Source organism: Canis lupus, chromosome 35 (genome assembly GCF_003254725.2).
Source record: "Canis lupus dingo isolate Sandy chromosome 35, ASM325472v2, whole genome shotgun sequence".
Lineage (NCBI taxonomy): Eukaryota > Metazoa > Chordata > Mammalia > Carnivora > Canidae > Canis > Canis lupus.
The window spans coordinates 9,245,741-9,317,829 of NC_064277.1; the positions used below are offsets into that span (position 1 = coordinate 9,245,741).

At 35.8% G+C, this 72,089-nt stretch overlaps 2 long non-coding RNA genes across 3 annotated transcripts; both read left to right on the forward strand.

The window, feature by feature from the left end:
- Positions 1–4,013: 4,013 nt before the first annotated feature.
- On the forward strand, positions 4,014–20,107 carry LOC112659878 (uncharacterized). Of its 2 annotated transcripts, XR_004812226.2 has the most exons (6): positions 4,038–4,099; positions 7,541–7,718; positions 11,046–11,198; positions 12,003–12,157; positions 17,434–17,574; positions 19,951–20,107. It is a non-coding gene; the product is annotated as an uncharacterized LOC112659878 (long non-coding RNA). The 2 variants fall into 2 exon arrangements; XR_007408463.1 differs by lacking the exon at positions 7,541–7,718 and having other exon boundaries at positions 4,014–4,099.
- A 1,051-nt stretch (positions 20,108–21,158) lies between these two features.
- LOC125754399 (uncharacterized) lies at positions 21,159–36,975 on the forward strand. The gene is made up of 3 exons (XR_007408464.1): positions 21,159–21,276; positions 33,937–34,022; positions 36,455–36,975. It is a non-coding gene; the product is annotated as an uncharacterized LOC125754399 (long non-coding RNA).
- Positions 36,976–72,089: the final 35,114 nt, after the last annotated feature.

Consider the following 72,089-nt stretch of genomic DNA (forward strand, 5'->3'; position numbering starts at 1 on the left):
TTTTAAATTCCCTTCTCCATGAATTTATGTATCCTGTATGAAACATGTCCATGGGTGGAGGAGGTCATACTAAGTATTTCAAAGAATTTCCACAGGTATTGATGACAAGATATTGGTAGATATTGAGAGGTAGCTAAGACCTTTCACTCTGAAAGAATTCCTGAGATGGACCTAGGAAAGTGGAATATTTAATAATATGATGAATATATCTATAAGCATTATATTTTCCCTAACCATCATTACACTTTTCCACAGGAGGAACCTGTGCTTTGGAAGATAGTTGGGAGCACTCAATGGGTATCTGAGCTTTGGGGTACACATTCCTTGCAATTTAGGCAATAAAGTTTGCACGTTCTTAGAGGAGCTATCAAGTTAGGTGTCTCACTTTTCCAAAAAGGCAATTTTAACTACTGGTGAAGATTTTCTCCATTGATTTTTAAATAGCTATATAACAACTCCATAATAATAATTTTTTGTGGTTTGCTCCAGTTATTATATTACTTTACTGTGTGTCTCATCTGTAAGTTCACCCTTCAGTACTGGCTCTATGTTAGTATATTAGACTATAGCATCCTACGTAAAACTTGGTCAGAAGAGGGCACAGTAGGGACATAGGAGGAAGAGGATTTCTCCCCCACCCCGGGGAAAAGTGAGCTTTGTTCTAGTGAGCTTTGTTCTGCTGCTACAGGACATGTGGGTGTGACATCAAGTAGTGCACTGCCCCGTCTATACACCCAGAGGGGCAGTCACTCAGGGATTTCATAACCTTGGCCTGGGCTTGGAAATGGCCTTGCTTTTAATCCCTCACCCCCCAGTACAGACACCTGGTGTTCCTGGTGCTCTGCTTGAGCGGTAGGCTGACTCCCATGAGAAACCTCCCACAAACCTTGACTTGCCACACCCCTGAGAGTTGTAGCAGCTTGTGCTCAGCTGCAATCCACAAATTGGTGTTTTATATCTCCTAGAATGGATGTCGAGTACTCTTGGTATCACATTCTCAACAGCACCCCAACTATGTTGGCATGCCTTCCCACAAGCTCAGCTTGCTTACATCCTATTTTCTTCCAGCTTTTAAATGACTGTGGATCAGCTCTGGCCTGGGAATACCAGTAAACTTCTCTACCAGCCATTGGACAGAAATCACACTTTCCCCAGTAAGACCTAAACCTCAGCCTAGGGAGGCAGCTCCACTTTCAACTTTGCCATCCGTGGGTACTCTTTCTCATCCCTAGAAGCCCTTTAGAGTTCTCTTCATATCTTTGTCGTAACTCTTCTTAATTCAATAATTCTTCATTTAACTTCCTCATTTCAAATTACTGAGTGATCTCTCTATCTCTTGATTAGGCCCTGACTAATAATGTTCTAAAAAAGATCTCTAGCTCCTATTCCTTAGAGGGGCACCATATTGTAGTGGAAATATCTCCTACATTGCCATTCACAACTCATACATTGGATCTATCACTTACCAGGAGAACCACCACTCATGGCCTCTCATGAACCTCTAGTACCCTCATTCTTACAATCTACAAAGGAGAGAAGACTGAACAATTTCATGCATGTACATGTCAGTGCAGTAATTATTATATGGTATGTGCTAAATGAATGATAGATAATATATTAGCTAAAGTTGAAAGAAATAAAATTCTAATGAGGTCTTTATACCATAAAGTTTGCTGTTGAGTCATATCTATAAGCATTATATTTTCCCTAACCATCATAGCTACTATGGATATGGGATTTCTTTTAAATTACAAACTCACTACAATTTATTAAGGCATTTTACAGATGCCAACAGAGACTAAATTGAAAAGCAAATGAGGGTAGCCCCAGTGGTGCAGCGGTTTAGTGCCACCTGCAGCCCAGGGCATGATCCTGGAGACCCTGGATTGAGTCCCACATCAGGCTCCCTGCATGGAGCTTGCTTCTCTCCCTCTGCCTGTGTCTCTGCCTCTCTCTCACTCTCTCTCTGCATCTCTATGAATAAATAAATAAAATCTTAAAAAAAAAAGCAAATGATTCTTAAATTTTCTTTTAACCATGGTAAGGATACTTATAGTAAAAACAGAATAATATCAACAGATAGTATCATTTAAAAAATAGATGATTCTGGGAATTTTATGCTTTCCTTTGAATGAAGCCTGAAAATAATTTTTGGGGAATATTGAATGAAAATGACTATTACAGGGATCCCTGGGTGGTTCAGCAGTTGAGTGTCTGCCTTTGGCCCAGGGTGTGATCCTAGAGTCCTGGGATCAAGTCCCACATCGGGCTCCCTGCGTGGAGCCTGCTTCTCCCTCTGCTTATGTCTCTACCTCTCTCTTGCTCTGTCATGAATAAATAAATAAAATCTTTAAATAAAAGAAAAAAATGATGATTGCAAACAAAAATATCCTACAAACATAACTGACCAAACCTTGAAGAAGTCTCACAACTATTTATTGAAATATCTGAAATAAGACTGTTGCTTTTCTGAATCCAATTCAATTTGTTTTTAGACAGACTTGACATAGAGTGGTTATGAAATAGTGTTCCCTATTAAGGATAATTATAATGGGGCAGCCTGGGTGGCTCAGCGGTTTAGCGCTGCCTTCAGCCCAAGGTGTGATCCCGGAGTCCCGGGATTGAGTCCCACGTCGGGCTCCCTGCATGGAGCCTGTTTCTCCCTCTGCCTGTGTCTCTGTCTCTCTGTGTCTCTCATGAATAAATAAATAAAATACTTTAAAAAAATGATTATAATGTAAACTTCCACTTGGATCCTCCCATTTTTAAGAAGATTTTATGTATTTATTTGAGTGAGAGAGAGAAAGCATGAGCGAGGTTAGGGACAGAGGGACAAGCCAACTCCAGACTGAGCTTGGAGCCCAATGTGGGGCTTGATTACAGGACCCTGAGATCATTACCTGAGCCAAAGTCAAACACTTAACCAACTGAGCCACCCAGGATCCCTTTAGATCCTCTTTTTGAATAAATGACATTATTGTTTTAAACAATAAGTTATAGCTGAATTCATATCTAGATAAAGATACTAAAATATCAAGGTCCAAGAAAATGAAGATTCTACTTTAAAAAAAAAAAAAACGTTTTATTGGGTATAACTAAAAGTGACTTCATATAATTCAGAAATGTGGATTATGAAACATATGACCAAATTAAATTTGGATAATTAGCCAGCTACCTAGTTGAAATATACTTGTTTATTCTACTGCCAACATTTCTGGCTCTAGGATCTATTGATTCTGAATATAGTGGTGGTTTTGTTCAATATTATTCTATATTTTCTGATTTTCTTACTCTATCTCCCAACTATGCTGCCCTGAATGACTATACTAAATATAAAAAGAGGTATTATAGAACTTAAAATTTTAGTGTAATAATTTTTCTATGCAAAGAAGCAGAGAAATGAAATGGTAAAAATAAAAACTACTGACTAGTTAAAAAACTTCCAATTCATTAATACATGTTTAATGTGAGAACATTTTATCCAATGAAAGATTTTAAATAAGACTGAGAAAAATACCAGGAAAAAATTAAAGAAGTAAACCTGCATGGACAAGAAGACAGACTGGGTGATTCTCCTTTGATTGATATCCCTGAAAGTAAAATTATGTAAATAAAGGAAAAGAACTTTGGGATGAAGGCCAACTACTCTTCATAGTCATTAAATCAACATAGTGAGTACTATGTGAGTGGCAGTTTGAAATAGTAAAAAGAACAGAGACTTTACAATAAGAAATGTCTGGGTTCATCCTCTTACTTGCTGAATCTTGTTGTTTTCCATCTGTGCAATGGGGGTAATACAAGCAATGTAAGTTTTCTGAAGGTTAAATGAAATAACATGTTCAAATTCTCTACTACTTCTTCTGCCCATGGCTCATATGCAAGACATTGTAACTACTAAATAAAAAAGAATAGTCAACAGTGTCCATCGAAAGATGAATGGATAAAGAAGATGTGGTTTATGTATATTACTCATAATGGAATATGAGTATTCCATTCCATATATTACTCCATAATGGAATATTACTCAGCCATTAGAAACGACAAATACCCACCATTTGCTTCAACATGGATGGAACTGGAGGGTATTATGCTGAGTGAAGTAAGTCAATTCGAGGACAAACATTATATGTTCTCATTCATTTGGGAAATATAAATAATAGTGAAAGGGAAAATAAGGGAAGGGAAAAGAAATGTGTGGGAAATATCAGAAAGGGAGACAGAACATAAAGACTCCTAACTCTGGGAAATGAACTAGGGGTGGTGGAAGGGGAGGAGGGTGGGGGGTGGGGGTGAGTGGGTGACGGGCACTGAGGGGGGCACTTGACGGGATGAGCACTAGGTGTTATTCTGTATGTTGGTAAATTGAACACCAATAAAAAATAAATTTATTAAAAAAAGAATAGTCAATAAATATAGAGTAGAATACCAAATCTAATACATTTTACGGGTTTCCAGATCAGAAGAAAAAAATAAAAGGCAGAATTACTATGATTAGAAACATTTGTCTCTACAACAAACATATCTGAATTTACTTTTTAAGTTGTCAAGTGCTAGAAAATGTTAGCTCTCATTATGAAGATATTTTATTGTCTTGTAGAATGTCCCCGTCAGAAGTCACCTGAAAATCCAAGTAAAATGGTGAAATACCCATTACTTTCATCTATCTGTGGCTTTAAAAAATAATGGAACTGCATGAGTATGACATGAGTCACAGTTCTCTCACAGAGAGGACTAGATTTGTTTAGAAATAAGTAAATAAATATGTCATGACTATCATTTCTTTTCTTTGAGTAGTTTTGGAATCATTTGAATTTTGACAGGTACATAATATGGTAGAGACAGAAGAAATCAAATGATGTTAATAACTCCTCTTCCCCAAATCCTAAAGCTCTTTCCAGCATTTGCTTGATAAGACTCCAAAATTATGCCTCAAATAAGGAATCTATGGCTTACAAAAAAAAACCTAGATTCATTCATTCATTCATTCATTCATTCATTCATTTCAATAAACATTTATTAACTCTCCACCTTGTACTATAGATTGGAGATACATCGCTGGTAAAAGTCAAGCCCTTACCAAATAGAGCTTGCATTCCGGAGCTGGGGGTAAGGGGAGAAGATGGAGAGTGGGACAGAAAGTCCAGGATAAAACTCTCTCAAGCTTATGAACACTAATAGGAGAAGATATTGAGCAGCATTTTTCACTTGATCAGAAGCAACTGAATGAAATAAAATCTCTTTAAACCTCTAAGAACAGAGAAAACACTGGTGCATCTTCATTCCATCGCTTACCCTTATTAAGTCCAAGGCATGTATTTAGAGTTGAAAACCTCTTTACTATACAGTCTTTCTAACCTTTCAGCCCAGCTCAGTCAGGCTTTTTCTTTTTCTTTCTAAGATTTTATTTATTTATTCATGAGACATAGGCAGAAGGAGAAAAAGGCTCCCAGCTGTGAACCTGATGTAGGACTCGATCCCAGGACCCTGGGATCATGACCTGAGCCAAAGTCAGATGCTCAACCACTGAGCCACCCGGGTGCCACAGATGGACTTCTTTTTAATAAATATATTACAGGATTGCTAGCACATGTATTCTCTTATTGTCTTCCAATAATGTGGTAAAATAAGAAAGAATTGCCTTATAATAATATGTATTGTTCAACAGGGGTGATATGGGATTGGCACCAAGGAGTTCTTTTGTTAATCATTAAATGCCTCTTCCTACACTACAACATCTGGAAAAGGGTAGAAACTCTGAAGCAGCTTCATGGAAGGATACATCTCAATGAATGTGCTCCAGGAATACTTGCATATTTTTCACTGTTAAGAAGATAAGATCCCTGCTAGCAGAAAATTTCAATGTGTTAATACTACAAAATTCATATAGGTGTATCTTTCATATTCCAAGGATTTGAAATATTTAAAAATATTAGTCAGTAAAAATATATTGTTATATGAAATATTGGGAAGAGTGGTATTCTCAAAAGATTTGGTTGATCACAAAACCAGGGTATTTACTACCTTTTCTTGATTTTTCTATCCTGAAATAAAATCTTTACTGGGATATTTATCTGAAACTGAAGTCATTTGATGAAAATTTCCTTTTATGGTCAAAATAGCACAAAAGATGATTATGCAGAGTTGTATGGATGTAAGAGAGAGAATCTGAGGGCGACAGCTATATGTAAGCTAAAGATATTCTAGTCTAAGAATATTAATTAACAAGGCTCATCATTTTTTAGAGTGATGGGAGTTTAGTTTGGAGAGACAAAAAAATGTAAAAAATTCAGGATGTAAAGTGTATCATAAATATGAATATCTACATAAAATCATATGCACATGAGTGTAAAAGGGATCTTTAAACGAAATAATAGATTTTTTATATTTTTGTAGATATTATAGAGCCTTGACTATTAAAAACCAAAATTTTCATTTTTATGACAAAATTATTGTAGCTGTCCCAACTAGACTGCCCTCTAGATAATAAAGACTCAAATAAAACACAGAAAAGTAATTTTGTAGATAAAACACTAACATTTTTAGCCTTTATACCTTGAAGTATTATCAAATGATGTGTTATTTTGAGAGCAACTTTGTCTATCTTTGGGTTAAAGCTAACACTATTCCTAGATCATCAAAGTTTACATGAAGCCATTGTCACAATGAATGGGATCATTTTTACTGTATTCACTATTCAAACGGTGACATATCATTCACAAGATTAGATAACCCTAGCCACATTGTATTCAGTTTCATGATTAAGTAGAATATTATAATTTGGCATCACTTGCAAATTACATGTTTAGATTCATTCAAAATAGTGAAGCATATAATTAAAGCTGCATGTTCTTTTTTGTAAGATTTTCCTCACTTATATGATGCAAACTTCGCTCGAGATGTGTTAGTACCAGTTAGATGGATTGTGCAATGACACATGGACATTGTCTCTACCTGAGGCATTTTAGTCACAAGCCACATTCTTCTATATTCATAATCTCTAGGACATTTTTTGAAATAAGATATTCTTCCTCTGCCTTACATTATACATATATCTCAAGATTCTACTAGTGTTCCTGGTAACTAGATTGGTGTTTCAAATATTTTTGATTTGGAAAAAAACAGACCAGTGTGTGTTGAAGTCATAAAATAAATGTAATTCTAGCAAATCTTATGTTTTTCCTGACTCACAAAAAACTGAAAATATGTCCTTTTAGGAAAATAAAATACCAAGGTGCAGCCTAACAAGATAAAAGTTAAGACAATTCTGTATTAATATTTGTTTTGTAGTTATTGGTGAAAGTTAGTGACAAATGTATATAGTTATTATTTTTCTTAATGTAAGAAAGTCTAAGACTGCAGTCACAAATGAACCCTGTGGTCTCAGTAGAACAGAACAGCGAGCATTGATATCTTGTTCTTATTGTAATAGATGTAGGTCCAACAATCAGCAACCATCTCCCCCTTAATCAGTGAGTCAGGTTTGTCACCCCTTCCACCATGTGACTCAGCCATCACTAGTTCTTTTTCTTCTGACTTTCAGAATTGCAGGCAAGACTATAGGGAGATCATATTCCATACATGACAGTTATCTTCAGAAGTGGTTTATATCATTTATAACCACGTTCCATTGGCCTGAACTAGTGCCGTGGTCCCATTCTCAATACAAGGTCAGCTGAGAAACAAGTTTCCTATGGCCTCAGGAAGAAGAAATGGGATTGGTGAGCATCTGATTTGTCCCTGCCAAAGTGCATATCTATTTTAAAATTCAAAAAGTTGTAATCTATTGCACCCATTTAGTCTATCACAGAGTTGAGTTCGGGTTATTGATGCTTCAAGAAAAATTCAATACAAATAGGAAAATCTACATACAAATGTGTGTTTCTTTTTCTTTCTTTCTTTTTTTTGTGTGTGTGTGTGTTTCTTTTTCTTTTTCTTTCTTTCTTTCTTTTTTTTTTTTTTTTTGTGTGTGTGTGTGTGTTTCTAATGGCATTGGACTACAGGTAGACCTAGTCTATTCTTTTAAAATAACCACAAATGATTACCTGTATCAGTCTATCATTTCTTCTATCTTTTCAAATTACAAACACTAATTAGAAACATTCTTGAACATATTTTTTCATGCAGATTTTCAAAACTATTTTTAGGTTTATCATCTTGGTCTAATGATATGCACATATTAAAATTTTGAAGATATTGCTTATTTTCTTTACAAGTAAGTTACATCAATTAACATCCTCCCAACAAGTTACATTGATTAACGCCCACCAACATCCTCAAAATAGTCTAGATAACACTTTGTTTTATCAAATGGCTTCCTTAATAGATACAATTATGTATTTATATTTTACATTTGGATTGGCATTATAAAATTATGACCAATTTTAGCATTTCTCATGTGTACATTAACTATTGATCTCTTCTTAAAAATTATTCCTACGTGGTTTGCTTATTTTTGAATATTTATTATTTTGTCTACTGAGTACATGTGTATTCTCTTTCATCCTATACACATGCACATATGCATGTATTTATAACTGAATAATTTTATTCAATAGTTGATTTATTAATTTGTAAATAACCTTTATTAAAGATTATTGTTAGCCGTCTTTTTGTCCTATGTGTAATAATTTCTCTTATTTTATTATTTTAAGTATGATTTTGTTTATGGCTTCTTGACCTACAATAGTGTTTAATTTTCTGAGAATTTATCAGTGTTTTCACTATATATAATTAGAATATTGTTACCTGATTAAAAAAAACAAACAACGTCCTTGCCCCAAGGTTTTTCTTTCAGTAACATGTAGCCTTGAAGTATTTTCATGATTTAATGTATTTTTTTTTAAATTGACTATGGAGACATCAACACTGTATTATAGGATAAGGGAATTCTGGAGGCATCTTCTCACAATTTTAAGGTAACTTTTATTTTATTAAAAATATACCCACCTGCGTCTGTCTTGACTTTCTATTCTCCCTGCGGAGCTGTTCATTTACCATCACTAAACTGTTTTGGTTTTTATAAGTCTGCCATACATTTAATACCTGGTAAATGAGTCTCTGCTCACTAATATTACTGTTTGGGGTCTTGTTCACTGTTCTTTAAAATTTGTTATGAAAGAAAAACACTAAGGACAATTTTACTTACAATATCAATGTGTGTATTAAACTGGGAATATCATATTTGGAATCAAAAACTGTTAAATTACATATTTTGTGTTGAATTGTTAGATGTAATTTTAAAAAAGACCATATTTTATGCAATCTGAATGTAAACTTTATAAAAGTATGTATGCAAATTTTATTGTATATTCTGCTTCAATATCTTACAAATATTTCCATCCAAAAATAAATTTATTTTTAAAGTCCAACTTCTAGGAGTGCCTTGGGTTGCTCAGTCAGTTAAGTGTCCAACTCTTGGTTTCAGCTTGTATAGTGATTGCAGGGTTGTGGGATGCAGCCCTGTGGCAGGCTCTGTACTCAGTACAGAATCTTCTTGAGATTCTTTCATCATCCTCCCTCCTCCTCTGCTCCTCCCCCTGCTTGTGGGCACTGTCTTTCTCTCTCCCTCTAAAATAAATAAATTAATTAATTAATTAATTAATTAAATTAAAAAAAATAAAAAATAAAGTCCAACTTCTATTTCTTCAAAGTGATCACATCTTTTATGATCTTTCTAATAACTACTTGGGTTTTTATTATTTTTCCTAGCAAATATATTACAAGTGATTTCGTCCATTTTCTTTCTTTTGGGATAACATATAAAATCCTTTTTCCTTAAGAAAGATCATTGTTTTCCTTTTCAGGATATGTTTGTACTGTTCTATGTTATAGCTTTAGCTTAGTATTTCATGAACAAACTCATCATTTATTGGCTTTTATTAAAGATTTGTCAGCAAGCCATGTTTCTTCTGGCTAGCTCTCTTTGATAAAGGTACTATTGAATACAAAGACAACTTATTCCTATTCATCAGGAAGCTTCCTTATTTCCTTTAGATCTCCAGGTCCTCTTTATAGAAAGTCTCCTTCCTATTTCCATCTGCTTTCCCTTCTCTACCTCTTTTATTCATTTTCATTCTAGCAAGGGAATTATGGGCTCAGTATTTAATGCTACAAAGTTATTTCTTCACTTTCATTAGGATATTTTTCTCCAAAAATAAGGAAAAGAAAGAATGTCATAGATTATTTTTCTCCTTCCTTTCCATAGAGGAAAGGTGGAGAGAAAAAAACATAATAATTGTTATAATAAATATGGAAATACTCTCAAATGTAAATGTAAGGATACAAAAATAGGAAGTCTTTATGACAATAAGATTTAGCTTCATGAGAATTCTTTACTGTGGTTAGGGTTATAATCCTTGGTATCTCAGGTTCTGAACGTTAAGACAAAGAGTACATGACAACTTTTCAATGAGAAGCTGAGTGGAATTGAAATTGCTGAGATTAATATTGCTAGGAACATAAAAACCAAGTTTTTGTAGTTGTATCTCTACTGAAGATGCTGTATATATGTCTTGCTCCAGCTACTGTGAAGGTTGACAGATAATAACTCACAGCTATTCCATTCTCTAGAGAATCTCCCTGGACTGTTACACTGGGAGTCTGTGTTACCCTACAATTCTTTTGAAGGCGATGAGCTGATCCTGGTTGGGAACTGACAAGCTTGGCTATTATAAGAGTCCCATAACACTCTTGCCTGAAATTTGAACTAATACTGTGATATTTAGTTTCAGAGCTTCCCATGGGATAAACCTCAAACTTGTCTCCAGCTAGGGCTATATTCTTGCTAGACTGCTTTCCCTGCCTAGTCTTGATACCTTGAATCTACTTTTCCTGAGATCCATCTCTGATTAAACACAAGGGAATCTATGAAAGACAGTTACTTTTAAGGCCTTCGATGGACCCATACCTTCATTAGTTATGTCTTCCTACGTTTACTTTAAGTTTGGCCTATTGTCTAGCTTTGGCTGATATAAACCATAATGCAAAGAGAAGTTTGAAAAGCCTTCATGCAATGGAATGTGTCTTCTTTGAATGCTTCTTTTTAGAACCCAGTTGCCCTCTGCAAGAAGCCCAAACCACATGGAGAAGTCAAGCGGAAGAGAAATGAGTCATCTTCAAAAGCTTCCCAGAGCTTGTGGTAGCCAGCTAGTACCAACTGCCACCAGGTGCAGGAGCCACCTTGGATTTCAAGTTATCAGGTGACATCACAGGAACAAAAAATCCACCCATCTAATCACAGAAACCCCAGAGGAAGATGAAAAATATTAAAATAGTCACTGTTCTGTGTATGGTATAAGAAAGTGGTCCAGTTTCATTCCTCTGCATGTGACTGTCCAATTTTCCCAACACCATTTGTTGAAAACACTGTCTTTTTCCAGTGGATATTCTTTATTTCTTTTCCTAATATTAGTTGACCATAGAGTTGAGGGTCCATTTCTGGGTTCTCTGTTCTGTTCCATTGATCTATTTGTCTGTTTTTATGCCAGTCCCGTATTGTCTCTGATGATTACCGCTTTGTAATACAGTTTAAAGTCCAACATTGTGATGTTTATAGCTTTGGCTTTCTTTTTCAACATTATTTTTACTATTTCAGGTCTTTTCTGGTCCCATACACATTTAAGATTGTTTGTTCCAGCTCTATGAAAAATGCTAATGGGGGATCCCTGGGTGGCGCAGCGGTTTGGCGCCTGCCTTTGGCCCAGGGCACGATCCTGGAGACCCAGGATCGAGTCCCACGTCGGGGTCCCGGTTCATGGAGCCTACTTCTCCCTCTGCCTGTGTCTCTGCCTCTCTCTCTCTCTCTGTGACTATCATAAATAAATAAAATAAAATAAAATAAAAGAAAAATGCTAATGGTATTTTGATAGGGATTGCATTGAATGTGTAGATTGATTTGGGTAGCATAGATATTTTGACAATATTTGTTCTTCCAACCCATGAGCATGGAATGTGTTTTTTTGTGTCATCCTCAACTTCTTTCATAAGTGTTCTATATTTTTCAGAGTACAGATCAATAAAGATCTAGTCAGTAAATGGGCAGAAGACATGAACAGACATTTTTCCAATGAAGACATACAAATGGCCAACAGACACATGAAAAAATGCTCATCATCACTTGGTACCAGGAAAATACAAGTCAAAACCACAATGATATAAGGTACCACCTCACACTAGTGGAGGTAGTATGGTAAAAATGGTGAAAATTAACAACTTAGGAAGCAACAGATGTTGATGAGGATGCAGAGAAACAGGAAACCTCTTATACTGTAGGTGGGAATGCATACTGGTGCAGCCACTCTGGAAAACAGTATGGAGGTTCCTCATAAAGTTAAAAATAGAGCTACCCTATGACCCAGCAATTGCACCAGTAGGCATTTATCCAAAGGATATAAACACAGTGATTCAAAGTGGCCTATGCACCCCCATGTTTATAGTAGCTGTTGTCCACAATAGCCAAAATATATGGAGAATGTCCAGATGTCCACTGACATGAAGACATGCCATAATTATGAATACATGCTATTATGAATGAAGACATGCTATGTATTATTTATATATATATGTGGAATATATATATATATAAAGCATATATATTATATATGTGGGATATTACTCAACCATCAAAAAAAGAATGAAATCTTGCAATTTGTAATGACGTGGATGGAACTAGAGGATATTATGCTAAGCAAAATAAATCAGTCAGAGAAAGACAAATACCATGATTTTACTCATGTGGAATTTGAGAAACAAAACAGATGAACATGGGGAAGGGAAAGAAAAATAAAATAGGAAAACAGAGAGGGATACAAATCATAAGTGACTCCCAACTAAAGAAACAAACTGAAGGTTGCTGGAGAGGAGTGGGTGGGGGATTGGGTAACTGGTAGATGGCCATTAAGGAAGGCACTTGAAATAATGAGCACTCTGTGTTGTATGTAACCAATGAATCACTAAATTCTACCTCTGAGACTAATAATGCAGTATATGTTAATAAAATTGAATTCAAATAACAATCTAAAAAACAAAGAAATAAAATAAAATATCCACTGTTATGAGCCACTAAGCTTAAGAGTAACTTGTTACATAGTAATAAGCAACTGAAAAAGGAACCAACTTAAAAAAATCACCAAATTTGAACAAATGGGTTCATAGTGTAATATTTTCATTATGCTGTAGTAGAACCTGTTCAATTACTCCCACTTTATCCTGTAATAAATCCTCCTACTCACCAAAATCCATGTATATTCATTTCTCTTCTACACAGGGCTGGCTAGATGTCCTGATTTCTTTTTATCACTATTGCTTGCCAGTCATTTCAGTGAGTCATCGCAGGTTATGACACTTTTCACATTTAATTTCTAAAACTTGCAATTACTTTATTTATACTACAAAGCATCTTGGCCTGACTCTTAAAAGTGAGCACTAAGGTATATACTCATTTCAATGTAAAGTGGTTATCTAATGCCAATGTCTCACGGAGGGTGAGTACTAATGATTGTAGTTAGGGCGTGGTCAGCTTCACTTCTAAAATGGCACTTACTGGTCACATCTTTGTGTTTGGTTAAACAACAAAAACTTGGCACTTGGAACAATCTATATTTTTATTAGACTCTTACATTTCTTTTCTGGATTATAGAGTCATTATTATTCCTAAACATTTTTAAGATAGTAAGTCAGTCATACGTATATGTTCTTTTTCTTAATGAACTATTCAATACTAAAAAAAAAAAAAAATCATCCCTGTTACATTAAGAATTCTAATAGATTTATGAACATTTTAATATACAAATACATGCATCACTCTATAGCTATTTATATTTCAGAAACACACATGTGTGTATGTATGTGCATATAGAATGGTATACAATTAAATACATAAATATTAAGAGATGGATAAACATTTTTTGCTACTTCATACAACTATTTCTTTCCCACTATATCCAAATATATCTAATATGTTACCTGGTATTCGGGGAGTGAATATAGCTTGTAGAGCTCCAATAACATTAATAATCTACACATCTAAACACTGAACAACAAAGTGCTTAGGAACAGAGACTCACTATGAAATCCTTTCTTAACCAGAAGTTGACTAGTAAACAAGTCTTTAGACATGTTTCTTTCCCTCTGACAAAGCTTCTGTTACATTATCTTGTCAACTTGTATGAAGTTCAGATGGATCAATACTCCATAGGTCACTTCTAAGGAACACCTGGCCCTCCAGGAGGTGACATGTTAATTAACATAGATAGCATTCTTTTTCTTAATGTACAAATGCTTAAATTTTAGTGTCTTTTGGATTCTTTAGTCTCTGTTTTAATACTTTTGTGAACCTGAGGTTCAAACCAGCCAAGAAACCTAGGAAAATGTAATAATTTTGGAAATGTTGATATGACATTTTGGCTAAAGAAAAAATGCAAATTTTCCCTTTGATCTCACTTGACCTTTTTCCATTCCTAGCTCACCATATAAGTATGGTGTGTGTTTCTGAGTGTTAAAGTAGATATTCTGTAACTTGGTTCGGTTTTAGAAAATACAGCAAAAGGCCTTATCCAGTAGTAAACTTGCACCTTGATGATTTCTTAAGCCAGAATGTCAGGATTTGGCCAGTTTACAGATCTTCAGGGCTGAAGCAGTCCAGAATCAGTAAGCACAACTCATTGTGACAAAAAGTGCCTTTAGTGTAACCAGAAAGCGTTTGCCTCCCCGATTAGCAGCACCAGACAGAAAAAGGTCCTGACCTTCAATAAATTATTGCTTAAAATATTTTACTGCAGGTATGATTGATAGAGATTTTGTAAATAATGCACACATCAGGGGGTCCTCGTCCACTTACTTTCACATGCATTTGCAATCATTTTTTTTTGTAAGTCAGAGCTAATTTTATTCCAAAAAAAATTGTGAACACTATTTCCAAGAGGGAAACACTTAATGCTAAGCATTTAAGTGAACACTTATTTACTTTTACAGACGTAATTTACTTTTGATTTGGAAGTTTTCACATTCCTCTCCCAACATAAGCAACAAATGTTAGAGATATAGAAATTAGAAAAAAAAAATGTTAGCCATCCATTTTTTCTTCAGCATAAAGGATATTGGTCCTTTGTGTTAATTTGTTCCTGTACTTATACTTTGTTACTTTGGGAAAGTTATCTAGATGTTATGATTACATGTTGGGTCCTTGTCCTATTTTTTTAAGATTCTTTTTAGAAGTCCAAAGCTAATCTTATTCCAAATAAAATGTGCAATTGATTGTTTTTAAAGAGGAAAGTAACTTTCATACACATACATAGTTACGTGTAATATGTCCATTGCTTACATAGCAAAGAGAAAACTTGTGAATAAGTATATATATAATAGGGAATTATAAGCCTTTTATCTATATATGTGTAAGTGTATTTTTGACTATTTTCCATTTTTATGCATAGTTATATACATGTAGAAATATATCTCAATCTGTAATCTAAACACAGTGATATATACACAGATATACATCTTTACAATATCAAAAGATGCAATGGTAGATGTTAAACAAAATATAATTTTTATTCTCTTCACAAATATGTAATCACAAGGAAATATTTTAAATATATTAAATTTTAATTAAAAAGCTATTTTTCTTCTTAAGATAGGAATGCTTGACTCCATATTAAAGTTCAACATCATTTTTGCCACTTTGAAACTTTAAAAAAGCTCTTCTCTACACTTAAAAATGGCAATTTCATTCACTTTTATTATGGCTTATGAAGATCAAAATTCATTTGATATAAGTAGGAATTCTGTGATGTGACATCTTATATTTTAGGAAGTCAACCTAGAAACAAAATACTTGGTTTTTTGGATTGAGATAAAACAGTGTTTAAGTTCCTTGACTTTCTCAATTAATTTAGAGCCATTGTGGCTCAACCGAATTTAAACCTATTTGGTTTTGCCCCATCACTTTTTTGTAAGATTTATATTTTTAGCAAACATCTTTCTCTATTTTTTTAACTCATTAAATTAATTAATTACAATATTCCACACTTAATTTCAGCACATAATTTCTAAGAAGGTTGTCCTTTAAGAAAGCAATGCCCTCACTTAACCCCACACTCCTTCTTTTTCCCTTGGAAATAAAAGTAATTAAATAAACCATTACTTATTTAAAAATCATATAATCCAAGGAAAATAGAATGTGAAGTTAAAACTGATGTTTAATGATGTTGATGCTATTAGCAAATTAAAAATCCTGAAAACCTTACTTAAACTTTCTGAGATTCAGTTTCCTCAGTTACAGTAATAACAGAATCCCCAAATGGTGATAATAATGTACAGTATTGTTTTAAAAATGTTACATTTCTTTTTTTTTTTTTTTTTTTAAATTTTTTTTATTTATTTATGATAGTCACAGAGAGAGAGAGAGAGAGAGGCAGAGACACAGGCAGAGGGAGAAGCAGGCTCCATGCACCGGGAGCCCGACGTGGGATTCGATCCCGGGTCTCCAGGATCGCGCCCTGGGCCAAAGGCAGGTGCTAAACCGCTGCGCCACCCAGGGATCCCTACATTTCTTTATCCTTCAAAATTACCATCACTCTTCTGTTTCATAGGATTATAAAAGACTTTCTTTTGCCTTTTTTAAATTGGCAAATTTTTATTCTAATCCCTGAAACTCAAAGAAGTAATAGCATAGAGGATGCCGCTTTTCCTTTCTATCTATGCTGCTAAAGCAGGAAGTTGTAAGTTTTATTCATGATTAATATCACTAATAATTGATGATATGTGAACTAAAGGAATGCAGCTATATTAACAATGCATTAAAGAGCAATAGTGCTCCAGGTTAGAATGAGATATATACTCGTGAAATACTGGCAAAAGCTTTTATTTGAACAACACTTCTAAAAAATATTTTATCAATAAGTGCCATGGACCTTCAAAGAGTCTGTATCCTTTATCTTCCCCACTGTATCCATCATGATTCTACTTCAAGGAACATATCCTAATAAAATAATGATTAAAGATACAAAAGGTTCTGTAAAATGATATTTATGAGAATATTGCTCAGTATGCCCAAAACTTGGAAACAGAAGCTATCTAGCATAACTGGATTATTAAAATAAATGATGGTCCATCTATATGCCAGAAATTTACTTAGTCATTTAAAATGTTTTCCCTCCCAAAAAAGTAGAAGGGATAAATGCTCATGGTATTAGGGTTAAGTCTTTTTATTTTTTTAAAGATGTATTTATTCATTTGAGAGAGATATATAAAGAACTAACATACATTTGTTTCACCTTACAAAGAAGGAAGATGACCAAAACCACTATAGGCATTGACATTTTTTCTCTATTAATACGTGCTAATTCTAATGGCATTTGACATAAAAATTAATTTCTCCTAAGCTCAATATGCTACCAAGAATACATAATCCTCTATGTTTTGTTTTGTTCTGTTTAGTTTTTCACTGTGAATCATTTCCAGCCAATTCTAGACATAACTCCATGAAGGTCTTCCAACTTCGTCAGAGAAGCACAAATGAGCTTAATACTTTTCCAAAAGTCAATTAATAACTACTTATCCTCGCTTTCCTCATATAAGGTAATAGAGGAATTTGAGATTTCAAGAGTGGCACAGTTTAGGGGATTTTTTTGAAAGATTTTTTTGTTGTTGTTTTTAATTTGAGAGAGAGAAAACAACAGACAGAGCAGGAGTGGGGGGGGGGGGGAGAGGCAGAGGGAGAGGCAGATCTCCCACCGAGCAGGAAGTCTGATGTGGGGCTCCATCCCAGGACCCCAGGATCATGACCTGAGCTGAAGGCAGATGCTTAACCAACTGAGCCTCCAGGTGCCCCTTGCACAGTTTCGATGAGCAGAGTTCTGGTCTAAGCGAAGCTGGGAAACATGGATCTCACCTCTTGAAATCTTGGTCAGCCTTTTTTTGTAAAACATAGGAGCTGAGACTTCCTTCTCAGATGTAGACTTTCCTTTATTCATACTTTCCTTAGAATACTGTTTACCAGAATGTTGGATATTGGAATCACCCGAGGGTCTTGTTACACCTTCAGTGCCTGGCTTCCACTCCCACGTATTCTGATATCATTGCCCTGGGGTGCCACCTGGGCATCAGGAGTTTTTAAAGTTCCCCAAAAGATGCTAATGCACAGCAGAGTTTGAAGTTAGAAAAAGGAGCAATTAGGTGTGGACTCCCAACCATCCCAGTGTGATGTGGAAGGCAGAAGAAAGACAGTCTTTCAACAAAAAAGTAATTATTTAAAGCAACGGAATTCCTTTAAAATGTTCTATTCAACTCTGCAAAGTAAAACTGACTATTCCTTTTACAGATAATAAATGTCTATCTGAGAGGATACACGGGAAACTGTACTTAAATTAAAATAGAAAAAGGTGATATTTTCCCATTTGCTACTTTAAAATGGTCATTAGTGGAGTGCCTGGGTGGTTCAGTCAGTTAAGCATCTGCCTTCAGCTCAGGTCATAATCCTGAGGTCCTGGGATCGAGCCCCACATCGGGCTCCCTGCTCAGTGGGGAGCCTGCTTCTCCCTCTCCTCTCTGCTTATGCTCTTTCTCGCTGCCTTTGCTTCTGTCTCTCAAATAAATAAATGTTAAAAATATTTTTAAAAATTAAAAAAAAATAAACTAGAATACATTAACCAGGATATATGGGCAGGCGCTGTTACTGACATAGAAGATCTAAAAAAATGATGGATACAGATGGAAAATGTTGATGCTTTAATGAATGCAAAACTAAAAAAAAAAATTCAAACTTCAATTCTTTCTGGGATGACATGTAAAGATGATTAAGGCATGACTCTCCTTGGGAAAGAAAGAAGAAGAAATAGATGAACATAAAGATAAAAATAGTAATAAAATTAACAATAGGAAGAACAAACAGGCCTGTGCTAAGTACTCTACGTGCATTATCTCCTTTCATCTTGATGATAATCCTGTGAGTTAGGAATGATGAAATTAAGGTTCAGAGAGTTTGAATTGATCTGCTAAAGGTTACAAGGCTAAGTGTCAAAGAGGGGGTTTAAATACAGGTCTTTCTTAGTATAGAAACTGCAATGTAATGACCTAAGCTATAGGTAAGTCCATGTATGTCTTTACTGAGCACATATCATATGAAAAGCTCTCTGCCACGCTTGGCAGACACAGCGAGAGACAAGCCTATAGCATATAATCTAAGACAAGATTGTTAGTAATGAAGTGGAAGAAAGATTTTCCTAAATATCCTTCACAGATTATAGAAAGTTCATTTTCGAGTGGTAGAGAAAAGGTGCTTTTTCTGGGAGACAGAAAGAAAGAGAGATTGAGATTATTTATTCATATTCTGGACCCAGTTTATTTCTGGAAATATTTCAGTGTGTGGCTGAACAGAGTTCACCTTTCTTTTTTTTTTTTTTTTTTTCTTTTCAAATTTGTTCTGATGAGCCAACAATAGTAGCAGAGGTCAAATCCTATTCCTAATTGGCACTTCCTGACAAAATGCTTCTCTTAAAAAAATATAAATTCAGAACACTGATTAGGAAGTGAGGGATTGTGGTTTCCCTTCTCCTGGCTGTCACAAAGCTGCTGTGTGGCTTGTGGCTTGGAAAGAGTTACCAACTTAGAGGGTCTTTATTCCACTATCTTTAAAAATAGAAAAGCACGTGGCTGATCTATTCCATTGCATGATGACTCCGCTCATTTGTTAAGATAGCTTTCACAGAAAATGATCCAAGATTATAATAATATTGTAAAATATGACGTGGGTGCCAAAAATATATATATAATTTACTTTTTGATACAAGGTTAATCTCAAAACTGGCCTTAGCAATCAAACCCACTCCATCTCCTCATTTTCACAATGAGAAATCAAGTCCACAGAAATGAAGGGACCAGCCCACACTCACAAGCTAGTTGATGTCACAGTGCACGGGCCTTCTGATAGTCTAATAGTTTTTTTTTTTTTTTCAGCATACTCCTCTCCTGCTATGAAATCTTAAACTTCTCCATAGAAGCTCAAGGAATGAGCACTGGGAGATGAAAATAGCAGACAGGATTCTGAGATCCACGTTGGACCATGCTTGAAAAAAAATGCTTTGTCTTTAACTAGAACTCAGAATGAGTCTCTGAAGGCAAGTGAGATGCAACAAAGAAGGAAATCTGTCCAAAAGGGCACATTTACAACCCTAAACTCCCACTCAGATCACTACCAGACCCTTTAGGGTGCTTTTGCTTGCATATAACAGAAAACACGTTTAGTTTACTCAAAAAAGTAATATTAGAGAAAGTCGGGGCAGGTATAGAAAATGTAGTCTTATTTGAGAAGTAAGAGTAGAAATTGCATTTTTTTAAAAAGTAGAATTATGATACTAAATGTCTTCTTAGACACTATATATTTTTATTTCCATTTTCCACCCAAAAGAAAATCTGAATCAATTTGGGCTGTGAAGTATTTTGAGACTTTATTTATTCTTTATGCAATAAGCTTTCATTCCTGTTGTTTTCTTTTCCACATCTGCTCCACGTTTTTAAAAGAAAAAATTCTTTCCAGTAGCTGCACACAGTTAGGTAGTGGTCAACTAGCACGAGGTTCTAGCTAGGCACGTTATATCTTTTTTCCTTCCTCTGCATTGATTTCAACAACTCAGGTTTTATTTTAAGAATGCAAAAAGAAATCAATCATTAAGTCGTTTTAATTTCTGCGGTTGAATTCACAAAATTTGATGTTTAAAAAACTGAGGATGCATTTTGATGTTTCCTCATGTAAATGCATATATCATGTAAACACATTTGATACAGTATATGGACTGTTGTTTCCTTTTTAATTATTAAACGTCTAATAATAGTTATATTTTGGGCTTCCATGTGCCAAAGTGCTTTCATGTGCAATATCCTGTAATTTCGAATCTTCTTCTTCTTCTTTTTTTTTTTTTTTCTTAATTTCGAATCTCTGTCAGCATTTCTGAGTCATTTTTCTCAGTCTCCAATCTGTCTTTCAACTACTCTGGTCTTTGTCTAACATCTGACTCATCTGCTTTCTGAATTCTTTCATGAGCTTTCACTGTAAGTTAAGAAATAGTGTGGTATATGTGTTATGCCCTATTTACCAACATTTTTATGCAAGTGGATTAATTTAAATGCTGGGCTATTGTGAAAAGGATGACATGAATTTTTCCTTTTCTTAAGGTTTTCAATATTTTTAAAAAATGGGAATTGTTGTAAGATAAAAAAAGAAGAAACTTAATCCTTGATGTTGCTTTTCGTAGGACTGGAAAAAGTTTCTCTGGCAAAAATCTGGTAATATTTTGTTTGAAATACAATTCAGCCCTATGCAAATATGGGTCCCTAAATGTATATTTCCTCATTAACACCAAGTCATGGAACTCCTCATGAAAATATGCTTTTTTTTTTTTTTAATTTTGAAATTTTATTAATCGTTGCTCTCTGTGTCTCCCACTGCTCCCATAATCACCTTCCTTTGAAAAGTGAGGATGGACAGTTGACACACATTTTAGAAAACCCTGTGTTTTCTTAGGTCTGCTTGGGGCCTGTGGTCTTTGAAGTGATTTTCAGTGGTCTCTTACTAGTGTAAAAGTTTGGTCTCCTGTTAAATTGCCACCTGTGCTAAGGAGACTAATCCATTAGGGTCGACAGCTCTAAGAAGGTGCCATGGTGCCTGGGGCAATCTCTTGAGTTTCAGTTATAGCAGCTGCTGGGAGATGAGTTTGGGATGGTCCTTGTTACAGAAATTAGACGGATCAGGAAGTAAACAGAGGCGCCTTTCATCTGACCCAGCTCTGGGACCAGAGGGCGGGGTGTGGGGGGAATTCCTCTTCTAATTACTTTACGGGTCAGTTCCCTGAGTCTGATGTCAATGTCTGATACTCCTAATCTTAGGGGAAATTCTTGAAAAAGAGAAAGGAAAAAAAAAATTATAAGCCATTGAATCTGTCAAATTTTCTCCTGAAAATGTCTCACCTTCTTGGGTTTGCAGCATTGCTACCCTTCCTGTGGCTTCTTTCTTGTCCTTCCAACGAGGCGCAGTTGTAAAAGAAACAGTGCAAATACAGGCCTCCGACCTACAAACTCTCCCCTGAATTTCAAGAGTGCCCCCCCTTCTATATCAGTTTACTTATTTTAGAAATTTATACTTAATTTCCTTGCACTCGATGACTTGGGACAGGGGCAAGGTCTAGCTGCTATGTTCCAACTTGGTAACATCTTCTTGATTTGATCTCTTGAAATTTCAGCCATGTTGAGCGGCTGCCTGAACCCTCAGTGAGCAAAATGGGAACTGTATATGCAATCACATGTCTATCGCCAGTCTGTGACTACCAGGTTCAAGAAAACTAGAGAAAAGGCAAAAAGTTTGGGCCTTCTTTGAGATAAAAGCATAATTCAAGGATCAGGTCAGGCAGAGAATCCTCAACTTCCAATTTCCTACTTGGTCTAATATCAATTATATGTTCACTGTTACACAATAGATTATCTTCTTTTTTAGTTATTTTTAGGACAGAGATTTACCAACCTTTTTAACCACACCAACAGTAAACTTTTTGTTCCATTTGAAAATCAAAACTTTCTGTTTCTACATAGGATATAGTTGGATATAGTTTCCTTAGAGAAAATGTAAAAAGTTCAGAGAGCAGTGAAAAAGGACACATTCTAATGTACTCAAATACAGTTTTATAATCATTTCTTTCGAAACAGATGAACATACATGTTTCCAAAATGGAATCATAAGTACATGCTATATTAAAACCACATTTTTCTTAGCAATAACAAGAACATTTAAATGGTCAGTGATATTCCATTGTGTGGATGCCGGTGCCATAATATTGCACACACTGTTTACTGTGCAAGTTCCTCAAAGGGCAGGACAAGCTAGCTGCTATGCTTTTTGCTTTGACATAACTCAAAAAATAGAGAAAAGATGATGGTGATGATTAAAAGTTCTTTCTTTTGGTAGTCCACTTTCTAAAATGTATTTTTAATTCAATATCTTCTTTTTTTCCTGTGCCTTCTTCAGAAATGAAACTTTTTTGATATTTGATATTAATGACATTGATTAGGAAGGGAAAAAAACTCTGAACTAAGATAAATATCTACTTCCAATAGCAAAATGACCTCAAAGATGATTTTTCTGAATCAATATAATAGGGCTCTTATTAGAAGCAATAGGATTGGTTACTAATTTTGTGCTTCTGTGAAAAAGTATGAACTTTAAAAGTTTAATTTTTTTTTATTTTTTAAGGAATTTATTTATTTATTTATGACAGACAGAGAGAGAGAGAGAGAGAGAGAGAGAGAAAGAGAGAGAGAGAGAGGCAGAGATATAGGCAGAGGAAGAAGCAGGCTCCCTGCAGGGAACCTGATGTGGGACTCGATCCCAGGACCCCGGGATCACAATCTGAGCCAAACATGGATGTTCAACCACTGAGCCACCCAGGTGTCCCAAAATAGAAATTTTTAAATGCTGCAAGATAGTTTTTTCAAAAGACAAGTGGATAATTTCAGAAATTGTAGAATATTTTAGTTCAAAATCCCTTGAAAAGTTAAAGCCCCTTTAAGAAATTGACCCTACATAGTCTTTAAAGATCTATTTCTTACCAAATTCCTCGTAAGTAACTTGCCAAATGAACGAAACTATTTTGTCCAGTTTGAAGTCAATATTCAGTCAACTCAAGGACTTTCACACTGAGCCCCCATCTCAGATGCCAGTTGCAAGCCCCATACTACTTGTGCTCCTGACTTACCAGCTAAGGACTGGAGATTCCAATGACCTTTTCCTCAGGTTCTTTTAATTTGCTAGAGAGGCTCAAAGGACTTAGGGAAATACTTATCACTTACCAATTTATTAAAGGATATGATAAAGGATCTGAACCAAAAGCCTGATGAAGAGATGCATAGGGCAAAGTATGGGAAAAAGGTGTGTAGCTTCCACGCTCTTAGAACCCATCACCTTCTCATCTCCATATTTACCAACCCGGAAGCTCTTTGAATCTAGTTTTTTTTTTTTTTAATTGTTGTGGGTTTGTTTGTTTGTTTATGAAGACTTCATTGCATGGTCATAATTGCTGATCAATCTCCAGCCCCTCCCTGGAAGTCAGGGTATGAGGCTGAAAGTTCCAAACCTCTAAGCACATGGTCGGTCCTTTCTGATAACTAGCCCCTTGCCCTTGGGTAGAGTCCAAAAGTCACCTTCATTAACATAACAGAAGACATATTTATCACTCTCAACACTTAGGAAATTCGAAGGGTTTTGGGGAGCTGTGAGCCAGGAACTGTGGACAAAGACCAAATATATATATAAGAAATATATATATATGAAATTGACCAAATATGTTTCTTATAAATCACAATATTGCACTGAGTTACATAAATGCCCAGCTATAGGACACACACACACACACACACACACACAGAAATATACACAGATATATGCATAGATTCATACAGACACAATACCCAGACACATGCAAAAATACACATATGCATAGTCACAGAGAAAAGGACTGAAGAACAAAACTGAGATTTTTGCCGTGGTTATCTGTTGATAATGGGAAATGTTAAAATTCTTCTGTTTGTTCTTTTCTTTTGCTCACTCATATTTGATATTTCTTTGAAAGTTTGATTTCGGGGTGTGGTAAAAAGTACTTCATCTTAAGTACATTACTAATGAACATTTTTAAGCAGCTAATGGGGTAATATCACCTTTTTCTATTTTAATTTCCATCAGTGTAATAGAAATAATCGATAGGATCAGCTAGAGAATATAGGCAATTACTTAATGTAGTAAATTGTTTTTCTTTATATTTGCATAAGGCGGGGCTAAGATGGTATAGGGGATAATAAAGCAAACATGGCAATATTCATGAAAACTGATCATTCAGGAAAAGTTCACTTGTTTTAAGATGCTGTTAACTTCTTCCACATGTAAGTCGTGGCGTGTCTCTGGTGTTTTCTCCATCTGTTTTTAGAAGGTACCCAATCTACCTCTATAAAAAATGAGCCTTCATTGTATCATAAATAAATTCCAAAAATATTCCCCAGTGGAGACAGGCAGAGTAGTAGATCTTAAGGGAAAAATATCTAGATATGGGTATACAGTTTAACAACACCCAATCCAAACAGGATTCTTCTATATTGTTAATTTCCTTCACTGGTTGAAATGAGATTTGGTGTCAGCATTCTCAGAATTTAATAATGAATGAATATTGTTATTTTATTCCTGGAAAGATTATGCATTCACTTTAACAGAGAAACATTTATTCTCTTTGATTATGACGGTCCTCATCAATTTTTCATTTCTCTCATAAGTGCTCATGATAAGGATAATGAAGTTGAGATGGGCAATTCATCAGTTTCTGATAAAGATTTGTTGAGGACTTCTATTATTCTAGAGACTCACCCTCATTTATCCAGTGCAACACTAATATTAATCCCTTTCCTTGCCTTAAATTTTTCTTCTCCTTTTAGAGGTTGATAAATGTGATAATGTACATAAAAGTGTTTCATAAACTCTGAAGTGTTACACAAATGTAAGGTATTATTACTTAAAATTATGATGTATGCTTGGCATAGAGAATGGTGCTTTTTGTTTAATAATGATGTGTACTTCTCAATTGCTTGGAGGATCAGCTGAAATGGCTCATTGATTGGTAAATTAAGGCCACAGTCTCCTTTTTGTATAGGTTTCTGAAACAATCATTATTCCTGTCTTGAGGATTTCATGCGATACAGAAAAGATAGACACGTGGCTTTTTAACATTTCATGAAACTGCTTTGCCAGATGAAAGGGCACTACTTTTAGACGTGCCTCTGTACCCCTGTATACTACTCCTCTTTTAATCTTTTTGACATTGATGGTCCTTGAAATCCCCTACACATTCCTGTCCCTGAAGGAAACATTATTTTATGGAGCCCTGATCCCTAAGAGTATCTTGCTGTTCTCTTTCTTTCTCTCTCTCTTTTAAAATCAAAGTATATTTTAGTATGAAAAGTAAATAAAGTCTCCTGGACTTGACTTTTTTTTTTTTCCCCATGCTCTAAAATGTCTTTCTCTTTGCGGCCCTTAGATATTATACGTTCATTTGCATCCTAAAAATCTTCAGTAGTATTCCATGGAATCACTTCTAAAACAGATCATTTCTACTGTGATTTTTGAAGTTTGGGTTATCCATTCTAATTTCTCTGCAAAAGTCATCCTCAGAATTAAATAAAATAAAAAAATAAAATAAAATAGAATAAAATAAAAAATAAAATAAAATAATAAAATAAAATAAAATAATAAAATAAAATAAAATAAAATAAAATAAATAAAATAAAATAAAATAAAATAAAATAAAATAAAATAAAATAAAAATAAAAATAAAAAAGTCATCCTCAGCCAGGCTTTTATAATATACAAGTGAGTTTCTGAGCCCTTTACAGTTGTGTCAATAACTTGAAAACAAGATTGGGGAAGGAAACTTACTGTGTTAGGACAATGTTTGTCGGACACAACACCTTCTAGAACAAATCCTATGAAGTGATTAACAGCAGCATTCAGCTTAGTTTTAGTCTAAAGAAAAGCCAGTTGCAAAATAAGAGCCTGGGGTCTAATGGCAAATGTTGAAATGTTCCTTGTGAGTTTAACAGAGCAAGTTCAAGGCAGAAATTCTATGTAAGACCATCACAGTTCTGAAAAAGCACATAATGAAATAACTATAGACCTTTTAAAGACACTCCATAACAGAGGACGATGGTACTCTAGTGTTTGCTTATTCAGTGTTTTGAGATTTTACAGTACTTTGAACTAACTAGTATTTCAGCATTTGAATGTATGCCACAAATTCTAAAATGTTAGGAACAATGACTCCACAGGACTAGCAAACTTTCATCCCAGCCCGCAAGAAGAGAGTTTAGTAAAGGCAGTCCTATTTCATAGACTGAGTAAGGCCTTCTAATAACATGTCACTTGTAACCGGCTTTAGTTGCTGTCCTATGACATACATTTTTTTTTTTTACCAGTAATTTATTTCAAAAGTTTAAAGTCAAAGCCTACACTACCCACCAGCTCTTAAGGAGTTTATTTTCCTGATGCGCTTAAACAATTGTCAAAGAACATTTGATTCACTCTGAGCCTCTATAAAATTGGGCACATTTTATATTTTCTTGGCACATGTATTTCTGAGAGGAGGAAGGGAGAATTTTATTTTTGTGAAAAAGAGCAAGTTTATCTTTGAGTGATGGAGTTGTGGGCGCATGTATAATTTGCAATGTGAAGACGGAAGAAATGGTGTGGGACCATGGTTGAAAGGTCCCACTGAAGCTAAAGAAAACTGTGGGCAACCTGGCTCAGGATCACAGAACCGTATTGTGAATTTCAGTGGACTTGCAGACCACAGATCTCAATGCACGCGTATATGCATGGATTATATGAGACATGTGGTATACGTTGCTGAAGGAATCTACCTCAATATCTCAGTGGCCTAACACAATAAACGTATATCCTGCTCATGTTGATTGCAGTGTGGTTGTTCGGTGACCTTTTTCATATTCCTTTAGCCACTCAAGCTCTTTCCATTTTGTGGCTTTGTCATCCTTGGAGCCTCAGAGTTCTTTGCTGGATACTCTGTGGCCAGCTGACAAGTGGAGAAAGAGGATTAGCTCAGAGAAACACAGAAGGTATTCTTTGTGGTCCTTTCTAGAAGTGAGAACCCTGAGTTCATTCCATTGGACAACATCAGTGACACAGCTCCATATAGAAGGTACTGGAAAAATGTACCACTTGGCCAGGAAGCTGCTTCACAGCAGCAAATTAACACTGAAAAGGCAGTGTTTCTCTTTTGAGGATGGGCAGCCACCTCTGCCCCAGCAAAGCTCTACGGGTTTTCCCCAGCATCACTAAATGTCCCAAGTATAAAAGTAGAAAAGATGTCTAGTTGACTTCATTTGTATGTAGGATTTTTTTCCAAGAGAGTACGTCAGAAGAGCAATGACAACAACAAACGGGTTCAACTAATAATAGCCAAGTCCCAAGGCATTGAGGAAAGAAATGAATCCATGAAAAGCCAACATAATCCTTGGAGAGAAACACAATCACGTTGAGGTTGGAAAAGTGTAGTCATGGAAGGATAAAGCTGGAACAGATGAAATGATTTATTCACTAAGTGGGTTCTTGGAGTTTAGATTGAGAGTTGGAATTAAACAAACAAAAAAACCTGAGGGTGAGGCTACAGGAGTTAGTAGTAAAAGGGGAATGGAAAGATACAGTAGTTGAGGGAAAAAAGGGACTGTGAGTCTAGGGTGCTAGGTAATGCATGTGAATTTTATTCCAAAGATAGGAAGATGTGATAGATTAATAATTAAAGTGTTCTTGAGTCTTCATACCTCCAATCCTGTACTTTGCTCTTCCCTTTTGAGTGTGGCATTCTACCCATGACTCGATTCTGAGCTGGGCCACACTATTAATTTTGTAAGAAAACATGACACAAAGCAAAAGCTGAAAAAGAACTTGCGGTCTACACTTTCTCCTTCCTCTTCCAATGCCTTTGTCCTGAAAATACGCTTAGGCCAGCTTGCTGGTCCGATGAGACATTCTGAGCAGGGCTGAGTTGTCCCACTGAGGTCATTAGACACCAGCCAATAGCATTAAGAACTCGGTCAAGATCAACAGGGCAGTGTAGCCTACTCTGCTGTCTCCAGGTGAGTGAAGAAGAAACGCTTGTTTTTATATAGCACTGAAGTGTTGCAGCTGTGCAGCATTATGGTGACAGTAAATAACTTATACAGGCAACTGCTAAAAAGGAGCTCCACGGGGAACGTGAGACCGTGATTTGGAAATACAAGTAGATGGTGACGCCTTTTCAAATGCTCACTACAAACAGGATCCACTTCATGTATTGACCAGATTAATTGAAACTCATCTCTTTGGCTGCCACCTGCTCAGTTCTAGGCTTACTTCACATTCTGGCATCTATACTTGTTAATTTCAGTGATTTTTATTATTGCAGTTGTGTACTTTAAACATCTTGTAAAAATAAATAAATAAATAAATAATAATTAATAATAAATAAATAAATATCTTGGAAATACAAGACACAGGAAATGCATAACAGCTAGTCACCCATTCTGAATGCTCAGAATGCCGTTGCCATCTTGTATTTTTCTCTTAGAAGAATGGGGCTTTGTAATTTTGGGTATCTTAGTCAAAGACTTTGTTTTCAATTCAAAGACCTTGGGACGCCTGGGTGGCTCAGTGGTTAAGCATCCGGCTTTGGCTCAGGTCGTGATCCTGGAGTCCTGGGATCGAGTCCCACATCAGGCTCCCTTCATGGAGCCCTGCTTCTCCCTCTGCCTATGTCTCTGCCTCTCTCTCTCTGTGTCTCTCATGAATAAATAAAATAAAATTAAAAAAAAAAACAAAAATAAACAAAGACCTATGGCGGTTATTTCTGAGAAATAAATACACATCCCCAAGTTATTCCACAGAGTGTTTTCCAGATTTTGACCATATTTTAAACATATTTTTCAATACATTTATTATTTTTTATTTAACAGCTGTATTGAGGTATAATTTACCCACCTAAAAATGGGCCCATTGCAAGTGCTCAACTGAATTATTCCTAACAAATTATTCCTAACAAATTTAGAAAGTCATACAAGCATTAGCATATCTAGTTTTAGAATATTTCTGTCACCCTACAAAGTTCCCTTATGCCTTTTCAATCTCTGCACCACCTCCCCATCCCACCCCACCCCAAGCACCTGGCTGCTCCTGATCTGCTTTGTGTCACTATAACTTTGAATTTTCTGAAATTTCATACAAATGGAACCATGCAGTAGATATTCTTTTGTGTCTGGCTTCTTTAACTTAGCATAATGTCTTTGAGGTTCATTCTTGTTTGTTCGTTTTTTTAAGATTTATGTATTTATGTATTTATTTATTTATGAGAGAGAGAGAGAGAGAGAGAGAGGCAGAGGGAGGAGGGAGAAGCAGGCTCCATGCCAGGAGCCCGACGTGGGACTCGATCCCAGGACTCCATCCCGGGACTCCAGGATCGTGCCCTGGACCAAAGGCAGGCGCTAAACCGCTGAGCCACCCAGGGATCCCCTCATTCTTGTTTTAACATGTAATATAACTGTGATATATTGAGTTTTCATTTTCATTCAGTTTAAATACATTCTAATTTTTCTGTTTGTTTCTTCTTGGATGTAGCGATTATTTAGAAGCATAGTGTCTAATTTTTAAAATATGTAAGGATTTCCCAAACGTCTTTCTGTTGTTCATTTCTAATTTTGTTTTATTGTGATTAGGGAACATACTTTGAATAATTTTAATTCATTTTAAATTTGTTGAGAGTTGCTTTATAACCTAGCATTTGGTCTCATGTAGAGATTATTCTGTGTCTGTTTTTTTTTTTTTTAAGTATATTCTGCTGTTACTGGGTATAATGTTCTATAAATATGAGTTAGTTCACAGTGGTTTGACAGTGATGTTTAATTGTGCCATTTAATGTTTAGATCTAGCAGATAGTAAGGGTAGGATATTGAACTGATTCCAATGGTTAAATTATTGATTTCACCTTTCTTTCCTGTCAGTTTTGGATGCTCTTCATTTAGATGTATATGCATTTATGTATATTTGCACTATATATTCCTAACATGATACAATAATAATACATAAGACAATATCTTTTGTTTTAGAGTCTATTGTTTTTCTGGTATTGATGTAGTTACTCCAGTGCTCTTGTGGCTACCATTTGGATGCTATACATTTTTTTTTTCTGTATTTTTATAGTTAACCTATTTGTCCCTGATTCTAATGTGTTTCTCTTGTAGAGTGTTGGATCTAGATTTTTTTGATCCAGTCTTACAATGTGCACTTTTTGCTTAGAGTGTTTTGTTGACAGGTAGTGTGATAATTGATATAGTTAGTATTGTTGGCTAATTTGCATCTCTTTTCTACATGTCCAAATTTTGTTCCTCTTGTACTGCCTTCTTTTATGTTAAAAATGGATTTTTTTGTGTACAATTTTAGTTCCCTATTGATTTTTTTTGAGTTATTTTTATAGTAGTTGCTATAGAGATTACAATAAGCCTTTTACTTTTTTTAATACTCTACTTTAGGTTAATAGTGACCTAATTCCAGTAAAATAAAGTAACTTTGCTCCAGTATAACTCTTTCCCTTCCCATTTCTTACAGCTCTGATGGCCATATATAATACATGTGTATATGCTATAAAGCCATAAATGTAGTGCCATAATTATTGTTTATGATTTTGAAAGAAATTTTTAAGTAATAGGTTTTGATATGTAATGTAAATGATAGTAATAGGTTTTCTTATATCTACTGGTGTATTTTCCATCACCAATACTTTTTACATCTTTCCCTTGATTTGGGTTACCATTTGGTGTGATTCTCTTTCAGTTTGTAGAACTTGCTTCAGTTTTTCTTCTACAACAGTTCTGCTATGAATCAATTTTCTCAGCCATGGTTTATTTAGGAACGCCTTTATTTTTCCTTCACTTTTGAAAGACAGTCTTATTGGACAAAGATTTTTTGGTTGACAAACTGGTTTGGTTTGGTTTTGTCTTATGTTCAAGACTTCAAATTTGCCATTCTGCTACCTTCAGGCCTCCACTGTTTATGATAAAAGGTCAACTTTTATTTATAGTGTTCTGCAAACAAGTCAGTTTTCTCTTGATACTTTTTTTAAAAATTTTATTTATTTATGATAGTCACAGAGAGAGAGAGAGGCAGAGACACAGGCAGAGGGAGAAGCAGGCTCCATGCACTGGGAGCCAGATGTGGGATTCGATCCCTGGTCTCCAGGATCGCACCCTGGGCCAAAGGCAGGTGCTAAACCGCTGCGCCACCCAGGGATCCCTCTCTTGATACTTTTAAGATTTTTACCTTTCTCTTGGTCTTTCAACAGTTTAACCACGATGAGGTAGATGTAGGTCTCTGAATTTATCCTGTTTGGTTTATTTTGAATTTGGTTTATTTGAATTTATATAGTAATTTTTTCATCCAATGTTGGAAATTATAAGCATTTATTTTTTCAGTACTTTTTCCTCCTCCTTTCTTTCTTTCCTTGGTAGACTGATAGTCGTCCTAAAAGTCTCTGATTCTCAGTTCATTTTTCTGCAGTCCTTTTCCTCTCTGGTTTTCTTGTGGATGATATCTGCTATTCTATCTTTTGGCTTACTTGTTCTTGCTTCTGTTATGCCAAACCTGCCATTGAGCTCATGTAAATTTTTCCGTTCAATTATTGTACTTTCAACTCCAGAACTTCCCCATGGTTCTTTTCAGAGTTTCCATTTGTTATTGTAATCCCTACTTCTTGATTCATTATCATCATGTTTTTCTTTAATTTTTTTAACATGTTTACATGTCACAGCTCTTTTGAAGACTTTTCTACTAAAACCAGCAATTTTATCCACTCTTAGAGAGTTTTGTTACTTGTTTTTCCTGTGTGTGGTTCACACTTTCCTGTTGGTTGGCTGCTCTTTTGGCTGAAAACACTGAGATATTAGGTTATTTATTTATTTATTTTTAAAATTTTTTATTTATTTACTCATGAGAGATACAGAAAGAGAGGCAGAGACATAGGCAGAGAGAGAAGCAGGCTCCCTGTGGGAAGACTGATATGGTACTTTATTCCAGGATCCCTGGATCATGACCTGAGCCAAAGGCAGACACTCAACCACTGAGCCACCCACATGCCCCAATATTAGGTAATTTATTATAGTGACTTTGGATTCTGATTATTTTCCCAGGTTGGCTGTTATTATCTCTGTTTTTATTTATTTATTTATTTATTTATTTATTTATTTATTTATTTATTTTTAATAACTTGCCTGGACTCTATCTGTGTGCTCGGTCTACTCTTACAGTGTGTGGCCACTGTGTCTCTGTTCAGTGTCTTGTTTTTTTTTTTTTTTTTAATTATCATTTTTATGTTTTAGTCTTATATCCTAAGGATCACACCTGTGCCTGCATAGTTTGGTGGTTTGGAAATCATTTAGGCAGATCTTGTCCTCAAACACAACACACCAACAAAGGCTTGCATCCTTTCCTGAAAGATTTGTGTGCGATACAGGGAGTGCATTTAAATGTCATGCAGCCTCCTAGTCAGGCATACACATGTGCAGAGCTTACTTAGTCTCTCTATGGCTCTCTGACATGTAAGATGTCCTTGTTAAATGCCTGGCTAGTAGCATTCTGCTGCTCATCCCAGCATAACTCCACCTTCTCGTTTACCCTTCTTGTTTCCTACTGAGTTTGCTGCTTTTATTGACAATGTCCCGGGGTGTTGGATTTCTGCCCTGTGCCAAATCAGATTAGCCTCCTCTAGCAACAGAGCTGCTCATTTTTACAACCAGTCCCGCCTTCATAGCACTACAAACTTAACTGAACTGGGGAAAGAGGAAAATGGAACACCTCCCAGCAAGGATCCCCTGGTAACAATAGACTTTACTCTTTGTATCTGGAGCTCAAGGGCCTCTATTTTTGTTTGCTACTGGCCATTTTCTAGAGCTGTGAAGCAGTTGTTTTTGATAATGTTGTCCAATTCCAGATTTGTTTAAGGTAGAGGGGAATTGTCAACATTTCTTCACACTAGCAGTCCTTGGGTTTGTCCACATTTTAAGACATACTAACCTGGAACCTTCTACATATAGAACATTACATACTTGCTGTGATAACATTCAGTGTGAAACCAGTCTGACATCTGACTTTAAACCCTCCTTCTGCTTGCTATCAAATAATAGGATAATTATGTTATATATTTGAAATGATCAATGGCCAAGTGATAATTTGAGTGAGAGCCTTCTAGTGCTACAAAGGCTATAAAACAGATTCCCTAGCCACCTTGATAGGGCCACACAAAATCCAGGACAAAACCTCTTAGCCCTGTGGGCATTAAAATAGGTTCACTTTTGCTTTTTGTTTTGTTTTTGTTTTTAAAGGCTGTGAATGGAGAAAAAAGATCGACTGAATGTTGTGAAAAAATTGATTTGTGGAGTCTCATGAGAGAAGAGGTTGCTGCACAGAGGTGAGGAGACATTATCTTTTGACCTTATGGTATTGAAAGGTGGAGCTTGTGAGAACCAGGAGCTTCTTGTTAAATGGACTGACTGTAAGTTTTCTGAATTCCTTTAAGACAGAGGAGGAGGACTTTTATATGAAGAACAGAAGGATAGAGGTGCTTGCTGACAGATGGTGGCTCTAGAGGACATTGTCAGACATGATAGAGCAAGGGAGTTTGGCAGAAAAACCCGAGGAGAAGTGAGAATTCTCCAAACAATAATATAACCTGAGGGCCTGACATTTGGGAATGAGGGCAAAACAACAAAAAATTTCTCCTATCCAAAACCAGGGACACATAATTAAAGAAAAAAAAAAAAAAAAGCCAGTGTTTACTTAAAAGCTAAGCGTACCTTTAAGAGAATCAGAAGATAACTATAAATTAGTAACTAACCTTGTCATCATTATCATCATATTCTTACTATATTAAATGAATCATTGTTTGAGAGTATTAAAAAAAAAAAAAAAAAAACCCAGCATGACTAACAAAGTTTGCACTCACGTTTCAATGTATATTGTTAATGTGGAAACACAAATGTATACCTGGAGAGGCTTCCTTCTAAGGTGATACCTCTCTACCACCTGTCTGACAATTCATTGTAGCCCTGGGGCATTTTTTGGAGTTAGCTATTTGTAGTAAAAGGGAACTAATGAATAGTGCAAATGCCACTAAAAAAAAATTAGAGTGCCTTTATCAGAAGGCACAGATGTTAACTTATCAGATGCAAGGAAAAGAAACTCTTGCTAATTGGATCCTATTCTCCCTCTGTCAGTTTCATTTAAGGAGACATTTAAATGGACACAGCTGGAATTTGGAAGTTCTCCTTAAACAAGACTACATAAAGCCAAGCTGGTTTAGAGTACTTCTGTGTCTACTTCCTATTTCTTTTTTTTTTCCCCCTAGTTTGGCTCATCTGTTGGCTTGAAGATGTTAGGAAAACTGGAGTAAGGTATTAAGCAAACAGAAAAAGGTTTCCCAAAGTTAGGAAGGTAGAGGGAATTGACAGCAAGAATGTAAGTTGTTGAATTTCCAATCTTGAACTGATTCAAATGAGGCAAGACATATTTCCAACCGAATCTCAATTTGCAACTGATTTTGAAAGATCCATAAGACTTCAGAGTGAAAGTGACTTTAGGTACTAGTTAGTCCAGGGGCACCTGGGTGGCGGAGCGGTTGAGGGTCTTGGCTTTGGCTCAGGTCATGATCCCAGGGTCCTGGGATCAAGTTCTGCATTGGGCTCCTTGCAGGGAGCCTGCTTCTCCCTCTGCCTGTGTCTCTGCCTCTCTCTCTGGGTCTCTCATGAATAAATAAATACAATCTTCAAAAAATAGATACTATTTTTTAATAAATAAAATAGTCTACTATTTTTAATAAATAAAATAGTCTACTATTTTTTAAAAAACTAGAAAGTCGAAGCTCAGAGAGTCAAAATGGCCAGATGAAAACTGTGAAGTCCTATCTACCATAGATCCTCACTAGGATCAAGCTTCCCTGAATCTCAAGTTAGTGCTACTTTCAACATATCACCTTTTCTTCCAAATCACATGAGATTAAGACATTATTGATTCTGATACAAATTCTAGAGTGTGTGTGTGGGAGGGGGAGTGTCTCACTCCGGCAAGCAACTCTTCAACACCAGTGAGTGTCCTAGAACTCAATTCGGATGCCGTCTACCTGGAGCTAGCATCAGATCCCACAGGTTAAGGACTCCATACGGCAAAGCTTAAGCAAAACACAAAGCTTAATATTGGCTGGCCTTTAAACAGAAACATTTTAAAATTCTACATGCAGTGCATATGTCCGCTGTATACTTCTCTATCTCTATACTGATATTAGAGATGAGAAAAAGCAAATTGAATGAGACATGTTTTCCAGGTGAAAACAAAGAAATTGTAGGAATACTCCATTGAGTCACAGAGAGATGACCCTAAGTGACTTTGCTGTTCTGTTTCCCTAAATCAAATAACTTATGGTTACCCCAGCCTGTTCATCTTATTGCATACTCAATATGCTGTATATCATACTGGACTCTTCAGGGACACAGGTAAGTATGGCAGGAGGTTTTCAAAGTGTTTGTGGCCCATCTGCAATTTATTTCATGTTTTCCTGGGCAAACTCTGATTTCCCCGCTCTGGGCACACACATAGAATATAAACTTCATGAGAGGAGTTCAACCTAGCAGACTGCCTAGCAAGGTATCTGACACATGGAAGTTACTGCCTCCTTCCTTGGATTCATGTTCTCCAGTTTTTGTGTTCATTTTGTGATTTAAAAATACTGTATTCACCATATGTGATAGGCACCTGTTCATTTTTTTTTTGGACAATAATCCCCATCCCTTTATTCTTGTTTAATTATTTTTTATTTTATTTTTTTAAATTATTTTGGTGTCAAACCAGGATCTCGTCGGAAAAAAATATAGTAGGAAGAATTTTGAAATTAAAAGCTAACACTCCTGGTGTAAAAAGAAAAAAAGTTTACTCCAACAATAAAAAACTTTTGAGCATTCTACTCCCATCACTTTTAAGAGCTCGTGATTCAATAAATACTAAGTAGCTAGAACTTGGACAGAATCCTCAGAAGTAACGGTCTTCTTTAATAACCTCGGTGATGATGCACAGATGACTAATGGAAACAGCTACTTCCACATCTCCAGAGATCTAAATGTGAACCTGGCTGAGTAGTTGGACAAATAAATCTGGAATAGCAAAAAAAAAAAAAAAAAAAAAAACAGACTCTGGGGTTTTGTTATGGTTCTGAGAACAGTGGTCACTGAGGGTGATGGCTTCTGTGTCAAATGTGGAGAAATGTGCTTTCCAGGCCAACTTAAAGTAGTTTTGTGTAGCAGTCGGTAAATTTCCACGATGACACAAAAGCTGGAAAGTGTGCATTAACTAGTATTCTCCTGAACTGCATTGTTTATGGCTTTTAGCAGTTTCAAATGAGGGTTTGGATATGGAATTCACTGCTTCCCTGGATGGACTGTACAACCCAAAGAATGCACCTCAGCTTCCCTCCGCCAGCTTTTTAATGAGGTATTATTGACACATATGAAAATATAAATTGTACGATATGATGATTAGACATGTATATATTATAAAATGAAAATCACCATAAGACTAATATCTCCATCTCTTTACATAATTATGATTTCCATGTGTGCGTGCATGTGTGTGTGTGTGTGTGTGTGTGTGTGTGTGAGAAGACATTTAAGATTACTCTCTTAACAACTCCTAAGTACAGGCATGTTTTGTTGATACTGCATGCTTGGTTCTAGACCACTGCAATAAAGCGATTGTTAAAATAAAGCAAGTCAAATAATCTTTTGGTTTTCTGGTGCATACAGAAGGTGTGTTCACACTGCACTGTAATTGAGTAAGTGTGCAATAGCATTATGTCTAAAAAATACATAGACTTTAATTAATAAATACATTATTGCTACAAAATGCTAACCGTCATCTAAGCCTTCATCGAATCCTATCACTGATCACAGATCACTATGGCAAATACAATAATAATGAAAAAGGAGGTGGGGAGAGGGGTGACTTTGTGTTTACCTGCAGAGGTAGTGTGCAGTCTACAGTTCAACCCGAGTCTTCTGACACTTTGCCTGCCAGGAAAGCTACAGTGAATGTGGAAATGTGAGTCAGAGTTCTCACCAAATTTTCTGGGAGCAGAGAGCCACACATTGAAAAATATCTATGGGATAAATGAAACACTTAGAATTGAAATAGTATTATTTGATCATATAATTTAGAAAATATCATTTGGAGGTCTTCGGGAAAATGTCCACCAGACACTCCGTCCATATTGCAATAAGGTTGTTCAGGTGTTGTTCTCTTGAGTTGCTGGAGTCCTTTATGTGTGTTTGTATATTAAGCCCCTTTCAGGTAGATGATCTGCAAGTATCTTCTCCCATTCTACTGTTGCCCTTTTATTTTGCTTCATGTTTCTTTTGCTGTGCAGAAGCTTTTTTATTTGATGTGGTCACACTTGTTTATTTTCGCTTGTGTTCCTTGCACTTTTTGTTTCTTGATTCATTAGAGCCTATTAGGGGACTGGTGTCACAGGATCCACCTGGGTCATTGGAGCTGGCAGGTGCCAGGATGAGGGAGGGGCCTGGGTTATGGGGAGTCCCGAGGGTTCTGAGAGTTGGCTTGGTGCTGGTTCTGGGGTCACAGGGAAGTCTGACACTCACTGTCTCCTCTTTCTCTCACGGAGCAGGTGTCTCTCCCGGCCAGGTTGCCCAGGTGTGGGGAAGGGCTATGGGAGTTGTGTGACTCTAACTTTCCTACCTTCCTCAATGAGTCCTTCTGTGCTTCATTCAAGTGCTGTAACCCAGCACCTGCAATCCGTGGCTTTTGTGAAGACATTTTTATGCATAGACACTTGTTCAAATTGATGTTTCCAAGGAGAACAAGCAGTAGAACAAGCTACCATTTTGCGACATCAGTCAGGATTTTTTAATGCTATTAGACTGAGTTACTAATATTTCTGGAGTGCTACTTCTAAATAATAACATTTCTGATAATAACATGTTCTAAATAATATCTAAATTGTATCATTTCAATAATAATATTTTCTAAACGGTATTATCTAAATTATAAGATCAAATAATACTATTTCAATTCTAAGTGTTTCATTTATCCCATAGATATTTTTCAATGTGTGGCTCTCTGCTACCAGAAAATTTGGTGAGAACTCTGACTCACATTTCCACATCTACTGTAGCTTTCCTGGCAGGCAAAGTGTCAGAAGACTCAGGTTGAACTGTAGACCGCATAATATCTCTGTAGATGAACACAAAGTCACCCCTCCACCCCTCCTTCAGTGTTCGGAACAATGAAATCAACATTCCAGAGCTGGTTTCCTTTAAGACACATTTAAAACTAGTAAGCATACATCTTGAGTAAATATTATGGTTTTACATACAATGGAAAAATAAATAAATGAAGCTGAGCACCAAGGAAAGCATTTCTATTGAACGGTAGTCATTAGAACTCCCAAGCTGTCCATTCAGGGGTTCCATGTTGGGGAAGGACAGGGAGACTGGAAGAGGTGGATTTGGGACAGCTTTGTATTTCTCAGATGAAGTCTCTGCATGGGAGACTTGAGGGAGACCAGAGATGGGGTCACTGAAGCGAATGATCTATCTTATAAATTAGACTTCAACTAGTGTAAAAGCTGCTGAAATGAGGGACCAATTGTTTTGGTAGCCTGTCGGAAATCATTTCCACCCTGACAAGATGCCAGCAGTGTGGTGTGATCTCCCAGCCTTCAGCTCTCATGCTGGGAGAGAAGCAGAGCGGCACAGGAGAAAATCCTCATCATGGAGAAGCACTGCAGCCAGATCCTAAGGCCCAGCATTGTCATTCGCTCCACTCACCACCTCCCTCCCTCCCCTACCCTCCCTTTCCCCCTCCCTTCTCCACCCTCCCTCGGTGGGTATAGAATTCAGTCTTTATGGAATCAGAATGAGTTGATATAAGCAATAGGAACAAAAAAACAACATCAAAAGAAATTACACCGCCATCAAACTATCTCATAATATCATTAGTGACCTAAATTAAAGCAAGATAATTGCCCCAGCAGACAACAAGCAGCCATGAAGAATACTAATAACAAGGAAAGCACATTCCCACACTCTGCCAGGAGCCAAGCTCGACAGCAGTCCTGCAATTTTTGTGCCGATTGACTGACAAATATCTTTTCTCAAGCTTAGAAAAATAAAACCCATGAAACTCACCTGCCTGGTTTTTTGTTGTTGTTGTTGTTGTTGTTGTTGTTGTTGTTTTGTTTTGTTTTCTGTTTCTTGTTTTTAGCATCCTTCTTGTTAAAGTGGCAGATGCAGAAATGGGACCCTTGAAAGCTCTGCTGGGTTTTGTGCAAGTCAGTGTCGTATAAAGTCCGAGAAATGCTAAATAAGCCATGGCTTTGGTAAGAGAACAAAAACAACGTGATTCCTGACATATAGGTCAATGGCGTATTGGCTGTGTTTCACTTCATTTTCTGTAATAAATTGGGTAAGTCGTTCCGCCTCAATTTTGTTAACCCTCTAATAATACAATTTTCACAATTATGTTTCACACCAGCAACTTGTAGACATCCTAAGGTTAAAAATAGATAACAATTGGGGTGTCTGGGTGGCTCCATTGGTTAAACATCTGACTTGGCTCAGGTCATGATCTTAGGGTACTGGGATGGAGCCCCTAGTGGGGCTCCCTGTTCATCGGGGAATCTACTTCTCCTTTGCCCTCTGACCCTCCCTCCTGCTCATGCTCCTTCTCAAATAAATAAATAAAATATTCTTTAAAAAATAGACAAACACTGAAATAACCCTACTCTTCTTCCCTCATACCTTTCCAGAGTCAAAAATGACATGAATAAGTTTGAATAAAATGTTTAGCTGCAACTGTACAGATTGGGATAAACTGGTTCCCTCAGTAGGATATGAGAAGTCCTCATGAGTTACACTTGGTGGGGTTCCCTCTTAACAAACCCAGCAAGATCCTTGAGCCACTATTTGAGTGATATGCAGATAAATAGCATCCACTTCAGTTCTGCCTGTGAAGGAAATGAAGATAGGGTGCAAATTAAGGTCTATTAACAACTTGAAAACTTTAATTTCTTAGGCTTTTCATTTAAAAGAGGATGAAGAAAAATAAAATAAAATAAGATAAATGAATAAATAAAAGAGGATGAAGAATGCAAATATTTTCCATTTGCTTCCTTAGGAGTGCAAAAGAAAGAGGTCCTGTCCAGCAGGCCTCTGCCTACCTTGTTCTCACTGACACTTAAAAGATAACCAGATGAGATCTTCTTCTTCCAGGGGTTGTGTGTGGGCAGACCACTGCACTTCTTCAGGACAGTCAAGATCTAGAAACTTCTACATCCTCGAGTACTCACATAGTGCTTGACAAATCAAAATGTTCTATAAATGCTTTGTGGAGTGAAAACTAGCAACATGCCCTGTACCCACACCTGTGTTATGTTGTCTTCATTTTGGTGAATTCTGTTGAAAGCAAGACTTCATATTATTTCCAGATTCCTGGTGCTGACTTTTCTTCTCCTCTTGTACCTTTTTATGGTCATTATTCCACATCCTCCCAGGAAACAGCTTTGGTGCAACTGAAGACAGATGTGATAGAGCACAAAGGACTCTGGTTCTGGTCAGGAAGCCTGGACACTACTATGTGGCTTTGGGGAACTACACAGCAGGACTGGGTCTCCCTATATGTATTTTGAAAGTGTAAATACCATCTTCCATATGGAGTTGACAGGAAGTTTAAAGAGCTAATGCATATGCTTAGAAAGGTTCTTATTAACTATTCACTAAGTATCAATTATACTTGGATATGACTGATATATGTTATTAATGTCAATATAAAAAGTAGAGTTCATGGGGGCACCTGGGTGGCTCTGTTGGTTAAGGGTCCGACTCTTGATTTTAACTCAGGTCATGATCTCAGGGTCCCAGAATCCAGCCCCATGTCAGGCTTCACACTCAAAGGGCAATCTGTTTTTCCCTCTACCCCTCCCCCTGAAGGTTCTCATGCTCTCCTTCTCCCTCTTTATCTATCTCAAATACATAAATAAAATAGATAAAGTCGTTTTGAAAACTAGAGTTCATTCTAGACATCATATAGCTCACCAGCCTCAGTTAAGCTTTAGAAAATAGCCCCAAACGATCCAATAAATTTCCTGTCTGTACAACAAATTAGTAAGAGACATAAGACAACCCTTGTCCCTTAAGCTCTAATCACTACCTTTTTTCCATATACTTTGGTCTCATTATCCAGTTTCTGTCAGATTCATTTTGTTGTAGCAAAATTTCTGTACCAATGTGAGGTATATATCTTTAATGCACTACATAGTGCCTTGACTCTAGGAGGTGACCAATATTTCTTATTTTTTTAAAGTCAATGAATAAGTAAAACCTTTCGAAATGGTCAACAAGATCAATGGTTCCAACCTGGGGACAATTTTCCACACCCTGCACCCCACCTCCAGCCAAGACACTTGCTAGTTCAAGCTCAAGTCTTTCAGAGCTTAAAAGAGAGAGGGTACTAAGGGCATGTGATAGATAAAGGCTAGAGATGCTGTCCACATCCCCTACTGCAAGGATACCTTCCACAGTAAAGAATTATTCTATCCATATTATCAACATTGCTATGGGGAAGAAAACTTGAACTGGATCCACATTCAAGATTCCCAAGTTATTCCTCTCTTAGTTATAAAAATAATTTATTCCTAATTTTTCCTTCATAATCATCTTGAATTCATTTTCTCTAAGTGATATATAAAGTCAGTTGTTACAAGTGGCAAATAAATAAAAACTGGAAAAATAGTTTGGTTGTATTTGCTTCTTTTTGATTACTCAAAATTACTTGGTTCAAGCTTAGGAAAATTAGGTCCATTTATTTCTTGATACAGTAGTTCCCAAAAGTTAGTGAGCACCAGAAACATTTGGATGTCTTGTTAAAATACTATTGCGAGTCCTACTTGAAGAGTTTCTGATTCAGGGAGTCTGACACGGGGATGGAGAATTTGTATTTCTAGTTAATTCCCAGAAGATGATTGTGCTGGTTGGGGATGTAACCATGAGACTCACTGTGTTAATGTCCTAATTTTACCATTAGGTTGGGTGTATTCTGTTTTGTTTTAAATTCTCCCTGCTTTGTTTTGAATGCAATGAGCAAACCAATAGCCATTTTATTTTGATGAAAACATTTGATCAAATGTTTGATCAATTTGAGTCAAAAATGAACCAAAAACATTCTATTCCTTAGACTGTTTTGTTTAGCGTACCAGCCCATATTAATAAAGTCTTCTGAGAATACCATAGATATCTGGAGATGACATTCTTTTGTAACTCTTCTCCTGCACTCCCTAGTCTTTCTTATGTCTAAAATGTGTTACCATTGATTCAATGACAGGTCAGACATTTAGACAACTGCCAGTCTGATGTTAACAGAGTTAACTACAAAAGAAATATCCATGTAGGTTCTGTTTATTACTTTTGCAATTAGATTTGCATACCATTGACACCTGCTCCCAAGCCTACAATTGTGATATAGAGAAGGTAAGATAAAAAATGAGGCCAGATCTACAGCAAGTTTCCTACTCGGCCTACTTTTTCCTCTCTCGCTTACATGTGTTTTCCTACTCTGTGAATCAGATGAAAACCAGGAAAAACAAGAGTAGGCAATAATAGTGCTTACTCTAGTTGGAAATTCCTAGTCCACAAAAGCAGGCCTGGTTTTGATTACATCTAGTAATCAAGCTGTATACAGTATGACTTGACTTAATGTCTCAGGAAATGTTAATCCACACATTGGAAATCTTAATTCCAAAGATTGTACCATCCATTGACTTGGACAAGATATCACAGTTCATCATATTTTTTTAATTACGTTACTATTTTTGAGATATGAAAGACTCCTTAGGATAATCGAGTAGTTGGTTAATAATTGGGTAATATTTGTTTTTTAGACATGGCTAAGAGGACAGTATTATAAAAGTGAAAACAACATTTTAATGCTGCTGGATTGAGTGACATAGCAGTGAGTTCTGTTATACATCAATTATAAAGTCCAGCTGAAATTAACTTGGCATTTCAAAAGATAGTAAATTAAATGTCCCTGGACTTTATCCTTTTGAACTCTGTGCTTGAGTCTTGAATTCTGCAAGAGAGGAGGACATAGAGTTCATTACTTTGCTATGATTTTGGGGTGGAGAGAAATGACTGTTTTGTGCTTAGCACTTTCAAGCTTATATTAGTACAATTCCCAATTGTTGAAATCTGTTTTAGAATTCAGGGAATACTTCACTGATATTAAGCCACTATTTTTACATATAAGCATGCATACACACACAGACATACCCCATTATCTGCTAAAATGTATGACCGAGAATATAAATAGTCATTTATTCCAAATACTTAATTCTGATGTTTTAATTCAGTGTTAAGTAAGGTCATAATCCAGAGCATGTGTTAGATTCATTCACTTGTTTATTTCTTCTTTTACTCATGATATATAATATACGTTAGATGATAGCTACTGCTGTAGGTATGGCTACCCAGATTCCTACTGGCAAATTTATCAACTGGAATTAAATGTTTCAAATGATAGCTTTTTATATAGAGTGAATGAAATAACACAAAATTTAAAGTAATAAGCCTGACTTCAAAAGTTGTATCTGACCCAATGAATTGATTGAAAATTCATACCAATGGAAAATTATGCAAACATTTTGCAGGACTACCATTCTGGAGTTAGTAGTAAGTAAGTAAGCATTCTTACTTTACATATCATAATCTGCTAGAAAATATGGCCTGTGGAAAGTTTATTGATTTTAAAAACTGGATTAAAAATAACCAGACAAAAATCCTGAATAGTCCAGCAAAAATCCCAGACTACTTAAAACATTTCAGCAGTATTTTCTCATTTACAAAGGATCTTGTAAAATCATAGACTTTAATGCTAAAAATGAATTAAAAAATCACTGTCAAGAGAAAAACTTGAAGTTATGATATCCTTTGAGGTAACCAGAAACTTTCTGGGGTTTGCAAAACTCAGGTTGGAAACACTTCACTAGGATAATACTTCAACATAAATTCGAAAACAGAAATAAAACTAAACCTTTCATTTAATAATAGCTCTGTGCCAAACCCTCTAATAGGCTCTGTAGAAAATCGAAAAAAGATTAAGAAACCCTGCTCCCAATCACTTAAAGGCGGATGGGTATTCTTTCTTAAATGGCCTTTATAACATCTATTTAGATGTCTGTGTCCTAAAAGGAGAATGCCATATTAACATCAATGTCTCACTGAGGAACAAAAAGGAAAAGTTTAGAAAGAACATATCTTTAGAGAATGCATTTTTTCGATCCAATGAAAGACAGATAACTTGACTTTGACCATAACTTTGCCTAAGTATGAAAACTCCTTGACTTTGAAGTGAAATAAGTCAGTCAAAGAAAGCAAATACCATATGATTTTACTCACATGTGGAATATAAGGGGGAAAAATGAACAAAGAAAAAAAACACAAAGAAGCAGACTCTTAAATATGGAGAGCAAACTGCAGTTTACTAGAGGGAGGTGGATGAAGGATGGCTGAAATAGGTGGAGGGGATTAAGGAGTGCACCTGTTGTGATGAGCACTGAGTAATATACAGAACTGTTGGATCATTATATTGTACACATGAAATTGATATATATATATATATAGTGTGTTTATTATACTGGAATTTAAAAAATAATTTTTGACCTCTAGTACTTAACTTTATCTCACCAAGCAAAAAAAAAAAAAAAAAAAGAAGTATTTGAATATGTTTTAAGAATTAATAGTAAAATGAAAATAAACTCATATTGTATATGACAAATATGACAAATTTCTCAAATATGAATAAATAGGGCAGCCTAGGATTGATGGTAAGATGCCTCTTTCTAACTGAACAAATTTGAGTGAGATCAGAAATGGGGGAGGGGTGTTGCATAGGAAGGCTGCTCTAAAAGCATTACCCCTGGTGTTGCTCACCTGTTCAGGTGATTTGGGGGAATGTGATTTGACAATTTTAATACCTCTTGTTGAACAATTGATGTTTTTAAGAGTCACTAAGATCTCATTTTTTAAAAAAAAATATTTTATTTATTTGAGAGACAGAGAGAGAGAGAGAGAAAGGAAAGAGAGAATGACCTGGTGGGGAGAGGCAGAGGGGGAGACAGAACCTCAAGCAGACTTGCCACTGAGCATGGAGCCCAACAGGGTGTGTGATTTCACGACCCTGAGATCATGACCTGAGCTGAAACCATGAGTTGCTTGCTTAACCAACAACCACCCAGGTGCCCCCTGACATCCCATTTTGATGAATCTTATTTAGAAATGATATTTAAGGGCAGCCCCAGTGGCCCAGTGGTTTAGCACCATCTTTGGCCTGGGGTGTGATCCTGGAGACCCAGGACGGAGTCCCATGTCAGGCTCCCTGCATGGAGCCTGCTTCTACCTCTGCCTGTGTCTCTGCCTCTCTCTATCTCTCTGTGTCTGTCATGAATAAATAAATAAAATCTTTAAAAAGGAAGAGAAATGATATTTAAGTTTCCAGAATGGAGGAAGCATTGGTGGATATTTCATTTCCTCCTGAGTGGAGTCATTACTCAGAGATAGTCTTAGCAGATACAGGTAAGACACAAGCAGCTTTGATGTTTGCTCTCTTCCCCAGGAGACCAGTGGGCAAGACAGAGTGGGAAACCAGACAGAAAAGATAAGCACTACACATTCTCCTCCAGGCAGCCCATACTCTTGCAGAAAATGGGACAATGACTGGGTACCCATGTTTAAGAAGTGACATCAAGCAGTAGATCATGGAGAGTGAATAGTGAATGCTCTATTGATTGGGGACACCTTTGTAGCCTTTCCTCTTAGAGGGTAGCTGGATGTAGTCCTGTCACTTATGCAAGGTGACTAGGTATTTAGGTATGGGGCTGTTCACTCATGATTAACCTACCATCTATTTTTAAATGATGAATTGTAAGTCATACCCACTCTTCCTCAAAAGTAGCCCTGGTGCATCAATGTCAACTGTTATACTGTGACCAAGTTTCAACATCAAGCTTATAGCTACCCCTACATATTACAAAGCCCATTGAAATCAGAAAGCCTCCTTGAGTCTCTAGACATGTTGATCCAAGTGCATCAGGCTACATGGGATGTGTTATGCATAGCAAGTAATAAAACTCTCTAGAAGCTTGAGAAGAAAAAATATCTCAGATAGGATACTTTCCAAAAGAGTGTGAAGACACCACTGGGTTTTACCTTGTCTCCGTAGAAGCTATTCTTCTCTAGAATCCTTTAGGTAAGTATTTCAGAAATGTGTAACCTAATATAGATAATGAGTCTCTAGATTTTTGGAACCAAAACTGTTGTCCTCTCAACTCTGTTTTCTTTGGTACCCTCACTCTCTTACTTATTGAAATACTGAAGATGCCCCCAGAATGATACAGATGACTGATTCCCACTATGTGTTTAAAGGGAACTATCTCTTGGGGCACCCAGGTGATTCAGTCCATTGAGCGATGGACTCTTGGTTTTGGCTCAGGTCATGATCTCGGTCGTAAGACTGAGCTTTGTTTGCATTGGGCTCTGCACTCAGTGAGGTGTCTGCTGGAGATGCTGTCTACCTCTGCCTCTGCCACTCCTCCTGTTCACTCTCTCTCTCTCTCTCTCAAAATAAATAAAATCTAAAAAAAAAAAAAAAAAAAGACACTGTCTTCCAGTGAAGAGCCACAGCTAACCACTCTGGCTCGGCATCATGTTATTGCTTATATATGCATATTTATGTATACATATATTCTCTTTTCCTCCCAACTCTCCTTGCACCAAACAAAAGACACAAGAGTGTTTATTTTAGTCTTTATTTTAAATGTGATCTCTAACTATAAAGGAATTAAGGAATATTTCTATACACAACACCACCCACAGTACACCAGCCAATTTGAGGAATGGATTCCCAATGAAATGGGAAATAACCAGTTATTTTCATAGCAAGCATAACAAGTCAGGTTAAGTTGTATTCACCTACAAGCTTTTGTAAAGCTATAAGCTGAACTCCTGATACTCTCTTTGGTACAAATTATTATTTTCTTCTACACACACATTCTGCTTTTTCTGCTCTTAGAAATTCCTTTGAGATGAACAAATGATCCATATGCTGAAAAGGTAAATGGATTGTGCACATGAATGATGCCATGGTTGTTAATTTGCCATAGGATAGCAACATTAAAAATGAGGATTGCCATTTGCATGGGAGACATTGTGATTTTTTTTTAAAGTGAGGGGAGTTTTCAATCTTTGGAAAATGATTCTTTACTTAGAATGTAATGGCTAAGAGTATAAAACCCAATGTTTCCAGCCTTTCCTCTCACGTCAAATCACGAAGTCATGTGAATTTTGCCTTTGGTTTCAAGCAGGTCATTTAATTGTCTGCCCCTTCTTCCTGCCTGGCTGAATTTAAACAAACCTATCTCTAAAATGTATACAAATCAAACTCAGGGGAGACCTGAAACATCTCAGTTGCCTTTTATTTAAGTCAACATTTCTACTCAAAAAAATTAGTGAATCACAAATTACTGTGCTTGGAAAATTATGCACATTTTGTTTAATTGTGTATAAATGAACCTAGAGGGAGCATAATTCTGTAATTTTCAAGTCAGGAATGGAGGTGAACAGGTTTCTAGGCATTTGACTAATATACTACTTATGCTAGTGGCAAGCATTATCTCTACCGTGACGGAACCATAATGCAGCTTTTATCCCATTGAACATTTCATTAGTTGCCATATTGGAAACTTTTCTTATCTAAGAAAATTTCTAAATGTGGACTATAGTTAATCTCTTAGTACAAGCCAAACAAGCCATACAAAGAATCAGAAATGAGAAATCACTAGTTATGCTATGTTGAAAGATAGACCCCCTACTGAGAAATTCTATCTAGAGTCCTTGCCAACTATCTTCTAAATAATATAGATAAATGTTCGAGTGAAACTTTCTCCTCAGAAAGAACTTGATTGAGCTTTATAAAACTGTGTAGAGCACATAGCAAGTCTGTACACATTGTAGGAGTTTGATAAATATTGAAATAGGAAGTTATGTCCTTTAGAACTATGGTGACATCTATTTTTCTAAGCAATTTAATACATTTTCATTCTGAGTGACTCAAGCCAATCAGTAAGACATAATTTATAAAATAGCCTCTTATTTTAAATAAAAAGGGCCCTAAATTTGAGTGTGGATTGATTTGTTTTCTAATTGGTGGTTGTGATACTGTGATATAATAGGAGATGGGTGTTTGATCTTTCTTCATGGCTCTTGGCCTAAGAGCCTCTAAAACCCTTGCAATTTCCTGATGGGGAAGAGGACCATCTTTTGTTATTCAAATTAAGCCCCTGTCGACTACCCTTGAGTTTATGCTAATGAGGTGACCTTGGTGGGCCCCTAGATAGCTTCAGGATGGAGGCTGATTGCTAAAGGAACTAACCCTGTGATTTAGAGGTTTGAGACTTTTAACCCCATCTCAGAACTCCAGGGGCTGAGGGGCTAGAGACTGACTTATCACCATCAATGGAGAGTGCTGTAATAAAACATAACAAGTAATATAACTTTCATTAAAAAGCCAAAAAGATGAGGTTCAGAGGTTTTCCATATTGATGAACATGTAGAGATGCTGGGAGGGTTGTGTACCCAGGTAGGGCATGGGAGCTCCATTTGTCTGCCAAAATACTGTGCCCTGCACATTTCTTCCATTTGGCTACTCTTGAGATATATCCTTCAAGATAATCCAATGATAGCAAGTAAAGTGCTTTCCTGAGTTCTGTGAGCCATTGCAGCAAATTACTGAACCTGAGGAGGGGATTCTGGGAACCCTCCATCTAGAGCTGATTCGTCAGAAGTACAGGAGGCCTGGGAACTTGGTAAGGATGTCTTAAATGAGGGTGGGGGCAGTCTTGTGGGACTGAGCTCTTAACTCGTGGGGTCTCTTCTTACTCCAGGTAGGTAGTTAGTGAAAATAAATTGAATCCCTGGACACCTAATTGATGACCAGAGAGTTAGAGAACTGGTTGTCAGTGTGGAAAAGTCAACACATTTGGTGTCAGAAGTGTTGTAACAACAGATCATAGAAACTGCCTCTAAATAGCTTCAAATTACATAGAAGTAACATCTTGAACTCCTTATGTGTTCAAGTTGCCAATGATTCTTAGGAGAGAAATAAGACATCGAAAACAGTACTTTTAGTACTATATACAATCGCTACTTTCCCCCCAAGACAGATTAGAATGTAGACTCCAGAATTTGTACCAGCTTTGTAAGTGTCCTATCCATCAATAACCTGGCAACTGTCGAGCAGCAAAACAGAAGATTTCTAAAGGAGGCTGGGTACACACAGAGCCCTAGCATGGTCTCTCCTGAAATACATCCATCAGTATAGATGGAGAGAATATGGATGATTCTTACATTACACTCCAAATGGGAGAAAAAGTAAGCAGTTGTACTATGGAATGTGAAATTTTTGTAAAAGCAAAGACAGATTTACAAATCCAAAAAAGTGAGTAATTTTCTTATTGTAGTTTATTCTATCACACATGCTTAAATAGCTCCACACATACAATGTGCCAATAGTAGATATTGTTTTATTCTTCCTTATTAACTATTTCTATTCTTTTGGTTCAACAAATATTGCATGTCTACTACATGCTGAGCATCTCTTTTAAAACATATGTTGTATTAGATTATTCAGGTATGAGGCCAACTGATCAGGAGAAGGCTGTCACTAGAAAAAATAGTTGGTTACTCCTGGGTCTCAAGAGAAAGAGGGACATGCCTGGTTTGGGGGGAGAGTGCCACAAAGGGAAGCAGCAGGGCCAGTCAGGAGGCAGAGGGTATAAGATACTGTGGCAGAACCTTTGTTGTGACTTCTGTGAGAAAGGATGGGTGACACAGAATAAGCAGATTTAGGATTGGCTAGTTTGACAGTGGACAACATTGTTAACTTACTTTTGAGTATGATGTTAGCTGTGGACTTATATATGACCTTAATTACATTGATATATGTTCTTTCCATACCCAGCTAATAGAAATTTTATCAAGAAGAATGTAGACTTTTGTCAAATGCTCTCCTGCTCTTAGGAATCACTTCTTAATAAAGATCCTGCACACAAGTCTTGATCTCAGGCTCTTTGTGTGTGTGTGTTGTGGAGGAGAGGTAGTTGAAGATAGAACACAGGGTTTATCAGTGGTTCCAATACATTGTTGTGGGGTTTTTGCACCATGATAAACTTGTGAGTTAGATAATAGTATGATCTTTGTAAAAGAGGAATTGAAGTTTACAATGTTGCCCAACATTTTTTGCCTCAACTGAAGCAGAGCTGTGTTCTAAAAATACAATTTACTGTCATCCTTCTTGGGTATGGTTGCATATCCACTAATTCAATGATCCATTCATTCTATATCCAGAAATATTTAATAAGTGGCCAATAAGTGTCAGACACTGTCCTACATATAGAGGTATAAAAGTGGGGGTGGGGAAGTTAAAGCAATCTCTTCTTCCTTGGAGCTTATATTCCATCAGTGGGATACAAACAGTAATTTAAAAAAAAAACACTAAAATAATACTGTGGGCTAGTTGGTTCAATATCTATTCCAATGACTTCTAGTGCATTTTCCTAGTGAAAAAGACCAAAGTTACATTCTAGATTCACTTGAAGACATGTTGCTAATGTGACTTCAGGTTTTATAAGAAACAAGATCTGAAGACAGCAAGTGAGACTAAGTATGGGGCATCCATTTCACTGGTGCAAATCACAGCACAGCTGCATGGTCCTTGAGCTGGAAGTTTTAATATGTTTTCTATATTCATCAGGTGGCTGGCAGCTTCCCGGTTGTGACAAGGGCAACAGACTCTTTGGTGGCCTAGTAGTAGTTGTTGTGGTATGTCCTTATATAACCCTCAAAGCAATAACTATTGTGACTTAATTTGAAATTGATTTAAGTTTCTACATATTTTGAGCTCCTACTTAATGTGACAGAAATCTTGAGTGAAGAAGTGAACGTCAGAAAAGTAGTCTGACGTCCAAGATGAACGATACAAAATCCCTGCCTTCGTGAGAGTTTACAGGCCAACTGTAATGATTCAAGAGCATATATGTGACAAACAGAAGCTCAAGAACTCAGCCCTGGAGGAGCACCCATGGAGGAATGATTGCTTGCTTCTCTGTGCTCCTGAACATCTCCATCACCCGTCCTGACTGATCCCTTCACAATGGTCTTCCTACTAAAAACAACAGATAGGAAATTCTGACACATGATTGGTGCATTAGAGCATCACCATTTCTCTTGCATATGCCACGCCTAATCATGTATGCCAATCATTAAAATACCATCTCTAGTGAACCCTGGAGAGAAGCAGACCATTACTTTGACTCAAGTCTTGAGGATACATCATTCTGACATTATATCTTAATATTTGGCATGATGTCCTATTTTCCTTCCTGTCAATCAGTGCTCCCAGGACATCTGATATGGGTTGAACTGTGGAAGGTTCATATTAGATTATTCTTCTCGCTTGCCCTGTGCCGCCTGACAGGCCCCTTCCAACTGGGTTCTGGTATGATGAGCTCTCCCTAGCCTTAGGAGCTAACAATCTGGAGATGCTCCTACAGCTATTGTCAAAGATTATAGAGGTTTCCACCTACTCACACTATGGAGTTAATTTGCCTTCATGACCTGTCAGCCCCTAGAGATCACCCCAGCTGTGACATGGATCTAAGAATGACAACAACTCCCAGGCAGCTTAGCTGCATCACTCCATCTTCTCTTAATGGACTTGAGGAAGATGAGTCCTGCTCTCACCATGGCCTTTTATGTCCAGAAAGATCAACCACGTATTTTTTTTAAAGACAAAGAAGCAATTGTTAAAATGATATCTTGTCTACATTATTTTAGTGACAGTTCAGTTGCTGGAAATCTTAGGTAATAAAATGTTCAGTATTTTTTACTGAAGTATAATTGACATGCAATACATACTTTATCCTATTTGTTTCAGGTATATATCATAGTGATTTGATACTTTTATACACTATGAAATGATCCCCACGATAAGTCCAGTTATTGTCATCTTGCACAGTTATTATAATATTATTGATTATATTCCCTATGTCTTATATTATATCCCTAAGACTTGTTTATTTTATAGGTGGAAGTGTGTGCTTCTTAATTTCCTTCACGTATTTCACGTGCTCCCCATCCCTTCCCTATCCTGGAAACCAACAGTTTGTTTCCTGTATCTAGGAGTCTATTTCTGTTTTGATTTGTTTGTATATTTGTCTTGTTCTTCCTTATTTTTAGATTCCACCTATAATGAAATCATACAGTTATTGTCTTTCTCAGCCTTATATCACTTGGCATAACCCTCTAGGTTCATCTATATTACAAATGGTCAGATTTCACTCTTTTTTATGGCTAGGTAGCATTTTTTTATGTGTGTATGCATGTATATCACTTTCTTTACTCATCCATCTCTTCATGGACACTTAGGTTGCTTCCGTATCTTGGCTATGAACAAAGGGGTATATTTATCTATTCTAATTGGTGTTTTTGCTTTCTCTGGATAAATACCCAGAAGTGGAACTACTGGATCATATGGTATTTATATTTTAATTTTTTTTGAGGAGCCTCTACTATTTTTCACAACAGCCACACCAATTTACATTCTCACTAACACTGCACGAGCTTTTCCTTTTCTCTATATCATCACCAACTTTTGTTATTTTTTTGTCTTTTTGATAAAAGTCAATACGATGAGAGGTGATATCTCACTGTGGTTTTGATTTCCATTTCCCTGATGACGAATGATTGTGAACATCTTTTCATGTGCCTGTTGACCATCTGTGTGTCTCTTTGAAAAACTGTCTACCTTTTCCCATTTTTAAATTGGGTTGTCCTGTTTTTGGTGATATTGGTTGTAAAAATTCTTTATATATTTCAGATATTAACACCTTATTGGATGAATGATTTGTAAATATCTTCTTCCATTCAGTTGGTTTCTTTTCCATTTTTTAAAATAATGATGTTCAGTAATTTTTTTTCTAATAGGGAAAGGGACACAGCATGAAAGAAATGGGGAAGAAGATGCAAAATTTTCTTCTGGGAAACTTTCAGTGGTGATCTATGGGATAGTTACTGACAGTTTATTATCTATCAAACCTTTTCCCATACATTATCTCAATGAATTACCCTGATAATCAATGATACAGTTATTACCTCCATTTTTAAAAGAGAGAAGTACTGAGAAGGTATAACACTGGCCTGGGACTTTAAAGCAAATGGTGAAGCTGGGCAGGGTATCATGGAGACTTTCAGGCTCCATTTCCTCCTAAGTTCTCGGTTTTTATCTCAGACTAAACATCTAAATACAGAAGGAGAAGATTCTATGGCTTACATTTATAGGTTGTCAGGTTCTGTGGGTCGGTCAGGGTCACCAAACTTCACAAATTCAAAATTGAGCTTTAGATTGTTGGCTCCTTTTAAAAATCTGACTTTAAGACTTTAAATCTACAGATTTTCATTGAAATCATGCTAATCTAAACATTACTTTTATTTTTTTAAAGATTTTATTTATTCATTCATGAGAGACACAGAGAGAGATAGAGGCAGAGACACAAATAGAGGGAGAAGCGGGCTCCATGCAGGAAGCCCAATGTGGGACTCGATCCTGGGACCACGGGATCATGCCCTGAGCCAAAGATAGACGCTCAAACACTGAACTACCCAAGAATTCCTAAACATCACTTTTAGAATGCTATTTACAGTAATTCTTTTAGCTCAATAACACTTACTAAAATGATACATATAATGGGATCTTATATAAAAAGTGTGTTACTTTAATTATGGTTTTAAAAACTCTGTTTTTTTACAGTCTTTTTTACTCAAGGGTAGCAAGAGACATACCCCATGGTTTCATAAAAGACAGGAAAAGAATCCTTTCAGGATTGATATGGTAGGTGAAAATTGATCTTTATTGAATGTGTCAAAATATGGATGGATGAATGGGTAAATAATTAAATCTCTGATTTGCCTCTTGAGCTAGGTTTGAAAACAGTTTAATGTCTTGTCTTTATTTGGCTTTCAGAAAAGAAGTATTAGAATTTGCTAACATATCTATAGAAGTAGTCCAACATATATAGACAACAGCTCTACATTCTTTTAGAATATTTGAGCAAGAGTATACTGATGCTTGAAAGTAATTGAGGGCTTAAAACTTTATAAGGGAAAAAATTAATTTATAAATTTTATATATAGTAAGTTATAAATGTCACTGTGATCTAAACTAAACCCAGATATATATAGTATAATTATTTAATATAGTATATATTTAATATAAAGATATATTTAATATATAAATAGTATATATTTTAATGTAGTATTAAATATTTAATATTGTATATATTTACTATATAACATATATAATTAAATAATGTTAAATTAGAAAAAGTAAGTGGACTCTATGTTAATAAGACCATAGCTCTATTTCTTTTAAAGGGTTAATATATAATAAAACCAGATCGTCTTGGAGGACAAATTCAGTTTTGTAGTTTTTCATTTTGGTTCTTTGTTTAATGGTTTGTACAACAGGAAACAGATGTCCCCAACTAAACAAATAATTAATTTGTTTGTAGAGAATTGTGAAATGTTTCAGCCTTTTGTCTGAATAATCTTTTAATTATATAAGTTCATGAGTAGAGTGCACAATTTTATGTTTTTACATGTCTTTCACATTTTACCTATACATTTCTAATTGTTAATGATCCTATATGAGATAATGAGTATCATTCATGTGGTTATATTATTGCTAAAAATAATGATGTTGATTATTTTTTAAATGCCTATTTATTGAAAGTTCTGAAACATCATGTACAAGCTTATTAATTACATATATAAAATATACTATATTTTATATATATTGTTTATGATGCCTCTAAAATCCACCTGTTGAAAGCCAGGCTCAAAGAGATTAATAACTTGTCAAATGACATACCACTAAGAGATGACAGAGCTAATATTCCAATATTATATCATGCTTTTTATCCCTATACACCAGTCAGCAGAGACCTTATGTACTAAATGTATATGCTAACAATGAACATAAAAATAACTAAAATTCATATTGCATTTTAATATGCAGATTAACATTTCTAAAGTAAAGATTAATAGAGTTTTATTTTTTAATGCAAACATATATTTCTGGATGAGTAATCTCATTTATGGGAACTCTGGTATCAGTAGCACATGGAATTACAACACATTTATGAAAGATGAGATAGTACAGTTTGAGACATATATTTCACAGTTAAAAGCAAACAAAGTTATATGTTAGAATAAAATTGCTCACTAATTATAAGTCAAAAAGTACCGGTAACTTTCCTGATGTCATTCTATAATTTTTATTGTGTTACAATGACAAGTATAGTAAGAGAGTTGTTTTATTGGAATTCTGGTTTGTTTTTTGTTTTGTTTTGTTTTGTTTTAGATTTTATTTATTTATTCATGAGAGACACACACACAGAGAGGCAGAGACACAGGCAGAGGGAGAAGCAGGCTCCATGCAGGGATCCCGACGTGGGACTCCATCCTGGGTCAACAAGATCATGCCCTGGGCTGAAACCACTAAGCCACCGGGGCTGTCCCAGAAATTCTGTTTTTATTTGCATTTTCATTGTTTTTTTTTAATAAATTTATTTTTTATTGGTGTTCAATTTACCAACATACAGAATAACACCCAGTGCTCACCCCGTCAAGTGCCCCCCAGTGCCCATCACCCATTCACCCCCACCCCCGGCCCTCCTCCCCTTCCACCACCCCTAGTTCGTTTCCCAGAGTTAGGAGTCTTTATGTCTGTCTCACTTTCTGATATTTCCCACACATTTCTTCTCCCTTCCCTTATATTCCCTTTCACTATTATTTATATTACCCAAATGAATGAGACCATATAATGTTTGTCCTTCTCAGATTGACTTACTTCACTCAGCATAATACCCTCCAGGTCCATCCACGTTGAAGCAAATGGTGGGTATTTGTCGTTTCTAATGGCTGAGGAATATTCCATTGTATACATAGACCACATCTTCTTTATCCATTCTCTTTCGATGGACACCGAGGCTCCTTCCACAGTTTGGCTATTGTGGCCATTGCTGCTAGAAACATCGGGGTGCAGGTGTCCCAAGGTTTCATTGCATCTGAATCATTGGGGTAAATCCCCAACAGTGCAATTGCTGGGTCGTAGGGCAGGCCTATTTTTAACTCTTTGAGGAACCTCCACACAGTTTTCCAGAGTGGCTGCACCAGTTCACATTCCCACCAACAGTGTAAGAGGGTTCCCTTTTCTCCACATCCTCTCCAACATTTTTGGTTTCCTGCCTTGTTAATTTTCCCCATTCTCACTGGTGTGAGGTGGTATCTCATTGTGGTTTTGATTTGTATTTCCCTGATGGCAAGTGATGCAGAGCATTTTCTCATGTGCATGTTGGCCCTGTCTATGTCTGGGGGCATCACAATGCCAGATTTCAGGTTGTACTACAAAGCTGTGGTCATCAAGACAGTGTGGAACTGGCACAAAAACAGACACATAGATCAATGGAACAGAATAGAGAATCCAGAAGTGGACCCTCAACTTTATGGTCAACTAATATTCGATAAAGGAGGAAAGACTATCCATTGGAAGAAAGTCTCTTCAATAAATGGTGCTGGGAAAATTGGACATCCACAAGCAGAAAAATGAAGCTAGACCACTCTCTTGCACCATACACAAAGATAAACTCAAACTGGATGAAAGATCTAAATGTGAGACAAGATTCCATCAAAATCCAGAGGAGAACACAGGCAACATCCTTTTTGAACTTGGCCACAGTAACTTCTTGCAAGATACATCCACGAAGGCAAAAGAAACAAAAGCAAAAATGAACTATTGGGACTTCATCAAGATAAGAAGCTTTTGTACAGCAAAGGATACAGTCAACAAAACTAAAAGACAACCTACAGAATGGGAGAAGATATTTGCAAATGATGTATCAGATAAAGGGCTAGTTTCCAAGATCTATAAAGAACTTATTAAACTCAACACCAAAGAAACAAACAATCCAATCATGAAATGGGCAAAAGACATGAAGAGAAATCTCACAGAGGAAGACATAGACATGCATTTTCATTGTTAATGCAATTTTGGGTTTGTACTGCATCTTATGTGTATAAATGATGTTATGGCCATGAAGATATACCAGGCATGGGAATAGTTAATGAAGAAAAAATTCATTCCACTACTTTCTGGACAGCAACAACAAACTTTGAAACTAGACCAAGAAGGCAAAAAATTGGCCTTGGAAGTGAAAAACACCTAACCAAATAGTTAGGGGTAATAGAATAAACTGGAATGAGGAGAGTGGGTAGCTACATTATTATTATTATTATTATTATTATTATTATTTTGCATCGCAAGAAAAAAAACTTTTTGTAATTATATTAAGAGATGGAATTTAACTAAATTTATTGTGGTAATCATTTCATAATATATGGATGCCAACTTGTTATGTGGTACAACTTAGACATGTACAATGCTAAATGTCAAATATATCTCAATAAACTGAAAAAAATAAAATAAAATGATAGGCTTGCCCCTGATGTTTTGAGTTCTAAGATGGTGATCCTAAGCACGATGGGAGTAGCAGCTTCACCAAACTGTGATCCCTGCAATCAGGAAGCCCTGGGAGAATGGAGAAGGTGAAGAGAGATTTCTGCATTCAGGACTCTGACCTTTCAATGTTCCTTACATTTTTTCTTTGTTTTTGTTTTTTGTTTGTTTGTTTGTTTTGTTTTTTTTAATAGATGATGACATGTCCTTTTGGTGTTTTATGGGAGGCACATGTTGGAAAATGAGTTCTAGGCTTGTCTCTACATTGACAAGTATCTTCTAATAATAGTCTTGTTTTCCTATAAACATGTATGCTATTTAAATATGTTCATTTTTTATTGAGAACATTTTTGTCAAAACATGTTTTGAGTATATATATTTAGTTTCAACAATTCCTGATTTAACAAGTATTTGTTTTAATATAAATGTGATGTGAATACATTTGGGAATACTTCTACACATTACTACTAAAAAGAAATTTCTTTAGTATTTAGTATTTAATCATATCAGTTATTATTAATATATTCAAAAAATGTTTTATGAGTACTACATTCATATCTTTTTGGGCAAAATAGCACCTGAGTAGCTCAGTCTGTTAAAAGACCAGCTTTTGATTTCAGCTCAGGTCATGATCTCAGGGCCATGAGACTGAGCTCAGTGAAGAGTCTGCCAGAGATTCTCTGTCTGACCCTTCCCCTTATTCATGTGCTCTCTCTCTCTAAAAAGAAAAAAAAAAAAAAAAGATTTTGTTGTACCTAATATTCTAGTGACCCTAAAGGAATGAAGTTTGTTGAAGATTATATTTAACACTTTCAACCTAGAAGTTGACATAGTAATTCTACATATTCAAAGCAAGGTTATGCTTGCGAAAAATACATTTTGATATTGATTTCTTGAATAAAGTTTTAATCTAAAATTTATTTGAAGTATCTACCAAATGAAAAGATTTTAAAGAAAAGAAATAATAATGGCTGAACATGGGCCAAAGTGGCGATTCAACTGCCTTTAACAACTTTGTTACCAATATCCAACAAACAAAACATTTAAAACAGTGCTCGCTTACCAAACAAACTCTTTAACTATGTGAGAGTAGCCATTTTTTAAAACACTTTGAAAACATTTTAAATAACTATTAAATGCTAAGCATGCTTGTGTTTATTTGAATGGACACAATAATGTAAGTAGGCATCTTAAATAATATGATGAACCATTTTATTACTTAGTGAAAACTATATTTATTGTGATAGGGTGGAGGGCCAAGGCAGGAGCTAGGGTGAGGCATGCATTTGGGTGGAAGAAGTTAGAAACTTATTTTAGAAATGTATCACATTTAAGAGTCTTAAACTGAGCATCTTCTGTCAGCATTTGATTTTCCAAATACTTGCAGCAGGTTTGCACTTATGACCCAAACATGAGCCCTTAACATCCTTCCCCCTGCTGGGGACATCCACTGGTCTGAGAGTGTGTGAATACATGTTGGTTCATATTGGATGTGCAGTTAAGTTGAAAGTTCGAGAATTTTTTTAAGTATATCATTAGGAACTAATTAGCTTCTCTTGAATTCTACTTTTATGATCTTATTATGACACACTTGACTGAAACTGAATGTGTCTGTATAGGCTGGCTTTATTATCTCCACTTACAGCTGAGGAGAGAAAGGCATGGAAAGGTTAAAGGAGCCCAAGGTATTGAGGGAAGTTAGTGGAGCCAACAGAGGCTGAATGCAGCGTTGTAGCCTTTGTGATTTCTGCTTAATAGTCCAGGCCAGAAGTATTTTAAGACACATAAACTGAGAAATGAACAAAAAATGGGTTAATAAGGACAAAGCATGAATGCAGTAAATCTTTTGCAGTGTGTAATCTGGTATATTCTATTTCTATCCAAGCACAAGAGAAATGTTCAAAGCCCCAGCCCAGAGACTATTTTCATTTGGATTTATAACTATATTATACAGACATCTCATTAAAAAAATGAGTTTTCATCAAAAAAGGGGTTTCCTTTCTCAGTCTTTTTCTTCTTAAATAAGACTAAATCTAAACGGTTCTAGACTTTGAAGTATATTTCCAATTCAGAAGCATCTGGACGATTTCCTAGCAATGATTTCAAACACGGAGATATGATGAGGCATCAGTATATTTTCTACAAAGTCTTCCTCTACATATCCACTTTACTCACCCCACAGGGTTTTGAAGTCTTTTGGTTTTGTGTATTCCATTACAAGTTTCTCTGGTGTTTAAATCCATGTTCTCCCAGCTGATTTTGTGGCCTTTAAGATAAATTTGGTATTTGTTGGTCTACATAGTCCTGATCCATAGTCCTGACCATAGTCCTGTCCTGATCATATCTTATTCCCTTTTATTCTTTCCTTAGTTGAGAACAAGAGCCAATGGCACCTGGTTTTCACCCAAAACAAACAAACAAACAAACAAACAAACAATGTCATAGATGTAAAATTGTTATTAAAACATCCATTCATTTCTTTCTTTGCTGCTAAAAGTTTCCAATTATTTGTGCCCTTTATCAAAGAAGGGATTATTTCCCAGCTCTTCCCTCATTTTTATACTCTTCTGGATTTTTTCCAAGTGTTCTATATCCCACTGAAGTAAAATGTTGTGTATATTGCTTAATGTATGGGTCTAGTCTTGTATAATGTATCAAGTGTGGTATTTAAATAAGATTGCATTGTAGAGTATAATCAGACAAGTATGACATTGTTAAAATCTAGTGTTCTCCTCTATGCTGTTACACTATTGTGTAGTTAATATTCCACTGATACAGAAAGAGAACAAAAATAGAAAAACGGCAGGCTATTCAAAACTAGAAACAAGGTTAATCTGTGAAAATATTCTTCAAGACTGAAAAATATATGTGAGGGGTCAAATGCCTAATGCTTAGATACTGAGAATACAGGCAATAAGTCTAAAATTGCCATTCAAGTTCAGTAGAAATGATTCAATAAAAATACTACCAATTTATTTCTTTCTCCATAGGCTAGATAAAATTTATATTCTGGATTTGTCTTTTGTTGTACAGAGACAGTTAACCGTCCCCAAATATCCAGTTTTACATTCTTCCATTGGCAACAAAGCCCCGTGTTTTGTTGTGCACTTGGACGTTCAGAATAAAAGGTACATTCTTCGGGAATGGCAACAACAGCAAGAGTCATATGACCACGTTCTAGTCTATGGAATGCAATTACTGCATGCATATCCTCCCCATCTCCACTTTAGATGACATAATGCAGTGATAGGGAATGGGACATCCACCTTTGACAAGAAGATGAAGCCATGCACTGATGATGGTGGAGTGAAAAATAGAAAGAACCTGAGTCCACATTACCATGTAGGATTAAGATAGCATCAGTCTTACATTACTTACTTTTAGATTATTACATGATAAAGGGATGCATTTCTATTTTGTTTATACCACTTTGGGGTCTTCATTAGAGCAGCTGAACATCACTCCTAATTAATATACTATGTAACAAAGCTATCTATATCTTCACATTTTAAAACTTTTATTGTTTCATATTATTTTTGCTTTGAAAAGGCTTTAGAACAGAACTAGAATTCATCAAAGGAGCACTCTTATTCATCATTGGTTTACAGAATTTTGTACTACACTGTTAAAGGTTTATACTTCATTTTAAATCTAGAGCAATTTGAACAAAAACCTGCAGAATAACTAGGTTTATTTTGTACCTCAGCATTTCCATGTGAATTTGGAAGACAATGTTCAAGATGACACATACTACGTTAAGACATCGAAAACAGATTTATTTAAAACTGTCATAATACGGGTGAGAATGGAAAACAGTTTCCAACAGCTTAAAAGATAACAATTTGAAGTCTGGAAGCAGCCTTTTTGTGAATAGAGAATACAGTCATAATTGCTTTTCTGCAGAGGCAAAAAAGTGTATTAAATTTGCTATTCAAATGTATATTTTGTTGACTTTGTAATAATGTGCTAAGTTCTATTGTTCCCTTATAAGATTAAAAACTAGTAAATATTATTTATTCCAAGAAAATTGAAAGGTCTGAAAACACCTGTGATTATAGGTGTTTGTTTTATTGTAATTTTTCTTTGGCATATGAAAAAAATATTTATTAAATTGTAATAATGGAGTTCTCTTGCATGTTAACTTTTGCTGAAGAACGTACTGCTCTTCTTGGAGAGGAGGGGTAGAAGTAGCCACTAATCGCACATAGTACTTCCTTGAGCTTATTGGTTGAAGGTTTCATTAAAAATAGAAAAATTGGGATGCCTGAGTGGCTCAGCGGTTGAGCATCTGCCTTTGGCTCAGGGCGTGATCCTGGGATCCAGGATCGAATCCCACATCGGACTCCCTGCATGGAGCCTGCCTCTTTCTCTGCCTATGTCTCTTCCTCTCTCTCTTTGTGTCTCTTGTGAATAAATAAATAAAAAATCTTAAAAAAAAATAAAAATAAAAATAGAAAAATTTTACTTAAAGAATTATTTAAGATTTTTCACAGTAATGCATGGACTTGACTTTCTTATTACTTCAAGTTTCTTTAGTCATTATTTTATTACTTTTTATATCTTGGAGAGCAGCACTAAATGTAGAAAAAAGCTTTCAAAACTCATGGACTGCCCTAGGACACCTGGGTGGCACAGTCATTTAGGCAGCGGATGCTCGATTTAAGCTCAGGTCCTGATCTCAGGCCCTGATCTCAAATCATGAGATTAAGCCCTACATCAGGCTCTGTGCTCACCAGGAAGTCTGCTTGGGTTTCTCTCTCCCTCTGTTCCACCCCCCATACTCTCTCTCTCTCATATTAATTAAACTAGTTAGTTAATTAATTAATTAATTTTAAAAAGGAAAGAAAACTCATGGAATGCTCTGAAAATATCCAACTCTCACTCCTAAAGCAATTTTGTTATTTTTTATGGCCAATGTAGTTGTACTCTATAAAATAATTGCTCAATCCTACTGATTTGTTTTTTGAAGTACATTGTTAGTTTTGAATCTAATACATGTAATTTACATTGAAATGTAGTTATTAGAATGCTTAGATTTTCATTTCCTAGACTTAGAAGGCATCACATTTTTTAAAGTTTGATTATTAATTAAAATAACAGTGTATATACATGAAGAATTAATTTTATAACATTTTTGAATTCTTCTAATTCCCTGCATTAAATGTAGTCCAAGGCATTCTCTGTTTATTAATATGAGAGAGGAGTTAATTCTTTTTCAATAGTTTTTATGCCAAAAGACAATCAACAGCACATAGCCATTAATAGAGGTCATTTTGGGGTCAAACAAATAATAAGCAGGCTACGAAGCAGAATGAGGTCATGAAGAACAGATTTTAGCTAATAAGTCTGCTGGCATAGACAGCTGAATGCATTCTCACTGTAATCTACAGGGTTCAGTAGTGATTATTCTTCACCTGCTATTATACACATGTCTGAATCTCTCTTCCTTCTCTCTCTCTCTGTGTCTATCTATCTCTCCACCCCCCACACACACTATTTAACAGGTTCCACCTGTATATCATCTCTATGTTGAGAACTAGGGATACAAAGTAAATAAGGAGCCCTACTTTTAAAGATTATAATGTTCATGATGGGAAGAGGTTGATAGATAATAATGTATAATAGAAAAAAAAATGATGTATGTTACCTTTCCTTACTCTCTCATCTTGCTTACTTGTTTATTAGGATGATGGCTCACTAGAAAACTTTTGTAGCAACATGTGGCTCTGAAGTCATTCTTCATAATTGCTAATAATTGTATTCATGTTAATTGAATGTTTATTATATGACAGGCACTGTTCTAAACCCTTGACAGGTAGTAACTCATTAAATCATTACAACACAATTATTCTACTCCATTTTTTCAGATGAGGTAATCAAGGCATGTAGAAGTAGGATAATTTGTCTGGTGCCAAGGAGATAATAAGTGGAGTAGTCAGAATTTGAATTCAGACAGGTTGGTCCACAACTTCTTTCATTAATTATCCTCCCCTCCCCTACTGTGACTTTTCACTTAGACCATGAACAGAACTACTGCTTATTTGTTATTTTCTTATAGCCTTAACCCTGAGTGCTGAGGTACACAGCTCTACATTGAATGTAATAGCAAAGATCAAAGCTTTGGATGTTGGTGAAGAAGCTAAGCAGTGTTTACATATTTTCCTACATGTTATTTTTTTTTTTTTTGCTACAAATGAGGAGAAAAGCCTGAAGACCCTAAATAGCTCACTAAAAATTTGACACATACATTGCCACAATCTTACACAGTGTAATTTGAGAATTTTCTTCTTCCTTAGTAATCACTGATGACTTGTGTGCTCTCAGCTCCGCAAGAGAACATTAAACCAAGTAGAAAGAAACCGGAAACCTGTGAGATTCATTCCCAGCTACCACTTGTAGAGATCTGCTTTTCTCTTGCTGATGGATGTGTTGTGAATACAAGCTTCATATCCCTAGCCCACTGGCTACCTGGGATCTAACTTGGTCACTGGATTCATAGCCATTGATTCATTTCACTATTCTCAGGCCTTTCCTCCTTCCTTTCTTATTATCTTTTCTGATTGCTAATGAGCTTCCTGGTAAGTGAAAACTTGATCAATGGAATCTTTGAAGGTATGTGCAATGAGGTTGCAGCTTCATTTCCATTCCTTTTTAAATGCTGGGTTAAAATGTCTGACAATTTCAACTATAAAAGATGCACAAATATAGGATATTATACAATGTGCTCATCTTTCAATGCGTATTTGAGCTTTCTAGATGTAAAATAGTGCAACGTCAAAATTGAACCCTGATATAAACTATGGACTCTAACTGATAATGATGTGTTAATGCCAGTTCATCAATTATAATAAATATAGCACTCTGGTGGAGCATAACTAATAATGAGGAAGAGTGTGCATGTGTAGGGGGCAGGGGATATATGGAAAATAGCTCTACCTTCTGTTCAGTTTTGCTATATACTGCTCTAAAAATCTAATCTATTAAAAAAGATACAAAGGAAATCCTAGGGGGCAATATACAACAAAGGATCTAAAAACCACAATGGAGAGCTCATGCTAATTATATTGTTCTAGTAGGAGAAAATGTGGTAGTAGGAGTAATGAAGATGCTTAAATTTTAGTAGTTACATATAATTAGGAAAAGGGCATTGAGCCTGCTAAGATGGAAAGCTAGAATGGAGATACACCCAACACATATACTCCTAACATCTCTAAATGTTATTCTTCCTGAAAAAAAAAATTACAAAGTAAAGTCTCAGTCTGGGTTTTGAGTAGGAGAAAAGTGTCTCCTAAGAATTTTGATCCATGGCATACCTTCTGATGGGTCTGAATTTCAAATGTACACTACTTAGTGACTAAAGAAACCCCAACCAAAAAATACTGAAGTTCAAGTGGTGCTTATTTTTAGGTCTATTTTAAGTACCTTAAAGTATTGGGGGGTAGCTGACACCAGCAAATGCTAATTCTTTCAGAATAAATATAGTTATACACGTTTCAAGGATTCTCACAGATAAAGCTCTGTCAAGAATTAGCTCACAATCAAAAATTACAAAATACAAAGGGAAAGGAATTGCCATGAGCAAAAGTCAGTAGCATTGGACATCAAAGAATTTATGCTGATGCAATTCAGTTCTAGGTCCAGAAAATACATATTAATCTTAAGAATCTCAACAAAAACAATGATAAGAAGAACAAAAGAAAGAAGAAAGAGAAGAAAGAAGAAAGAAAGAAGAAAGAAAGAAAGAAAGAAAGAAAGAAAGAAAGAAAGAAAAAAGAAAGAAAGAGAAAGAAAGAAAGAAGAAAGAAAGAAGAAAGAAAGAAAGAAAGAAAGAAGAAAGAAAGAGAAAGAAAGAAAGAAAGAAGAAAGAAAGAAAGAAAGAAAGAGAAAGAAAGAAAGAAAGAAGAAAGAAAGAAAGAAAGAAAGAAAGAAGAAAGAAAGAAAGAAAGAAAGAAAGAAAGAAAGAAAGAAGAAAGAAAATATGTTTTGAAATTTGTCAACACATTTCCCTATTACTCAAGGGATAGGATACAATTTCACAGATCAGAGGATTTTACTATCTGGTTCTACACACTTTTAAGACAAAGTGAAGTACTAATAAAAACGGTCTTAAAAATAAAGAATTAACTTTGAATAATTTATTTTATAAATATTAATAACTTCAACATCAAAATTACATAAAGCCAGCATAAAAATCATTAGTGATCAATGTTTTTATTAATGAACATAGCTTCAAATATTTCAGAATATTATCAAGATGAATTAATCAACTAATATGTAAATATATAAATTTATTTAGGCTATGTTTTTTTTTAGCACAGGAATTCAATGGTACATTTCCATTAGACAACACATTACTATAATTTGCTACATTAATAGTTAAAAGGAGTTGTTTAACAGGTAAAACCAGTTGTCTTCTCAAGGATGCAAAATAATGTCTCAATAAAATTCAAATCCCATTGGTGGGATAAAACACTTCATGAATTAGGAATAGAGGATAAAAGGGAATATCTTTAACTTGATAAACAGTGTCTACCAAACCTCATTCGTATTGGCGAAAGGCAACAGGATACTCCTTAAAGTAAGAGCAAGACAAGATGTTCATGATCATCACAGGTACTTAACATAGTATTGATGGCTGATATATGTACTGTAAGACAATTATTTAGTATCGATGCCAAATAATATGATGGGAAAGAAATATTATAATTATTTGAAGATAATACAGTTGTGTACACAGAAAGCAAAAAAAAATTCAATTTCCAAGTAAATTATAATAGTATAACAAGTTTCTAAACCTATACATAGAAACTTCCAGTCATATTTTCTGTTGTCATTCATTGTTAAACTTCTTGAAAGAACTATTCACATGCAATACCTCTACTTCTTATATTCTATTTATTCATTAATATATTTTAGTATCACTTCTGTTCCATTTCTTTCTATCAGATTATTCATTATCATTATTTTTATGGAAGTACAATTGACATTCAATGTTACATTAGTTTTAGGTGTTAGATTGAGTGTTTCAACAAGTGTAGTCTGTCATCATGCAATGCTAATAAAATACCACTGACTGCATTCCCTATCCTATGCCTTTTATTCCCACAATTTATTTATTTCATAACTAGAAGCTTATACCTTCCACTCCCCTTCACCAAATTTTGTCCATCCCCTCATTTTTCTCCCCTCTGGTAACCATCAGTTTGCTCCCTGTATTATTAATATTAATTTTACCTGACTTCTTGGTAGCATTTGACATTATTGACTATTTCTTCTTTGAAACACTTTCCTGTTTTGCCATTTAATGACATTCTCTTATGCTTTTCCTCCTAAATAACCATCCACATTTCTTCTCTACCTGACCCCTAAATGTAGGAGCTACTCCTTCTCTCCTTTCTGTACTCTCACTCTAAGGGATGCCAATCCCAAGAATTCAAATTTTGTATCTATATAACTCCCAAATTTAGGTCTCATGTCATTAACAAGGCTTACAAATAAAATAAATTAAATAAATGAAATAAAATATAAAATAAATATCAGTTAAAGTGAAATTTTTAAAATTTATTTTTAGAGACTTTATTTATTTACATGAGAGACACAGAGAGAGTGGAAGAGACACAGGCAGAGGAAGAAGCAGGCTCCTGGCTGAGAGCCCAATGTGGGACTCATCTTTGGACCTGGGGTCATGCCCTGAGCCAAAGGCAGACAGATCCTCAACCACTGAACCACCCAGGCATCTCAAAATGAAATTTTTAATATGATCTAATTTATAAATAACAAAAATAAAGGAACATATCTAACAAAATATATGAAATAACTTTGTGTTAAAAATTTCAGACATTATTGAGAGATACTAAAGGGGATCTAAATCAATGAAAGAAAAAAACCCCACAAAACCCTGTCATGGATAAAACACTCACTAATGTAAGTATGCCAGTTTTACCTAAATTAATGTTGAAACCAATTTAATTTCAATCAAAACCCAAACTATTTTTAGGGGGGAGGAGTCAAAAGTGCAAGCTCTTCCTGTAGAAGAGTGATAAAGCCACAACTGTCCAGTATAAGAAGGTAAATATCTTGATACCTGAATTCCAGATATCAAGACTTACTATACATCCATGATGATTAAGATGGTAGGGTAAGTCTGCATATAGAACCCAACAGAAAGCCTAGAAACAAAACCACACATATATGCAAGAGATCATTTATGACAAGCTTTCACTGCATATCAGTGGAGAATGGACAGACTATTCAACAAATATTGCTTAGCCATACATTCTCAAGAAAGTGTTAAGTCATTATTTAAACACACAATCACCTGCCAGCTGGAGAGTGGAAACATCAGTGAACTATGATTATATGATAGAATAATATACAGTGGTTAAAAATAATGCACGAGCACTAAATATATAAACGTGGTCAATTCTCAAAGGAAACAAATACATATCAGTAGGTCATGTGTGGCATGATATAACTATAAGAAGTTTAATTTGTAAAACAACTCTGTATTAGGAAATTCAAATAAGCTTATGTATGCAGTAAAATATAAAGTATGAGAGTGATAGGCATTCACAAAAAAAGGAAAATGATGTTCCCTAGGGATCAAAGTGGAAGGGCAGCAAAGGACATTTAATCTCATGTATTTAATATTAACTTTCATACATGGGGTATTAGGAACACAAATTGTATATTATCCTTTAACCATAATTGTGACTCTGAAATATGTTAAGATCTTCAAAGTAGTTTTTAAAAGAGAAAGAAAGGAGAGAACAAGCATACATACCATGGATTTTTAAAGAAATCAGTGGCATGAGGAAATCATAAACGAGAAGTGAACTCTGAAATCAGGAAACCGAGATTCAAAATTGAGTTCTTCTAAGTAGGTTTGTGATTAGTACAAATCATTTCTTCTCTGCGGTAAGTTTATCCCTTTTTCAAAAGTTTATTATGTGTTGTGGGAGCTGGAAACCAGGGGTTTATATTCTCTATTATCCTTAAGCATTCTTTCAGCCTAATAATTTATGTTTCTTAGTATTTGTTTTTCCCCACTAACTGTGTTCCTAACTCTTTGCTAGGTACTGTCTTGGATACAGTAAAAAACCCAATGGGATTCGATCTCCTGTTAAAGAAAATCTTCCAACTTTGTTCACAAGCCATGTACTCTCTTCTCTTATTACTATAGATTATAAATACAATTTTTATATATAAGTATATATAAATATACCATTTATATGGTAAATTTAAGCAGGACAACAGAATCCCCAAAATCTGAAAACCACCATGAAATTTATGGAAGAATATAGTTATAATTTTTTTTCTCTGACTAGAAGATACACTTTAAAAAATTATTTCTTCTCACCTTTGTAATGTCATCATACTCTTTATTTATATTTTTCCACTTACTCTTTTTATCCCTTAGAAACAATCAGGGGTTGAACTTATCGAACTGTATAAACACGCACCAGCATCCCTGAGGCTGAGTGTGCTACAGAAGGAGAATTGCCCTCTCAACGGCAAACTGACTTCCACCTGTTGGGTAGCATGTGCCTGCCTGCGGCGTGTTATTGAACCAAAGGACTTAGGTGAGAAATTTCCAGATTCTAAGTGGATGTTGAGTCCTATTTCAATGTGGGAGTATTTTCCACTCGTTGATAACTTAGGCAGATGGCTTTCCCGGAGCTGTCGAGTGCTTGGTTTAAATACATTTTTTTTTTTCCTAACAGGCTACTGAAACTAGCAAAAATTCTAAGAAAGAAAAATAAACCCCACAAATCAACACACTCACACCCCAGAGTCACCCTAATTAGGAAACAGTTCTTGCGACTTACACTAACGTGGAATCACTAGATCATATAACTGCAGGTAAAGGCAGTGAAATGTGAGACAGACTATTTGAATGAGCTACACATTTTTCCTCCAGAACAGAGTGTGTTCTATGCCACAGGTGTTTCCGTAATTGCAGTACATTAAGAATATATCATGTTTAACAGACCTTGTACGCACATTTCCACCTGTGCGATGTGGTGGTCTAATTTCGATACTTCGGGCTGAGTATCAGGTATACATGAGTCCGCGTTGTCTAATAAGGCTCAGCTTGCTCAACAAGTGCTATAACTCTGGTCCCCTCCTTATTCTGCTCTTGATTAGTTGTATGATGGAGTAAATCACTTGGCCTTAGCGTGTCTACATTTCCTCGTGTAAAATAGCTCAATATCACAGAAGACTTTTACAGACCCTTTATGAGAAGTGTAACTTTGATTCTCCCTCAACCAAATGAAAGCAAAAATGGAAATAGAAATGGAAACTCTTGATTCCAGAAAACTGTGTCTGGGCAGCTGAACTTTGCATCAAAATTTTCAAAAGGGAAGTGAATTATAAAAGTACAAAGGACTTTGATTATGGTGCTGTTCCATCAACTGAACTCCCGTTGAAACCCTCAACCTGAGTTATTCGACTAGAAGTCAAATGCAGTGAGAAACTCAGGACATGGCCTTAGATGTCAGTGTCGTAATATAGCGCATCATCTACTTACAAAATGTAATCTTTGTTTGTTAAATGGCTGCTTTGTTAAATGACTTAAAATCATGTAAAATAAAAGATAAGATTAAATGATTAAAAATACAAACGCAAAATCACATGTGCATAAGAAAATTTAGTACACTTTTTGTAAAAAAAACATTGTATTTAATTTAATTTTGCATTTGTTGGCAACTAAGGCAAGAAGGTACTAAAAGGTGGTTATATGGTGCCCACTGTCAAAGGGAAAAACAGTGCTATTACAAGTTAAGCAATTGCATGATCATGGTGTTTGAGGTTTGTCATTTCACTGTGTTCCTACACAAGGAACATTAGAAATAGCTTTCTCTGTGGACTTTCCTTGATTTACAACATAATTTAAATCCATATTCTGTGGTGAATTTAAAAACTAGCCCCAATTTCCTACCCCTTCTTAAATCCCTGCCTTTTGCCATGTCAGTTGGAAGAGCTCATCTATCCTAACTCTGGCTGCAGCCACGGGATTGCTTCAGCCACAAGACTCAGCAAATGCAACACACACCGAGGATTGAAAAGTGTTTGTAGGATTAGGCGTGGTCTCTCTTGAGCCTCTGCCATGGTCCTGCAAACATGCCCTGGCTGGAAGAGAGACCCAAAGAACAAGCCAAGCTGCCCCAGCCTCGCCAGCCAGGATCTCTGAGATGAGCCACCAGCGATCCAAATCCTGAACCTAATAAAGACACAGTCCAGGTTGGCAGAGCTGTCTAGACAACTACCCAGGATGTTTAAACTTACTCCTGTATGCCACTGGGAATTTTATTTTTGTTTTGTTTTGTTTTAGAAAGGGGGGGGAGGGCGCAAGGGAGAAAGAGAGAGAAAATCTTAAGCAGGCTCCCTATGCAGTGCAAATTCTGAAGCAGGGCTCGATCTCAGGATCCTGAGATCATGACTTGAGCCAAGGTCAAGAGTCCAAAGCTTAACTGTCTGAGCCACTAGGAATTTTGTGATAAGTAATTTTGCAGTAAGAGCTAACTGATGGAAAAAAAAAAAAAAAAGAGCTAACTGATGTGAGTATATCCATGTCTGAGGTACTTTCTTCTCATCATCATGAGTACAGGACTTCATTTTAAAATTTATTAAAAAGCAGTTTAAACACATTTGTACTTTAATTCTGACACCGCCTTTTATCAAAATGAGCCACTATAGGGAGATCTTGCCCTCTGAGCCAGTTTTCTGGCTGTGATGATATTCGTGTTTTTTTTTTTTTTTAATCCAGGCCATGTCAGCCAAGGGTCACTGAACA